The following is a 71,599-nucleotide window of genomic DNA, read 5'->3' on the forward strand; positions in this document are numbered from 1 at the left end:
ATGGATCGCCCTCTCAAAGGGCATATTTCTCACCCATTGAAAGACGATTTTGATAAATCTCAAGCGCCTATTTTTTTTAATTTTTAGAAATAGACGTATATTTTTACTAATTTTAAAAATAAAAAATCAAGACGAGAGATCGATCTCGCCTACATGTTTGTGCCAAAGCGAGGAATAAAAGTGCTTGAGTGAGAAGCCCAAGTGACGACAGGCCCACTGTGCTGACTTGGCGTGCTAACCCTCACCATCAAAAGTCAATCCTCACACATATTGTCCTACTGCCTTTGGCATCCACCACCGCCAATCACTATCGCCCTGGTCTCGCTCTAAAATATCACTATATCAACATCTAATGTTGGTCAACTAGGCCAAGACGACACCTATTACTATAAGTACGGCCTAGACATGATACGCTCCAAGGCCTAGCTGGGCCAAGCTGGCACGGCACGCCTCGCCGGGCCAAGCTAGCCTAAGCCAAGGCCATGGCACACTGTGTTGGCACAACCCGCCCCGCCCTACCATGTTGCGTGCCCCCATGTACCATGGACTAGCACGACACGGCCCGACCTTAAGTGGGATGTGCCCAAGCCGAAAGCTCAGTATGTGAGCCGGCATAGCACGACCCACTTAGCTAATAGACCATGCCTAAACGGGCCTAGACCGTGTCGTGCCGGGCGGCCCATTTGACCAGTTATGTGAACATCATCTTCATATATACCCATAGTCGATAAAGTGTGTCTATATTTGTTTGCCTATTATCTCAACATGCATGCATCGCTGAGCTCGTATTTTTCAGTGCAAGTCAGACACACACGCATCCCACACTCACATACCCACTTTTACATGAGTGTGTCCTAGCATATATTTAATCAAGATTGGAAGTATAAACTCATATAGCGCGGGTACGTGCTTTGACCACTAACACACCCACATGTATATATAATATTCATCTTGAGATTTAATTAAAAAATATGAGCACATGTCTAGAACTCAAACCTAGATGGACAGGTTTAACATAAAAACCCTAATCAATTGAGTTAGGCTCAGTTCACGATGAGCCCGTATTTGGCCTATTTGGATTCTTTGAGAATTCGCAACTCAAAAGGTGTAGGGTTGAAGTTGAAAGCTTGTGGATACAGAAACCATCCTAGTTAGAACTTTCAGTCACGTCAGTCATTTGAGCATCTAGTACCTTTAATCCCAGATTTAGACTGTTCCAAACAAGATGAAGTTTCTGAAGAAAAATAAGTGAACGCGTTACTGGATTATACAGCGTGAGAGCGATGTTCCTGCAATCGTCGTCGATCCCTCTCAGTAAAGGCGAAAAGGATATCTATTTTCGACCTTGTTCTGATGGGAAGAGGGTCTCCCGAGACAAGCAAAAACCTGGACACAGCATTAGAAGGCCTCAAAGATCGATGAAAAGTTACCGCCAGACATGCACTTTCACCGCGTGACCAGACAAAGGTAAATGCGCGCGCGGTGTCTGCGGGGTGTTACCGCCCGTACATTAGGTTCAGTGTCGTAGAAGCGAAGACGACGGTGCAGGACACACGCAAAAGGCCGGATTGCCGCATGATGTGTTGCGCTAGAAACTTGAACCCTGCAGCGGTCGTACATACAGAGCCCTCCCTTATAGGCAAACAGCCATGCTGAAACACCTGCGGGGATCATGCGCGCGCGCATGCCCCCGTCACCATCGGAATCATGGACGAGCCATTCGGGCCGAGCCAAGTAGATAACCTGCTACATCTGTCCTGACTGTAGAGTGAGTGACCGCTATAAATTTGGCACTCGGGAACGCACTGAAGTCTGAACTGAGTAGCCAGTGAAGGGAAGGTTTTATGATGATCAATCCAACTTCATCCAAAAACCATTGCTTCCGAAAGCTGAGCCGAGTAGCTTGATTTGCAAGGAACACGATGTTATGGACTCGCAGGCAGCTCGCACTTGTGTCACCATAAGTGAACGATCGGGCAACGGCAATCTCGAACGACCGGAGAGGAGGACGAGAGCGGGCCTGACATGTGTGCCTATATCAGCCGCTTGGCTGCCTTGCGCCCGGCTGCCTGCCATCATGTGCGCCTCTTCATGATGACGGAGAACCATCATATTGCTGCGGCAACGATGCGAAATCGTACCGCGCTGATCGGTTGACCACGCATTCACGCCCGTTTCCGGGCTCTCGCGGATTGCCTTGTGCAGGTGCTGTCTGGACTGGAGTTCCGTAACCTCATGAAATCCGACGAGTCGTGTAAAGTAAAGGCGCCGAAGTTTCACTGCCATGATGCTGTTTTGGAGCCTGCCTGCAGCCAGCGACTGCAGGGCTCCCTCCTGTGCTATCATGGCCGCGTTTTTGAGATAACTTATCATGGCCACGTTGTGCAGCATTACATTGCCCCTCCGCGACATCGGCGTGGATGGCAGAGAAGCTCTTGACGTACGTGCATTCCGTAAGGAGAGCTCAGCCTGTTGCGGTGGTAGTGGTTTGCAGCACAGCAGAGCAGAGGATCTGGCCTTGTGCATGGACATGGACAGTTGGCCCCGAATCATGGCCTTACCACGGACTCTTCGGCCCGTCCTGGCTTAAGCAAGTTCTACCAAAGGCCGAAAAGGACGCACCCTGAATCCGGCGAAATATCCGCCCGTCCTCACCACGAAAAGCCTATCCAGAGAGTAAATTCGACCTGCGCTGGTGCGCATTCGTAACAACAGAAACCCAACACAGCCGTTCTTGCCACACGCTTGATTGACCTCGCGAACCGAGAGCCCCAGCCCAGCTCGCTTGCCAGTCTGGGCTTGCAGTGTTGGAGCAGGCGCGCGTCCGGCGGATGCCAGATGGACAACGGCACAAACGGGATGCACAGAGAGAGACGGTAGAAATTACAGTGCCTGAATCATGTCATCAATCTGTGAATAAAGTTTAGGTACAACGGGAGCCAACAGCTAAGTACCCTCTCTGTTTCTGAGAGATATCAAAATGAAACCCAAGGAAAAGGTGAAATTTGTCTCCCTCCCCCTACATAAGGATTTGTACAACTAGAGTAGTAGAGAGTCTTGATTTTCTTACTGGACAAACACGGTTCAATAACACATCCAAGAAAATGGAAAAGAAAACAAAAAAAAAAAACAGAATGAAGGGAGCATTACCCATAACTGCACAGAAATTGGACAAACTTATGGGTTACTGAAGAAGCTCCCACCTCGTAAAACTGAAGTTTCGCCCCTCCGCCCTGTACGCACCTCCACTGCAGCGGATGGGATCGGAATCGCCGCCGGAGCACCCGCCCGCCCTTCACATCATGATGCTCATGGTGTGCAGACCCCCGACGCGGCTCCATGACAACGAGTCCGGGGGCAACGACCTCGGCCGCATGATGCACTCCTCCAGCTCCTGCAGCCTGGCGACCAGGACGACCAGCCGCCGGCACGGCACGAAGACAAGCGTCACTGGGATGATCCAGATCGCCAGGTCGAGGATCAGCATCGCTGCTTGATTCTTCGGCTGCAGGCTTCGTGGCTCCTTCTGGCTCCTGAGCTTCTCTCTGGCTTGCTTCCCTCCTCCACAACCACAAGGCCGCTTGCTTCCCTTCTTGGACAAGTGTTCGCGTTGCCTTGTAGCTGGAGAGTTGCTTGCCTTGCATATATAACCTTCTTCTGAAAAAACTCCATTAACTGGACCTTGGACGCATATGAAGATTCTTGTCGCGGCTAGTTTAGTGTTTTCTCTAATCAACCGTGCTCTGCCCACGTTAGACAACGGGGCAGCTGCAGTTGAAGCGTGATTTTCTTTAGGTCCACTTGATGCTGCCGTTGTCAGGTTTTATCGTCGTGCAAATCATGTGTGTTAGAATAAATCTTGTGTCCTTGTCCTTTTTTTCTGTTAGCTTATTTTTTTGTCAAGCGCATGATCGATTCTAACGGTTATGCGCACGTCAGCGTTTAATTTATCGACGGTAACTGGTCAAAATTTATGGTTACCGAGTTTACCGCTTCGGTCCAGTTTCAAAAACCGAACGGTAACCGAATTTGAATTCAAAAAATTTAAAAAAACAAAAAAAATCAAAAAACTCCTAAAAAAACTAGACATAATTCTAAGACCATCTTTAAAAAATATTTCAAAAATAATGTAGTTTGCATCATATTCTATAGGGAGAAGTTTTAAAAAAATGAAAAAAGTTGAAGCGTGCGGCTCAGTTATTAACTCATATTAAGGAAAAGCTTAACATGAAAACACATATTTTTATTGTGTAGGACGTATCTTAAGAGGATCTTTAAAATTGATTTCACTTCATTTTGATTTTTATTAATTTCTCTATGATTTTTACAAAGTTCACAAGCATAAAGTGAATATGTTAAGAAACAGCACTGTAATTAACTTTTTCATGTCTACTATTATTTTTTCTACATAAAGCATAGTATAAATAAACTAATAAAAGTGGTTTCACTAATTTTACAGGTGTGATGGGTCAGTTATGAATTAATCTAGTCTCAGCACATTTACACAATCATGCATGTTACAATAACTAATTCGTGAGTTCATGTATTTTTAGAAGATATAGGATCATGTAAGAAGTCTAAAAAAATTAGTTTTATGATTTTTGGATTAGCAAAGAGTAAACTATGCATTTAACTTGGTTTAAAAAATACATTTTCTCACAGAACCATTTCAACTTTTTTATGAGTATAAATACTTTTTTCATGTAGATCATATTACAAGAAAATCAACAAAATTTGTTTCACTTGATTTGAAGCTCAGATGAATTAGTTATTGATTTTACAAGATTGAGCCAATTTTTGGATTTTTTTTGTTGAACTTCACTGAAAATCGAGAAAACCGCTCGATAAATTGAGAAAACCGAGCGGTTACCGACAATGTGGAAAATTTGAGAAAACTGCTCAACAAATCGAGAAAATCGCTCAGTAACCGGTTCGATTCGACTGGTTACCGAGAAACTATTCTGACAAATTTTTGACCAAATTTCAAATTTTAGCAAATAAATTTTGTCCGAATTTTAGCCAAATTTTGAGCGGTTATCGCGATAATCAAAATTTTCGGTTACCGGACGGGCTCGGTAACTGAACCCCAATCGGTAAGTTGAACCCTGGCGCAGGTTCACATGGGAGCGCGTCACTTGGCATGCTACTAACGTTTGGGATGTCACTCGTCGATAAGAAAGCATGGCGAGCATCTCGGTCGGTAGTTCACCTGTTCAGTTTTTGGTTACATAGCTGAATAAACAACAGAAAACGCTGCCACTTCGCAACACCACTTACTGAGTCTCCTCCACTATGTTCGCGTAAGTTCAATCGAGTTTCGATTCTAGCAATTGGCATTAGAGCCGCGTTCTTGTTCCTAGGCGATCATGGCGTCGGAGTCATGGGCTCCACCGGGCCGGGGGTCGAGGACCCCCCCCCCTCGGTGACGCTCTCGTCGGGGGTCGCCTTCACCTCGCCGGGGGCGCAACCACGACGAAGGCTGCACCAGGGTGGTTGAGCGCGTCGTCAAGGAATCCGTGGGCACTGTTGTCTACCCGATGCTGACCCATGCAAATTACCAGGAGTGGGCTCTGCTAATGCGTGTCAACCTGAAAGCCCAGGGTCTGTGGGATGCCATCGACCCTGGAGAAGCAGAGTACCACGACGATAGGCTCACACTCACGGCGATTCTCCGCACAGTGCCACAGGAGATGCATGCAACGCTAGTGGTGAAGGAGACAGCGCAAGAGGCATGGGAGGCTGTGAAAATCATGTGCGTTGGTGTGGAGCACGTCAGGGAAGCAAATGCCCAAAAGCTTCGACGCAAATTCGACGAGATTGTGTTCAAGGACAGGGAGTCCGTGGACGATTTTGCCATACGGATCATGAATCTCGCGAACCATCTCAGGGTGTTGGGAGATTCCATTACTGACGTAGAGGTGGTCAAAAGGATGTTACAGGTCGTTCTGGAGTGACTGCAGCAGGTGGCCATCTCCATTGAAACTCTCCTCGACTTGGGCTCAATCTCGATCAAGGAGGTGACAGGTCGCCTTCGCACCGTTGAGCAGAGGTACAAACTCAGGCTCTCCGGGGATGATGGTGGCCAAAAGCTGCTCCTAATGGAGGAGTGGCAGGCTTGGTAGAAGCGGCGCGAAGCTAAGGGCCACTCGGGCAGTGGCACAAACGGCGGCTCTGCTCGCCACCATGGCCGAAATGGTGGGCGAGTGCCTGACGAGGGGCCAACTGACAGCGGCTCCAGCTCATCTGGCCCGGGCGACGGCCGGGTCCGGACCAAGGATCAGTGCTGGAAGTGTGAGAAAATCTGGCACTAGGCTCGAGACTGCCGGTCCAAGCCCAAGTAGTAGGCGCATGTGGCCCAAGATGACGAGGCATCGCTGCTACTAATGAGAGCGAGTCTCAATCCCTTACCCACTCTGCTGCCACCTTCACTCACATCTACTCCACCGCTGGCCTTCCCAGATCCAGCATCTCTGCCATCGCGCGCTGTTAAGGTAGCAAGGAAGGAGGCGGAGCCCGTTCAGCTGCGGGAGGAGAAGGTGTTTGTGCAGCTCTGGGTGGAGGAGAACCACGACGCTTAGCAATGGATCCTCGACACCGGGGCGACGAACCACATGTCGATGTCTCGGGCCACCTTCACCGACCTGGACATGCAGACCTGCAGCACAGTGCATTTCGACGACGACTCCATCACGCGCATCGAAGGTTGTGGCACTGTGTTGTTCGCTTGTAAGAACGGCGAGCACCGTTCGTTCGGTGGGGTCTTCTTCATTCCCCAGCTCATGACCAATATAGTGAGCGTGGGGCAACTCGATGAGGGTGGCTATCAGGTGTTGATCGACGATGGAGTGATGACGATCCACGAGCCGGGATGACAATTGCTGGCGAAGGTGAAGCGCTCCCCGAACCACATGTATGTGCTCAACATCACCCTGGCGCGGTCGGTGTGTTTGGTGGCACACAGGGACGAGAACATCTGGAGGTGGCATGCTCATTTTGGCCATCTCAACTTCTCAGCGATGAATAAGATGGTGCGAGGGCTCCCCGAGATTGATCAGGTGGATCAGCTATGCGAAGCCTTCTTCATCGGGAAATAGAGGCGGACACCATTCCCAAACCACGCCAAGTATCATGCTGAGAGGGTTCTGGAACTGGTCCACTGGGACATCTGTGGGAAAATTTCACCTATAACACCGAGTAGTAACTAGTATTTCTTGCTTTTGGTGGATGACAAGAGCAGGTTCATGTGAGTGGCCTTACTGTCATCCAAGGATCGAGCACCCGAGGATATCAAGCACTTCCAGTCTGTTGCTGAGGAAGAGACGGGATACAATCTGGGTGCGCTATGCGCCAACCACGGCGGGGAGTTCACCTCAACAAACTTCCACGACTACTGCCTGGAGCACGGCGTGCGGTGACAGTAGACGGCACAGTACTCGCCACAGCAGAACGGCATTGTGGAACGCTGAAACACCACGGTGGTGGGAACAGCTCGGAGCATGCTTAAGGCAAAGAGGCTCTTGAGCTGGTTCTGGGGTGAAGTCGTGCTCACCGCAGTGTACGTCCTCAACCGATCGCAAACGAAGAGCGTGGAGGGGATGACCCCCTTCGAGGCCTGGTATGGGAAGAAGCCGGTGGTCCATCATCTGCGCACGTTCGGCTGCATCGTCTACGTCAAGAACACGATGCCGCACCAGAAGAAGCTCGATGATAGAGGCCGACGCATGATCTTCATCGGGTAAGAGCGAGGCTCCAAGGCCTATCGCGCGTACGACCCCTTCACGAAGCGTGTCCATGTGGAGCGATGAGGAAGGATGTGGCGTCATTGTCGACGGCTCCTTCACAGTGAAATATACTACCGTGCGTTGGCATGGTGGACTCAAGGACGTGCCTGCCGCACCTTTGGCATCACCACCCGCCACGCCTACTGCACTAGGTGCCGTGACATCGCCTCCTGCTGCGACACCTACAGTCCAGTACGCGTCGCCACCGGCTGAACTGGGAGATGAGCTGGATGCCGACCACGATGACAAGGTGCCACTACGGTTTTGTACAGTGGACAACATCATCGGGCTGACAGCGCCGCCGGTACGAATTGCATGAGCTGAAATATGGAGAGCTCCATGCGATGAGCATGGATGAGCCCACATCGTTGGTAGAAGCAAAGAGGCAGCCAAACTGGTGGAAGGCGATAGAGGAGGAGCTGTGGTCCATTGAAGAGAATCACACCTGGACGCTCACTAAACTACCACCAAGCTGGCGTGTGATCAGTCTAAAGTGGGTTTTCAAGGTCAATAAGGATGAGCACAGAGCTGTGGCGAGACACAAGGCTCGGCTCGTCGTCAAGGGGTACGCGCAGCATCACGGAGTTGACTATGACGAGGTGTTCGCTCCGATGGTGAGGATGGATGTGGTGCGCCTCCTCATTACACTTGCCGCTCATGAAGGGTGGGAAGTCCACCATATGGACGTCAAGTCTGCTTTCTTGAATGGCGACCTTCAAGAGGAGGTGTAAGTGGAGCAGCTGCCGGGCTTCGCCAAGGTTGGTAAGGAGCATCAGGTATTCAAGCTTTCAAGCTTCATAAAGCATTATATGGATTGCATTAGGCCCCACGGGCCTGGAATCAAAAGCTGGATGAGAGTCTAGTGTCTCTGAGCTTCAAAAGGAGTCCATCGGAGCATGCCATTTACTGCAAAGGTAAGGGGGCCGAGCAATTGGTGCTGGGTGTATACATTGGTCATCACCGGCACTAGCAGTTGTGGCATCCAGAAGTTCAAGAAAGAGATGAGTGATCTGTTCAAGATGAGTGATCTGGGGCTGTTGCACTACTATGTGGGCATTGAAGTGAAGCAGCAAGCTAAAGGCATCTTTCTCAGTCAAGGTGCATATGCAAAAAGAGTTCCGGAGAAAGCAGGAATGGCAGAATGCAATCCATGTCAAGTGCCCATGGAGTCACTACTGAAACTCAGTAAAGAGAGTGCTGGTTCACCTGTTGATGCAACCATGTACCGGAGTATGGCAGGGAGTCTCAAGTATTTGGTAAATACCCAGCCTAATCTTGCTTTTTCAGTTGGGAATTGCTGACAAACGGGATCGGTACCGCACCAGGCAGGATGTCCATGGTCGGGGCAGTGGTAGATGGGTGTGACGATATGGAGGTAGTAGGGAGCGGTGCCTGGGTGGTTGCACGGTCGACCAGGGAGTCAACGACAAGTGGGTGCTTGGCCGGTGGGCGCTCGACCAAGGAGCACTGGACCAGTTGGCACTGGACCAGGGGGCGCTCGACCAGTGGGAGCCTTGTCCAAGTGGTCAGACCCTCACACTCGATCAGGTGATCAGCGACCAGTGGGCGCTCGAATTGTGGGTGCTCGATCAATGGCAGAGATGCTAGGGTGGGCGCATGCTCAACCATAGGTTTAGTGACCTGTGGGAGCTGCACCATGGTCATAGCAGCAGGCTTAATAGCCCTAGGTGCGACAACAGGTGGTGGTGTAGCTGCTCTGAAAAAGTGGCGTTTTGACGTGAATCGATGCACATTCAATATTAGACCAAAAAAATCAAATGCATTAGGTGGTAGAGTATTTTTGTTAGCGAAGGGAGATGCCTCATCAAACGTCACTGAAAGGACAATAATGTCGCCTAGAGGGGGGGTGAATAGACGTTTTTACAAAAATTCAACCCTTTCTACCGTTGGCCTAAACTTGCAGCGGAATATAAACTAACGAGTTTTTCACAAGAGAAAAACCTCAATATGCTAGGCTCAACTAGTGCACAATCACCCTAAATAAGTGTGGAAATTACAATCCTAAGGTGACAAAAATTACTCAATTCTAGCTAGAGATATGCAATAAAACTTAAATTGAAAAAGGCTGAAAATACTGTTCATATGCCTGGAATTACTGTTCACCGGAGACTCCGGTGTAGTCCGGATACTCCGGTGTGTACAGGTCCGGAAACTCAGGTAAAGACCGGATTCTCCGGGTTCTGTACAGAACTGAGCCCGAAACTGAATAAAATTAATGAGTAGAGAGTTCTAGCTCAAACCAAGTGATGTCGTGTGTTCCCGGAGATGATTCCAAGTATATTCACGAAGAACCTACACTCAAATACACACAAACAAGTAGATCGAGCAATATGCACAAAGATTTGAGCAAGAACATAAAAGTAAGGAAACAAGAGAGGAGACACAAAGATTTGTTTCCCGAAGTTCGGATTCACCACCGTGAATCCTACGTCTCCGTTGAGAAAGCTCCAACGAGCCGGGTCTCTTTCAACCGCTTTCCTCGATCCACTAGCTTTATCTCTTTCCTTTCGGAGGCGAGATCGACCTTCACAAACTTTCCCGCGGCTCACCACACGCGCGGGAGCTCACCGGGCAACACCTAGCCGGCTAGGAGGCTTCACCTCCAAGAGTAACAAACGCTTCGAGAACTTCTTGTCAAGAACTCAAGTGCTCAAGATTGGATTTTAGCTCACATGCACTCAATCTCCCAATCTCACAACCCAACTCTCTTTTTTTTTCTCAAATCACACACTAGATTGGAGTGGGAAGGAGTTCTTTTGGCTCTAGAGGATGTTCTTTTCGTGCCCTTGCAGCAGCCCCAAAGGATGGGGTGAGTGGGGTATAAATAGCCCACTTCAAAAAACTAGTCGTTAGGCTCTTTTCTGGACCTTACCGGAGAATCCGGCCTACACCGGAGTTTCCGGCCACTCCAGGTACCGGAGAATCCTGTCTTCACCGGAGTCTCCGAGTACAGCACAGCTGACCTCCGAAAAACGGCGATAACTTTTGATTCCGGAGTCCGATTTTGACGATTTTGGACTCTATGGAAAGCTTATTCAGAGGGCTACACATCCCAACTGAATTCATGACCTAAAACACATAGGATCAAATTAGGAACACTCCAAAACCCATTTTGGACACTTCCGCACTTTCCGCTCCGGACTCTTAACAACAAACTCTCACTTTGGGTTTGGTTGGAAACTCTTGAGCACTGAGACGCGACAATTAGCTCATGTTGCATCCCTCTTAATAGTGCGGCATACCTATACTCAAATTCAAAGATAAAACTCGTTTGAACCACTTTGAGCATTTGAAAACTTTCAAGTACCGCTTCTTTTCTTTCAAACCTTGAGGGTTGCTAACTTCCATAAAATCTTCACTCCATCTCTTCTTGATTCTTCATATGATTTATGTGAATCATCCATAGCTTCCCATGGCCTCGCACGGTCCATCGGCGCAAAGCCTTCACTCGCTCTTCACCACCGCCTTGGTCCTTCGGCGCCAAGCCATTTACTTGCCCTTCACCACGGATGGTCCATCGCAGCCGAGTCTTGCTTGCCCTTCACCGTTTTACCATAGAAAATCACTTTGTATTCGACATCTTCAAGGAATTCACTTTTTCATATATGGAGTCCACTTTTGTTCTTCACTCTTGGCATATGTGATTTCAATTCAACTTATGCCTTCTTATAGATCCTAACCCCAACTCACTCTCAAGCACAAAGCACATGGGTTAGTCCATAAAACCTAAATGACAATATTTATACCTTAAGTTACTTGATCTCCACAAGTAACTTATTAGCCTTCATTTATATTGTCAATCTTCATATAGAACCTAACCCTACTCATTCTTAAACACATAGCACACGGGTTAGTCCATAAAACTCTATTAACAAGTCATACCTTTAGTTACTTGATCTCCACAAGTAACTTAGCCTTCAAGCTTATTGCTAATCTTATTGAGCTTCTTCTTCTTATGAGCATCACCAAGAGCTCATTTATTTAGATGCATATTTCTCCTCCATGCATCACATCCGAGCATCACCTAGAGCTCGTTCATCTCGATGTACTTTCAATCTTCTCATTCACCTAGAGTTCATACATGTCTCTTCACCTAGGCTTCACCTATTGAACAACCTACTAACAATCTCAACAACATTATTAGTCCGTATGTATTGTCATTAATTACCAAAACCACACATAGGGGCTAGATGCACTTTCAGTCACATGGCAGGAGATGATGACACGATTTGACAATGGATCAAAACAGCGGTAACCTTTGTGATTTGATGAATATCCAAGGAAGATGCAAAGGTTCGAATGAGGCGAGAGTTTGTGGGGAGCTGTAGCAGATAAGTTGGGGCAGCACTTGGAGCTGAACACACGAAGGTGATCATATGTGAGATGTACACCATACAAAGAAAAGAAAGGTGTGGAGTGTTTAGAGTCTTTGTAGGTAGGCGATTTAAAAGGTATGTAGCTGTGTGAAGTGCTTCGACCCAATAGGATAGCGGAAGGCTCACTTGAAATAGGAGGGAGCGCACAATATTATTGATGGTGTGAATGGTATGCTCGGCCTTCCCATTTTGTTGGGAGGTGTATGGACACAACATACGATGGTCAACGCCATGAGTGAGGAAGAAAGTGCAAGCGGAGGAGTTATCAAACTCCTAACTGTTATCGCATCGGATGCTTTTGATTGTCACGTCGAACTGAGTGGCAACGTAAGAGAAGAAATGAGATATGGTGGTAAAGGTATCGGATTTAAGGCGCAGAGGAAACGTCCAAAGAAAATAAGAGTAATCATCAAAAATGACCAAATAATATTTATAACCAGACACACTAGATGTCCAAAGGTCACAATGGAGTAAACCAAACTTATTGATAGCTCTAGAGGTGGATGTAGCAAATGGCAAGTTACATGACGACCAAGTTGGCAAGAGTGACAAAGAGAATCACCAGCAATTTTATTGTAAGTAATGGGGGAGATACTGGTGAGTTTGGAGATGATGTCGTGTTGTCACGTCCCGAAATCCATAATTGTGTGTTTTAATCCTAAAACATGCAATTTCAGCTTCATGTTCCAGTTTGGGTCACTGGAGCACTTCACTTTGAGTCAATGAGGTGGGAGAAGGAAAAACTAAGAGAAATAAAGGAGCTGGAAGCAAGTCTGGACTTTCCTCTAGGTAAATGGGGCCCACTTGGGTGGAAAATATCTCTCTATAAGTGGGCAACAGCTCTCTCTCCCCTAAAAACTTGCCCATACGTACTCCTCACCCACTCCACCATATAAGGCTTTTTGAGGAAGCAAGTTGGAGTTGGCTGTCTCTCTCACTCTCTCTCTTAGGCTCCCTTTTTCCCCTTTGGATCCCTACCTCTGGGAGCAAGATCAAGGTACGTATGTGGTACTCACGAGACCACCAGCTCAAGGACTACTCGTCCATCCAATTCATTTTCAGTTTCCCCGAAGGAATTCGAGCTGGTTCTGAACTTGTTTGGTGTTTTTTGGGAGAAGCAAGGAAGCAGCAGTTTTTCCTCTCTTCTCCAAGCCATTTTCCGTCGTTTCCTCCTTCAACTGGCGGTCACCAACCTCAGCAAAGGACCTTGGGTGAGTCTGCTAGGCTCCCATGGCAAGTATGCTCATTTTTGGTTGGATAGATCTTAAATCTGGAACTAGGGTTGCAAAGTTCTTAAAGTTCTGCAGTCTGTGAACAAATGAGGAATTATGTGGATTTGAGTTAGGAATCATGTTGCTAGGCGGTTGAGCAAAGTCTAGACCCTGTACACCCTTTCTAGGCATTTTTACTTTTGATTTAGAGAGACTCCCAGGTTAGTTTAGCCCAGTTTTTCCCTTCGTAATGGCTGCTGTTCTGGAGCTGCGCGAGGCTGATTTTACTGTAGCGACGAGTACTGTTCACCTGAGCACGAGCTCAGTCACCCACTCCCGAGCACCCCGGTACTGTTCACCCGAGCACCCCTAGTACTGTTCACCCGAGCACGAGCGCAGTCACCCCGAGCACTCCCGAGCACCCCGGGTACTGTTCACCCGACGACCCCGGGTACTGTTCACCCGAGCACGAGTACCGTCACCCCCGAGCACTCCCGAGCACCCCGGGTACTGTTCACCCGACGACCCCCGGGTACTGTTCACCCCGAGCACCCGAGCACGGTCGATCCCGAGGACCCCCGGGTACTGTTCACCCGAGCACCCCCGGTACCCGTGAGTACTGTTCATCCCGGGCACCCCGAGCACGGTTTATCAGGCTTTCCTGATAGCTGATAGCTTGTAAAATTCGTAGTTAATTCGTAGGAACTCCAAACTTTTTGAGATCACTTGGAAAATTCTGGTTTGGACAGTACGATCTTGGAATAATGTTGTCATGTATTGTGGAGCATATTTTTCTTTCATGATCGCACTTCATACATGCTCATTACATTGCACGCGTTGCTCTCTGTAGTGAACGCCGATCCGTCGATCCCGGAGGCCGTGGGCGATCGTGAGGCGTCCCACCTTTCTGATCCAGGGCAGCAAGGCAAGCATCGTTCATATTGCACTGTGTCTACTTGAAAATTTAATATATTATCTACGCTTATGTATACATTGCATGTGTCAGGTACTGAGTTGGGTAGAACCTATGCCGATGCATTATCCCATTTCGGTCACGTGTCATGTGTTGTTCCTAGGAGCCTAGTGGTGTCATCGAGGTCTAATTTTAGTTCGCTATGCTTAGTGGTACTAGGCTTTCCGGTAGAAGTCGACGACGGCGTCCACCGTTGTCGCGAGCCTAGGACTTATTACTTGTTCACACTTATGGTTGTGTTGATGATGAGTCGGTTTGGTGAGTGGTGAGTTGAGACGAGGTGTGGGCGGTATTATGGGTGTCATCTGCTCACGAGGAGTCCTCAGGCAGTTCGGGGAGGGAACCCGGACACCGTAGACCGCTGGCACCGGTTAAGCACCGATCATCGGTGTAGTCGGCTTTAGCACATACCTTACTCACCACATGCTGATATAATGGTAGGCGAGCCGATTACCTTCGCAGACGTGGTCATGTGGGCCTCGTCATAGACGGTGTGAGTCCGGTTTGAGTCCGGGCTTTTAGCGGTATTAGTTTGCTCGGGGAGTAGTTCTAATACCGCCGTGCCGAGCTATGGTTGATCCACATGGTTGGGCCTGGTTGGGAAAGGTTGTCACGGGTACCCCCTTGTGCGCATCTTAGCGGGTGGCACAAGCCGTATGGTCCCTGTGTCGTGTGGGTCCAGGAGTATCCCCCTGCAGGGTGTATAATCAGTTCGAACTGCCGCGCTCTCGGTCATGAGCATCGCTATCGCTTATCTCCACCGAGCGACCATATTTTGGTCGTAGAGTTTCGATGTGGGTTGTGGCATGGTTGGATTGGGGTGGTTTGGTCGGTATGTGGTTGGTGGTTTGGTGGGAATGGTTTGCTTTTATACACTTGTTGTTACATATCTGTTTTGATCAGGTGGTTGGCAGGGTTTGAGTTGGTGGTTGGTTAAGTCAGTTGCTTACACCTAGAGTCTAGGTTGCTTACCGCTTAATGAACTTAAACATGTCTTAATCCTTGCTACAGCTTTAAATGCATGATCCTTGGAGTCGAGAATATATATACTCATACTGTGTAAGACTTGCTAGTACCTTCGTACTAAGGGTGCTGCCCTTAAGTTGCTTTCAGGTTCGCAGGTTGGCGAAGAAGAGGCAGTGTTCGGCTACTTTGTGCCTGCCGATCAGGGTGGCGGGCAGGAGTAGCACCTTCTACTCCGAACTCCGGCGCTTTTGGTATGGAGCCTAAGGGCATACGGCTCCATACTCTTTTGTTGTATAGGTTTTTCTTCCGCTGCATAGTAGTTGTTGTTGTTCCTCTTTTGTTGTAAATTGTGGAAGCAGTTGCTTGTTTAATAATGGTAATCCAGTTTAATTATTTGCTCTCTATTAAACTGTGTTGTGATATTTGAGTTGGAAGGCATGTGTTCCGATCCTGGGCACAAAACACGTGCCGGGACTACCGGAATGGTATTCTGGTTAATCGTCGAGGTTGTGATTATGAATAATGATCCTCCTGATGATTAATTAGAATACTATTTGGACGGTTCCTCACACGTGTCCAGGATGTCTAAGGCAATGATGCAATAGTGTGGTGGGAGCAGTAGCTATAAGAGCACATGAGGCGGCTTCCGGTGCGTGGAAGGGGTATAGAGGTCCGGAGCTATTGCACCTGATGATCACGTTCTGGGACTGTAGATCCTTCACAAAGAGACTAAGCAGGTTAAACTCAACAGAGCAATTGTTGTCAATAGTTAAACTGGTGAACATATATAAGATTCTAGATAATGCTAGGAGTGACTAGAACATTATTAAGATGAAAATTGCCAGGTAAAGCTGTTGAGCCAGTAGAAGTGATGGGCAAAAGGGACCTGTTACCGATAACGATTGATGATGGAGTAAATGAATATGGCGAATGAAACAAGGATAGGTTACCGGAATTCGATGTCATGTGTGAAGATGCCCCAAAATCCATGTACCAGTTAGTCGTGGCGGGAGGAGTGGCGATGTACTCGTACTCGTGCGCAACGGCGATGGTCGGCGACAGCGGCAGAGGAAGAAGATTATGAGGAGGCCTTGTTTTTCTTCTTTGTTTTTGCTGTTCTTGTCGGGGCCTGGTTGTAAAATGGGGTGTAATGTGCTCCTAATTTAATATAAATCTCATCGCAAAAAAAGGTAGGTGTTCCACACCTTCTCAATCCATACCAAATATAAGACGTTATACACTAACGACGTACTTTCCTATCACTCTTTCATGTTTTGCCTTGCTTAGTTGCACTAGTAAATGAGCTCTAATACTACTTACTAGTATCTTCATTCATATGGCTCCTAAGTAATTGCTCAAGAGACAATGATTGAAGGATAAGTATGGTCGTGTTACACACCCCATTAATTATTATACGCCGAGTCTCAAATGACTTGCATTTTAGATCAGAGGGGTATCTTAGTACGTACTTTGGTTTAATATTTTTAGATGTTGTTTCAGATTTGACGCGCTTTGGACGAATTCTAGATTGAAGCTCCGAAGAAGATAGGAAGGGAAGTGGTAATCTGTAGCACACAAATGGCTCTTCGCCTCTTCGGGAACTTGGGGGGCCATAGTAGGAGCTCGGAGCGCACAATGACGAGTAATGCAGACGCTGATAACACAGCATTATTTGGATGCGCAGATGTTGACGAGTAGTGCAGACGTGGATGACACAGCACGTTCATGTCGTGCAAACGTGATCGCAGAACCATACAATATAGTCAAAAACAGGTTGAACATAACCAGTAAAGAAAAAGAAATGAAAAGGAGAAACATCGATACTCGTGGCCATGGCCATCGTTGACCACAATAAAAATAGCCGAACGAACCATTGTTGCCGTCTGATATGACGTTCAGCGAGATGCGCAATTGACCCCTCTATATATATATATATACTTATTGTAGTTCATATCTGCGCATACCTCACATGTGGTAACTTATAATATTTTGGGTTGTAACTCACAGTGTTTTGGGTTGTAACTGGGGGATGTGCGCAGTGTGAATAATAAGTTGTAACTCACAGTGTTAGCTTCTCGTATTGCAATTATGCATTTGTGTACCTGAAGTTGTAACCGGTCTACCTAACATGTTGTAACTCATAGTATTTTGAGTTATAACTGTGGGATATGCGTAGTACAAATAACAAGTTGTAACTCACAGTGTTAGCTCCTCGTGTTGCAATTATGTATTTTTTGACGTGAAGTTGTAACTGGTCATGTTAGTTGTAACTCATAGTGTTTTGGGTTGTAACTAGAGGATGTGCGCAGTGCGAATAACAAGTTATAACTCACAGTGTTAGCTTCTCGTGTTGCAATTATACATTTCTGGGCGTGAAGTTATAACTGATCTACCTAACAAGTTGTAACTCACAGTGTTTCGGGTTGTAACTGGGGATATGCACAGTGCAAATAGCAACTGTGTAGCGCAGAATAGCCTCGCCGTGTATATACACATGTAAGTCTATTTTGCGTCTAGACGCTGAACAAGTTTGCTTTGTGCTATTGCGATCGGCCTTACTGCTGATGTCTTTCATAAGTCAACAAATCAAGAGTCAATCCGTTGATGCAACATACACATCCAAACCCACCCATTAGAGTTGATTTGAATTATTAAAATGCAATATCTCTAGAAACACATATTCGATTTTTGATACATTTGAAACATATTGTTAGAAAAAATACGCTTAACAAAATGAAATCCATGAAGGCTATATTTTGATGAAGTTTTAGGATTGTTATACAATTATAATATGGTAGACATCCAGTTGTGCTTTATGCTATACTGCAGTTACCACTTATATTGTAGTTGTAATTCAGAGACAATCAAGTTACAACATGCTGAACAACATAGTTACAACATGATAGATACTCTAATTATAACATTGTCGAGTGAGTACTAATTACAACATGGTAGTTACTCTAATTATAATATAGTGAATATTATAGTTATAACATGGTAAACAATCTAGTTACAACATGCATTATCGAGTATGAACTAGTTATAATATGGTATACACTCTAATTGCAATATACTGAACAATATAGTTACAACATTATAGTTGCGCTTTGTACTATACTGTAATTACAACTTAGGTTGTACTTGTAATTCAGAGACAGTTGAGTTACAACATGCAGAACATCATAGTTACAACATGGTAGATACTCTAGTTACGACAATATAGATACAACATATTAGACACTCTAGTGATGATAATACATTATCAAGTGAGTATTAGTTACAACACGATAGATACTCTAGTTATAACATAGTAAATACTCTAGTTGCAACATAATAGTGGAGTGTGAACTAATAACAATATGATAGATACTCTAGTTACAATATACCGAATAATATATCATTTCATGATTATGAGTTACTATCAATTACGACAAGGAACGCTTCTAAGATAAAATCATATCTATCACGAATTAGGATTAGTTACAATTAGGTTCTCCACAAGGTTTTCGATACTTGCGATAATTTTTTTCATAATTACTATTGTTGTTACTATATAGTTGAGATCGTTTATACTATTGAATTACGATAAGGTATTGTTCACTAAAATTTCATAAAATCACGATCATATTCGCTACAAGTTGCTACCAATTACAATATGAGTATTCCTGATTACTATCATATACAACACGAATTATTATCAGTTATGGTTAGGTTACCTAATAAGGTATACTACGAGTAACGATCAATTATGATTTAGTTACAACTAATTATCACGCTTTGTTGCAATAGTTATAATTAAGAATAGTTATGATTATCAGATAACGACTAATCTACATGTCAGTTACGACCTGTAACAATGCTAAGTTACTATGGTTATCACTGAAAATAATGTTAAAAATCACTACAGTTACATGAGATTGTTAAAACGATTACAACTAGCTTTAAACATGTCAGTTGCGACAGGTTAGTAACTATTATTGATGTGATGGTAACGACAATTACGATTGTCAAAACTCTAAAATTACTATTCCTACTAATTGTAATCAATTGTAACTCCCTCCGCTATTCAATTACTACTGTCTTCTCTGTTATCTCTCTCAAATGAGTACAACTCTAAGTACGTCCAAAATTTGCAGGATACATGTTGGTGGTAGGTGGGAAGCTAAGTTGGTTAGCACGCAGGATGTCCTAGCTAAGTTGGTTGGCACTCATGAAGATAAACTTGGCTCCATGAGTTGGCTAGGCGTAACATAAACTATAGTTAAACCTAAACACATAATAGATATACAGTTCAGATATAGTCTATCCACGAAGAAACAAGACATAATACCATCTTTTGTGAATGTAACTAACTCGAGCGATGAAGAATCCAAGCAACCGAATGCAAAAACAAAACGAAAGCAACAGCACACAGAAACCTCTCAGGATGCAGGAATCTTGGAAGCTGGAACACTTTAGTCCTGAGGGGAAGCACTAGATGGCCTCTGCAGCTTTAAATTTTAATCCAGTACACCCACTTCGATAACGTGGTAGTTGGTTCCAATGAAAAACGTGACTATATGCAATTCTGACTTTTCTACAAACAACTCTGAAATATGGCAGTTCCAAAAGAAAAGGTTTGGAAACCTTTAAACGCCATTAAAAAACCGACTAAGTTGCAACAATTTGCTACCATATAGCAAGGTTTCAGTTGCAGAACAATCGGCTTTAAAATCAACAGGACAATCCCACAGGACATTGCTACATCAGCAGGAGCATCCATGAAGAAAATAATGTTCATCACTACGAGGAAATATTACTACCTGCTGGTGAAGCAATTCTTTGTCTTCCATGAACTGCCATTGTTAAGGAGCTACTGTAACGACCTCCACATCCTGCATGCTGGAATTCCTTATAGAGTATTGGAATGTCCATCCATGGCATGCCCCGGCATGCACTCCTTTCCTGTTGATTGCAAATACAGCACCAATAAAATCTGGGTATTTGCGGGAAATTCTTGATATAGCATCCATGGTAGCATCCCGAGGTTCCATCCCTCGTCGCATGCTCTCTACTACTTGATAGCTGCAACAAAATTTGTAATAAGATTGCCAAGAAGTGCATGAGACTTTGGATAAACTCGGGCTTGTGTCAACATAGCTAGCATCGGCTTAAACTAGCAGGCCCACACTAATAGTGTGGCTAGCTTTGCTGCTGTATTTTATCACGATAACATTGGTTAAAAATTAGTCCTTTTTATTATTTATTTTATTTTATTTAGACTCTTTATTTAGATATTTTGCTACCCAAACCGTATGAAAATTTTCCATAATTTTCAATTCCAAATTTAGCTATTTATTAATCGTATTTGATATGGACTATTTGGTTTAATTTAGACCGTTAGATGTTTATAACAACAAGTGGTCTAGATCATTTTCTTTTTTCCGATTAACGTGGTAATTTTTGCGATCTTGAGAGCAAATATAGTGGCTCCTTTTAACACTTAAATAATAATATAGTAATAGATACACGTCACCAGTGATAGTGTTTAAAAGTGGATGTACAAAGATGGTTACTATTGCATATTATCAGATCCTAGGACGTACTCTTGAAATAACATGAGAGAAGTTCATAATAACCAGAGAACAGCACTCCACCATCTTACTCTCAAAGAATTGCTAGACATCACACTGAACCATCTTTTTTCTAATAGCAATAAATTTTTAACACAAACCATTTCATCATTACCATGGAAGGAAGCGCATCATAATATCACCATCGCCAGTTGTTCCACAAGCCCCCACTTCGTCATCACCATACGAGGAAGATTCAGTACCATGTATCAAGATAAAAACTAATAATTCTTCACCAAGTTCATCCTGTTGTCAAACATATAGAGCATTTATAATATGGATTGGGGAATTAATTGACCCCTTGTGGAAAGATGAATTCGTATGGATTTTTCTATGAGTTTACAAAGATGGATAAGCGGGTGCCATGCCAGGCAAAGTGGCCTATAGGCTTAGCAGCAGTTCAGTGGGCAACATTTAGGTTTCTAGGGAATTAATGGATTCCACAAACTCATAGAAAGGAGGCCTAGTCTCGAATGTTTCAGAATATAGTAAAAAATGATTTTGCACGTGTAACAAAAATGCAAAAAACATAACATAGATGGTAGATAAAAAAAGATAAGAGGAAAAGTGGCGGATTTACATCATTATTCAGCACAGAAAATTGGAGAGATGCATCAAATGGTAAGACCGCTACATAGAAACTAGATCCATGAAATGAGCGGAGAATAACACGCGACAGCTACAGTGAGAGAAAAAAAAAACTAGCAGTCCAGCTAAAGACGGGTCTGTGCTAGATTGTGATGTGAAGTCACCTGATAGCAGGCAAAATGCTCACCTTCCAGGAATTTTAAATGCAGCACCATTGGTTGATGTGCCAACTGCTATGTGACCAATCTAAAGGAAACAACACTAATATTAGTTTTACAACAATAGAAAGAGTCAAATAATACTAAATGCAACAGCCACCTTGTCAATCACGGCCATAGAGATTGTGTCATTGTTGTGGCGATTAATATCACTTTCGAACCATCCCTGGCAGACAACTCCTTGACTCCCCTCTACCTCATGCTTTAAAGAATCCTCAGTTTCCACTGACGCTAAATTGATAGGACGGTATGGGCCACAGGTACCAACAGGAGCAACACTTTTTCAGAAGTTAGGTTGGCAGTTGTTCTGTCTCAGCCCATTTCTCGATTGACTCTGGTGAACTGAGGTTAGTTGGTCCGGGAAGACCCATTGAAATTGCAAAGTATGCTTGCTGTGCTCCATGACCAACTTTGCTGCCTTAATTCCATCCCTGATATATCTCATGGCAGCCACAGCTCCAATTTCCATTGTTGATTGCCAGTTTCCTTAAGCGAAAATAATGCAGTATATTACATCCACAATGAAAGTATGAATGATGGAACAAAATTTCAGCGTATACTGCAGCATGAGTAGGTAGAACAGCTGTTACCACATTCATGATAAGAGCATCTAACGTAGTTTCGCCATTCTCATCTGGACTTCCACTTGGACCAACTGTGTGAAGTGTGAGTTAGTTAAAATCACAACCAGGTTGACTGATTCATGGGGCATGCTAAAAATAGGCAGGTTGTTCAAATAAATAAGATGTGGACAAGGAATTCTGTTTTACCATTACTATCTATAAATGGATTAGGAGTTAAAACACTACTAACAAATGGGGAGTATTTCTGAACAAAGAAGCATTAATTATCTGATCATATCATAGCAACTGCACTTCATATTATCTTCACAATGTAAGCACAAACATTCAAGGATTTGTGTGTGAATTGATCATCTTTGGAATTGAGTAAGAACAGACTAGTGTAGCCAATGTAACACCTCAATTCCTTCTTATTGCTTAGATTAACATCTCATATTCACAATTATTTGGTTTTGCTGACTCAAAGTAAATTAAACCCCAAGAAGTATGAAGACAGGCACATCATTACAGAGTACACTCCATACTTCTATTAGAGAAAAAGACAATGCACTTTAGATATTATGGGCATGTATCTTTAGTATTGTCAACGAAATGAGGCCAAATCACTGAAAAGATCCTATTTAAGCCCTGCAGCTAGTGAATAGTATATGTATTAATTTCATAAAAAATGAAAAGTATTTTGATTCTTTGTACAGATACTCAGGGGAACTCAAATGAGATCAAATGGTTTTTATGAGAGATATATTTGGCGGCAAGCATGCTCAAATGTTAAATTATGATAGACTCATGGCAGCAAGCGAATATATGGTCTACGGGGAGGTCCAAATCCACTTTGCTATACTGCTATACAAATTTTAAAATAATTCCATGCATCAGCTCTTATGATGGCACCTGGAAAAAAGACAGCCCTTATGAAGGCACCAGGCATTGACCCACTAAACCGACATATCTGACAGTGAAGAGGATAACACAGGAACAATTATTTGCATCTAATACAGGCAGCAATATTGGAACAGAACTACAGAAAACACTGATGCAAGCAGCAATGCGTCCATTGAACTTCAGATAAACCTGATGCAAACCATCAACCATTGGAGTATTTTAACAGTTCAATTGGGATTGTCAGATTTTCGATTATGATTCCTGATGTTACATCGTGTTTCGAAGCTAGTTGATATGGCTTCCAGTCTGTTGTTAGTGTATCGATATACTTGATATAGCAACACCACTGTTTCCACCTATCTTAGCGACCTAGTGAGCTACAATTGTGGCCTCGCTCGATGTTGCAAGCAACTGACCTGTGCCATCGCAGCGGAGCACCTCGCACGCGGAGGAGCCGGAGACGACAGCATCCACGGCCGAACCCCCTCCATCACCGGCCGAAACCACCTCCCACGCATCCCTGAACGGCCAGGTGCTCACCACCACCGGAACCACCCTGCCCCCTTCCCCCGCGCCTCCGCCACCCACCGCCTTAGTTAACCCCCAAACCCCCAGCAATCCATCATCAACGATATCACCACAACCCAATCCAAATTCCACAAACCGAATCCAATCGAATCTACACTTACCAAGCGCCAATTGAACCGTAGCAGCAGGAGCCCTAGGAGAAGCCGCACGGAGCTCCGCCGGTCCGCCCCATGGAATCCATGGAAGCTTGCGGTTGACCGGTTACAGTGGTGGGAGCTCACAGGCGCCTTGTGGTGGTGTCCTGTCCCACATGTCAGTGGGCTGGCAGGGTGAGAAATCCATGCGGGTCCCACGTGTCGGTGAGCTTTCCGCGTTTGTATAGGTTTCCGCTACCACCCACAGGTGACCCCCGAATACCCTAGTGGCGGCGGCGGGGATGGATGAGCGAAGCGGCGGCGGTGAGGAGGGCATGTGGCCGTGGTGGGCAGCGGCGAGCGCGTCCCAGGCGGGGGCCGGGGTGGCCTGGTTCCGGCGGGGCATGGGCGGCGCGGCGGTGGCGATGCCGTTCAAGGCGTTCGCCATCGCCTCCCTCTTCGTCGGCGCCGGCGCCACCGCCGTAGCCGCCGGAGTGCTCGCAGCGGGCGTCGGATCGGTAAGACTCGGCTCCCACGCGGGTGAATCCTGCGAGTTTGCCGCGGCGAATTTACACTGATCTGGCGCGTATAAACTGTGTGTCTGCACTCTGCAGGTGGAGGAGATGAAGGGCGTGGGCGCGAGCATCCGGAGGTGGATGGGAGCCCCTCCTCGCCGAGTGGAAGGAGACTAACCAGCAAGCGCATTGCAGCTGTGAGCTTTCCTATGAAACTAGAACGGCGAGAGCTGGAGGTGATGCGGATTGCTTCACTTCACATCTGAGTGCTAGGCGTGTGTCATTCTAAATTTGAAGTGTAGAGGACTAATAAGATCACTGTTGTGCTACCTTGCATCACAAGCTCAAATTTTTTATCTTGAAATTCAGCTCCGCATCGTTGATTTTTGCCCCCAAATGTAATCTAGCCGAAACCAATTTTTATCAAGATCTCTGACCAGATGGGTGATTGGAAGGATCGCTGGTTGCTGACCGGACGGCAATCGAACGCCTGAATTTTGTCCGCTCGCAACAGCGAAATATTTCCAGGCACGATGTGTCCGGAGGCTAGATGACACCGAACATCCTCGGCCGCGGAAATCGGAGGTCGTGGGGTGGAGGAACGGTTAACCGCGCGGGTTCGTGCGCCCGCTCGGGGCACGCCCCTTCGCGAATCAAACTCGTCCGTCGGATCCCCATCCGACGCTCCCCGTCCGCGCCACGTGCGCCATCCTCCCCCGCTGCCTGGGCCCATAAGAAGCTCGACTAGGCAGCGCTTTCCGGAACACGTCCCTGCGAGATCGCGTTGCTCTATGTCGAGGGAGGCAATGGCTGGAGCACCTGGCGGCGCCCGCCGGCGGGGCGGCAGCAGAAGGGACGCGGCGAACGGGGACGCGGCGCGGAAGGGGGCCTGGATGGCGGAGGAGGACGAGGTGCTGCTGGAGCACGTGCGCACGCACGGGCCCCGAGAGTGGAGCTCCATTCCATCCAAAGGCCTCCTGCCGCGCTCCGGCAAGTCCTGCCGCCTCCGCTGGGTCAACAAGCTCAGGCCCAACCTCAAGACGTAAGCGCGAATCCTCTCTTTGCTTTGATCCAGTCCTCGTCTTCTCTTTCGAGTTTCTGTGCACTGGGAAGGCTGAACTGCATTTGCAGTAGTATAATTGGAGTGATGCTAGTTGGTGGAACTGCATTTTGCCTGGGTTTAGGCTGCATCGATCCCGAACCATCCCTCGTGTATAATCTCTGCCTAGTGCGACGCATTGCCCTGGATTGTTTGCCTTCTGCGTTTTGTGCACGGCTGATTCACAAATTCGCAATGGAAATGCGATGAACTTCTTGCGACAGTGGCTGCAAGTTCTCCGCAGAGGAAGAGCGGGTGGTGCTCGAGCTGCAGGCGCAGTTCGGGAACAGGTGGGCGAGGATCGCCACCTACTTGCCGGGCAGGACGGACAACGACGTGAAGAACTTCTGGAGCGCCCGACAGAAGCGGCTCGCCAGGCTCCTGCGCACGCCTGTCCCCGGCGGGTCCGGCAAGAACAGCAGGGCCAAGGCGCCTGCTGCCTCTTCCATGGAGTCGCCACCCGCCGTGGTAAGCACTTGCAGCTCACATTGGTCACTCCTTTTTTTTCGAGCAAAATTGGTCACTCCTTTTCTTCACTACTCAATAACGATATCGTTCGGTGGAAGGATCATCTGCGGTATACATTCGCTAGTCTCCAGTGTACAATTGTTTCTTTTCTTCATATGAATATGAATTTCTTGATGGAAATATGTGATGTCATCAGGGTCCCTGCCCGGATCAAGTTCCATACGAGGGCGGCTCCTCCAGTGGCCACCAATGCTTAGCGGCGACACCGTTCATAGACGCCCAGAATGCTGCACTAGTCCTGCATGATCAGACAGGCTCTGGACTTCTCGGTTTCAAGGGAACGCTGGCGCCGGTCGCTCCGGCCACCGACAGCCATGCGTGCTCGTCAAACGCAGCCCCATTGCCACCGGAGCTGCCGTTCGATCAGCCTCCGTACCCTCTGCTCGACTTCCCGGGGATGCCGGAGAGCTGGGACATGGCTCCCGGGTTCGTCAACGCCGGCGGCATGTATAATCTCGCCTACCAAGAGCTGCTTCCGGTGATGCAACCCGGTCCGAAGATGCTCCCGTTCTTCGGTATGGAGTTCCAGCAGGATGGCGTCAAGGCCGAGCCTCCGGACGCGCCCGACGACTTCTTCGACGACCTCCCGCCGGACTTGTTCAGCTCTCTTGATCAGCTGCCCCCGCCATTGTTGCCGCCGGCGACGAAATCTGAATTTTGAGATTGGACTGTTCGATGGAGGAGTGCCTTGGTTGCCATCATCCTTTTTCTGGTTGTGCATTTGGACTGCCTGTTCTGACACAGCTGACAAGTACTAGCGGCCGCTGGAAGTTGTATCTTCGGTTGCAACCTACTAACAACCTTGCAATGCTCAGATTGAGCTTTGTATTAGACATGGAAAGTGACGATGTTTCTATTCTAAGTACTAGATGCAGAAAATAAGGTGCATAAATGTCTGTATAATTCATCATGGTGTAAAATCGATCGCTATCAATGCAGTACAAGATATCCAAGAAGATTAGCATGCAAGTATATAACAGTGTGTGTTCCATTTGGGTCGGTGTTATTGTACTGCTACTTCAGTTTGGAGTTCCTGAAGAAGTAAACTAGCAAAGTTTTCAGGATAAAATGAGGTGTGCCATTCTGTTATTAATATAAGTTGACAGGTTTGGCATCAAATGGTTGCTCAGGTTACTGATGAATGTATGGTGACACGTCGTAGCTTGAGGTTGTCCTCTCGTGACTACATGAGAAGCACCAACAAATGACTCAAGCCATAACAATGTTCAATTCAGATATTGTTTTCTAAATAACTCCTTGATTATTGCTTTCCCTAAAAAAACAAAAACTCCTTGATTATTGCTTCCCCATAAGAAGGATCATACCTAAGGTGTTATGCCGTGCGGTCCTCAGAATGCTCTAGGTTCATCAAACAACAACAGCAACAAAAGCATATGGCCATTCCGAAGTATGCAAAAGGAGGGACGAAAGAGAGGTCCCGGCCATTACAGATATATGGCTCATTTTTCTCCCTGATCGTGTTAACAATAGTTCTAACACGCTCTTCATCTCTCTATCCCTCGTGTCTCTAGGCTCCCCACTAAACTAGTGGTTTCAGGGTTCTCACCGTGTAATTCATATCTAGCCAGTATATTCCACCAAGCAGCACCATTTTGCCCTCCAGTTGAATAGATTCAGGTTTAGCTCCAGCGATGCTGCTAGCATGCTACATTTCTAATCCTACGGGAAGGCCCTTTATTAGTGATGGATTAGAGGCTGTGTGTATCAAGTGGTGCAGAGGACAGAACGATTTTCCGTTATCTAAAGAATTAGAGATGGATTAACGTGCATCATCTTCTCTGACGAATGTTATGGCTCTGTGCAATCAAAATTCTCGCCAGCTTACTCAGGAACCTCTGACCATATATATCTTGTGCCATCAGAATGGTGTCAGAGGTCTTTTGAGCTATTACGCGCTTCTGAGTGGATGTTTGCTAAAAAAGAGAGAAGAAAATCAAAACGTAGATTGTCTTCTGGACTGGTTGAGAAATTCGTCATTGCGAGACCAATATCCATAGTACCGAACGAGCATAACACAGTTATCAATGTATTTCAATCCTATCCATCGAATATCTCATTCCAGCGGGATCTAATCGCCCTAAAATTGATAGCGTGGACCGTGGAATGAGTTGCTTTCACACCTTATCAACATCACTTTATCACAAGAGCCTGATGAATTTTGCTACAATTTAAACCAACCTGAAAAATTATCTATGAGCTCCCTTTATCAGGCACTTATACATAGTGATGCACCCATAATGAACAATCAACTTTGAAACTAAAAGTACTCTTAAAAATCAAACTTTCTTATATTACTTATGTAAAGGTACTACTAACTAAAGATAATTTAATCGAAAGAGAATGACAAGGAAGTTAGAAGTGTTGTTTTTATTATAAAAATAAGATGACTAAGCACTTTTTTATTGTCATTTTACCAGATCTGTATGGTTCATCATCCAATTGACTTGAATCTTTACCCACCGTGTAATGCACCAAACATGTTTGAAATTTGGCTCGTGGTCGTACTGAAAAATGGAAAGCCAAAATAATAGTTGCGACGGTAGCTTTTTGTTGGTCGCTATGCTATGCACAAATAACATTGTTTTTAAGAAGAGAAAAAATAATTGTCCTTTACTGATTATTTACACTTGTATGTAGAGATCGAGAATGAACTCTTATGCAATTATATCATCTTGATATAACAATGATGGTCAATAAAGCTTTCACTACTACATAATAGACCTTATATATTGGTTCATCACTGTCGGTTACTTACGACCCGACAGTTATAGGGTATCACCGTTGGTTCATATCAAGGATCAATACTGAAAGTGTATTAAAAAATAACCGACAGTGAAACATGACTATTACTACCGGTTTTTCTTATGAACCGACAGTAATATGCTGACTATCACTGTTGGCTCTAGCCACGAACCGACAGTGATAGTTTGTCAAGTATCACTATCGGACTGTGACACGAACCAACACTAATAATATATGATAACTTATCTTTAAAAAATCATAATCTTTTCGTACGAAGTTGGATAGAGACAAACTTTATAAAAAACTATAGCCATCGACGACATCTACAACTTTGTAGCTAAAAACTTTTTCATTTGAAGTCATTAGATGTTCAAATAATCATTTGAAGTTTCAGATATAAGAGATCAAAATGGTTGCATATGCTATTTTTATCACAAGTACTTATGTGGTGGGATGGTTCCACCAAGCAGCACCATTTTGCCCTCCAGTTGAATAGATTCAGGTTTAGCTCCAGCGATGCTGCTGGCATGCTACATTTCTAATCCTACGGGAAGGCCCTTTATTAGTGATGGATTAGAGGCTGTGTGTATCAAGTGGTGCAGAGGACAGAACGATTTTCCGTTATCTAAAGAATTAGAGATGGATTAACGTGCATCATCTTCTCTGATGACTGTTATGGCTCTGTGCAATCAAAATTCTCGCCAGCTTACTCAGGAACCTCTGACCATATATATCTTGTGCCGTCAGAATGGCGTCAGAGGTCTTTTGAGCTATTACGCGCTTCTGAGTGGATGTTTGCTAAAAAACGAGAGAAGAAAATCAAAACGTAGATTGTCTTCTGGACTGGTTGGGAAATTCGTCATTGCGAGGCCAATATCCATAGTACCGAACGAGCATAACACAGTTATCAATGTATTTCAATCCTATCCATCGAATATCTCATTCCAGCGGGATCTAATCGCCCTAAAATTGATAGCGTGGACCGTGGAATGAGTTGCTTTCACACCTTATCAACATCACTTTATCACAAGAGCCTGATGAATTTTGCTACAATTTAAACCAACCTGAAAAATTATCTATGAGCTCCCTTTATCAGGCACTTATACATAGTGATGCACCCATAATGAACAATCAACTTTGAAACTAAAAGTACTCTTAAAAATCAAACTTTCTTATATTACTTATGTAAAGGTACTACTAACTAAAGATAATTTAATCGAAAGAGAATGACAGGGAAGTTAGAACTGTTGTTTTTATTATAAAAATAAGATGACTAAGCACTTTTTTATTGTCATTTTACCAGATCTGTATGGTTCATCATCCAATTGACTTGAACCTTTACCCACCGTGTAATGCACCAAACATGTTTGAAATTTGGCTCGTGGTCGTACTGAAAAATGGAAAGCCAAAATAATAGTTACGACGATAGCTTTTTATTGGTCGCTATGCTATGCACAAATAACATTGTTTTTAAGAAGAGAAAAAATAATTGTCCTTTACTGATTATTTACACTTGTATGTAGAGATCGAGAATGAACTCTTATGCAATTATATCATCTTGATATAACAATGATGGTCAATAAAGCTTTCACTACTACACAATAGACCTTATATATTGGTTCACCACTGTCGGTTACTTACGACCCGACAGTTATAGGGTATCACCGCTGGTTCATATCAAGGATCAATACTGAAAGTGTATTAAAAAATAATCGACAGTGAAACATGACTATTACTACCGGTTTTTCTTATGAACCGACAGTAATATGCTGACTATCACTGTTGGCTCTAGCCACGAACCGACAGTGATAGTTTGTCAAGTATCACTATCGGTCTGTGACACGAACCAACACTAATAATATATGATAACTTATCTTTAAAAAATCATAATCTTTTCATACGAAGTTGGATAGAGACAAACTTTATAAAAAACTATAGCCATCGACGACATCTACAACTTTGTAGCTAAAAACTTTTTCATTTAAATTTATTAGATGTTCAAATAATCATTTGAAGTTTCAGACATAAGAGATCAAAATAGTTGCATATGCTATTATTATCACAAGTACTTATGTGGTGGGATGGTAAGTACGTATCGCGTGAGCTAAGTGATCCCAAGTTCGAATGCCACGAATCGCACACACATGTATTTTACGTGAAAAATCTTGTGAATTGTGACTTACGACTGTGTGCATGTGGGGGTACATGGTCAGCAAAATTTGTTTTCGCTTTTTTCGAGCCAAAAAATGTTTATTCGGCCATTGACTATCACTGTCGGCTAAAGTCTTCAGCCGGCGGTGATAACACCTTCACTGCTAGTCCCCGGACCATCAGTGATAGTCAAACTATCACTGTCCGTTGCTCACTGTCGATTCTAAAACCGGTAGTAAAGGTCATTTTAGAGCCGACTCTAAAAACCACTTTTTAGAGTAGTGTTTCTTTACGAAAATAAGGATTGTCTTCTAGAATCTAGGTGGGGCATGTTAATTTCCGTGGTAATGTTTATGTTATCCTCTGGCATCTCTATGTAGCTAGGTTGATCTTGTTTTTGGATACGATATAACCAAGAAGACTAAACTTTAACATATAGGTACTAGTTTAAATTACAATATGAAATTATGTTAGTAAAAACGCTAATACTTAACAAAAACTATAAACCCATTATTTACTCACACTTATTAGATTTTTTCCGATCTTTCAGTCGATGAGATCAGCATTGTGATTTGCTTCATGGGGCTTGCTCCAATCCACGTACTTAGAGAGGGATGCTGAGGGACGACAGGTGAGCCTGATGCTGATGGCGAACGTGTGGATAAGGTTGTAAGGCGATAAGGATGTCACCAATCATGCGGAGGGAGAGGGGTAGAGAACCACCAATTAAGAAGGGTTGAGACAGGGTGACAATAACATCACTTAATGTGGGATAACAGAGGTGACAATAACAACAACTTAGTATAGAACGGGCAGCTATGAAAATACCAACGAAAAAGCAGGGAGGCAGTGAATCGGAGAGGCGGGGGGCCAGCTGCACATAAGGTTGCATAAAACTAGATGTAGAAGAAATGTTGTTGGCTATTGGATTTTGATACCAGGGTTGTGATTCGCCGATCGAATGAAAGTCTATTTTTAGGCAATCAGAAATTAACATCTCGCTTATTTCTGGAAGAATCCGGGGCGGTACCATCCTTCGCTCACCCACTGGCTATCGACTGCATACACATTTTATTTCCTACACGGGAGGGAGCAATTTGTTTCACGAGATGGCCATTACCCTCCTGTTTTCCGCCAGCACCGTAACATTCCCAAACCAATCTGAACCACCTGTGACCTCCACCGAACGGTCAAGATTTCCTCAGCACCGGAGCAAGTACACGGACCTGGAGTGATAGAGGAGGCGTGTATAAAGCCCCACAGCCACAGAATCCGCAAACTCTCTCCGTCGCGTGGGTTGAGCGGTGGTATACGGCTCCTCTGCGTCGCCGTTTCTGCCGATTCAGGTACGGGACCTAATCAAAATCTAATTTTTCGTCGCTATACTCTAATTAAGCCCCGATCACCTTTTCCGCGGGGAGAATCGAGTGTTTTTTTGCTTGATCTGTGCCGATCTTGGCTGTTCTGTTCGCCTGTTCGGTTGGATTGGATGGGAGGCGGAGGGTTGGCTTGGGTTGGATTGAATTTGGAAGGGTGTTCTTGGGTTGCATGGGAAAGCTGTTCGATTCGTGGTTGTTGGGAAATTATGGGTGATCAGATTTTCCGTCCTATTAGGAATTTTCCTTTTTAATATAGATTCTTCAAGAAACTTTTGGGTGATGAAGATGTTGAATTTGCTATTTGTCGTGAGGTAGATTGTTAGACTAGTTTGCTTACAATTTTTGAGCTGTTGGTGAATGTGTATAAATGGTTCACATTTGTAGAACGAACTGCTGTTGTTGCAGAGCATAATATTGTTCACCTTTTTCATTCTGTTATACAATTGATTGTTTAAATTGGTTATTTTTTTAGTTGATTCAGTTGAGTTTACCTTATGCATCCTGTGATCTATAGACATGTTTAGGCGTGCGCCAAGGAGGAGCAACAACACAAAGTACTATGAGGTGCTTGGCGTCTCTAATACCGCCACCCAGGATGAGCTTAAAAAGGCATACCGGAAGGCTGCTATAAAGAACCACCCTGACAAGGGTGGTGACCCAGAAAAGGTTTGAGGATACACAGCGATTACTTACTTGAATTTGGATTGTTTAGTTTATTTTAACAATCATTTCATGGATTGGACAGTTTAAAGAACTATCTCAAGCTTACGAGGTGCTTAGTGACCAAGAGAAGAGGGAGATATATGACCAATATGGGGAGGATGGTCTCAAGGAGGGAATGGGAGGAGGCAGTAACTTCCATAATCCGTTTGACATATTTGAGCAATTTTTTGGGGGTGGTGCCTTTGGGGGTAATGCAAATTATTTATCTTAAGTTTCTCCATACCTTTTCTCCTATTTTTTTTTAATTACATAAGGCTTTATGGTTAAAAGGGAGTAGCTCAAGAGTACGCAGACAGAAACGCGGTGAGGATGTGGTGCACTCATTGAAGGTGTCTTTAGAAGATGTCTACAATGGGGATACCAAGAAATTATCGTTATCACGGAATGTTCTCTGCTCAAAATGCAAGGGGTAAGTCTTTTGTAAGTTCCATTGGCATTTGTTTTTCCCACCTTGAAGAGACTTTTGAATTTGGAAATATAAGTGGTAAGCTGATTTATTACCAATTTATAATTTAGCCTTATCTGTACTTAAGATGCCATCTAGTTCAAAATTTGGCATGAAGAATGGAACACAAAGGGTCAGTTATGGTTGTATGTGCAATCAAACCTTGTTCAGTCACAAGTTCGGTTGTCCAATATCTATTGAGCATTTGAACTGCAGAAAACTATAATCATCTTATTGATTCTGGCGATAACAAGAGAAACTTCTAGAATATAAGTACGGGAAATGATCAAAAGTTAACAGGATATTATGGGATTTTTTGGGTCGTCTATTTCCATGGTAATATGGTTTCTGTTGGACCTGCCAAAATTCCATTCATAGTGCAAGATTATATCATCACTTGCATAACAGGATGCTGTTGTCATCTACATGTCTTAAATAGAAATTTTTAAAATACGCACTGAACTATGGAACAACTCGTCTACATGTGCTAGACTATTTGCTGGCTTGTAGGCTGATATTGGCAAGTATTGGCAACCTGGTGTTTCAGAGTTCACTTCTGGTATATTTGGTAACAATACTGGGGGTTGGAACCTGCATTTTGTGATGCTAATATTCTAAGTGTATGTGGACACATTTTCACCCTGTTTTTGACTAAAAACACCTTCCAACAGTTCCCCAAACAGAATCCCTATTTTACCAATCCCCTAAACACAACCTCATCCTAGCTAGAAATAGGGAACCCCTCTCAGACTCCCAATCCTAGCCCATGCTCCCACCACCTGTGCCTCCTTGACGTAGGGCAAGAGCGGGCGCCCCAGCTCGAACTCGACGATGACCACGCGTCGACTCTCCCGGACGACGTGGTTCCCGTGTTGCTGGGTCGAGGATGATGGCGCGGGTGACCAGACGGCCACGGTGGCCAAGGTGGAGAGGATGAGCCTGATGGATGAGTTTGCATCGGATGAGTTTGCATCAGCTGGGAATAAGAAGCTAGCGAACGAACAGAGTACACAGTGTACCGTGCCTAACGGCTTAAATCCGCCGCGCCAATGCTTGTAGAAGGCCGAAAGGTGAAGCCGTGGTGTGCCTTTTAGATGTGGAGGAACGGCGAGATGTGCCACGACACGCATGGGCACGGGCAGGAGCAACACGCACGGGTGCCTCCTGCTAGGGAATGAGGAAAGAGAGATGACAGGTGGGGTCCATCCGTCAATGACACAATAGATGACATATAGGGAATAGGGTATTTGGATTCTATTGTAGATGAAGTAGATTTAGGGAGGGAATATTACTAGGAAGACTTCCTATATGAGGATATAAGGAGTGAATTTTAGAGTCTCTTTGAGATGCTCTTAGGACCGGACTGGACTGCCGGTTGGACCGCTTACAATCGGAATTGGAGACTACAGCAGCTTGGTTCGCTTCAAAGACTGCTCACGCAATCGGGCCACTAGAAACCAGACGACCGGGCAGTGTTTTATGGAACGAGGGAACCAGCCGGTTTTGACTGAATCGAGCGGTTTTTGTTTTGGGCCCATGAACACAGGGGCAAGGTGGGGAAATACATGCACATGTGGGGGTTTTCCTTTTTTGTTGCTCTGCTCATAGAATAGACGCCGCTCCTCTCATGTGGGCTCTCTCGATTTGTTCTCCCTCGCGAGCTTGACGGCAAGGAGCTTCACAACAAGGTTCATCCGTTACTGAGCAAGACATTCTGGAAACAAGATGGTCACCGAGCATTGCGCTGCAGGTTGCACGCATACACGAGGCTTAGGCTCTAGAGGGCACGAGTGGCCATCGTATTGCCACAGTCGATCTGCTGCGCATGTCCTCACCATCCACACGGGCCCCTTCCGCGCTGTCCCTCACTCGCTGCCGTTTTGGGTCTCATGAACTTGAGCGCGAGCTCGCGGAGTGGTCACGCCTCCTCGTCGCCAAAGGCGTGCAGGGCCTTGTCTTCCTCAACGATTCCGCCACGCCCTTGAAACGGTGCCTCAGTTGCTAAGGTATCAACAGCAGGACACATGAAAATCGTGGAGGCACGAACAAGCTTGATACTGTGCTCTGAGATTTAGCCTAGGGGCTATCATTAACATGCGTGTTTTCTTAGTCAATTAGTTTGATCCTGTGTTCTGAGATTTAGATATTTAGTACCAGCCTACTAGGAACTATGAAAGTGAAATCGATATTGGATCTGGGACTCATTGGTGGAGCTAGCGGGTGTTCTGGGTATGCCCGGGCACCCCCAAAAATCCTAGATGTTACCAGTGAGTAGTTTAATATTAGGTATAAATTTGTATAGTATTAGTCTAATTGCACGTGGTCAATTATGTTGTTATGCTTATGGACACCCACTGCTCGTTTTCTAGCTCCGCCACTGCTGGGACTTGCTTTCCGATTTGATTGCTTATTCTTGGTCGTAGGCCACTGCAATCTGCATTGTGGCTACTACTTCTGTAATTCGATTGCTGTCTTTGTGAAAAAAAATTGCTGTAGTTTGTGCAAAAAGTTGCTGTTGGCATGGTATTTCCACATTTGCCTCTTTTTTCTAGTGTTGTATGACCATATATACATGTTGAGGAAAGTGGTAGGAGCATAATTATATTTTTTCAGTACAGCAAGTAGTAGCCATATAATAAAATAACAGTATTTAAAGAACCAGCGGTTTAACCAGTTCATAGCAGGTGAACCAGTGAACCGATGCCTTGACCGGTTCAATGACTGGTCCGGTTTCAATGACTATGCTTTTAAGAAGTTTTGTGTGAATATGTGATGTTTTTGTTCATCAAAAGTTGGCTTGGTTAGTATGAAACATGAAAAATATTAGCTTTTGGGCATATTACAAGTGTTGCGCGCTTGCTCTTCCTTTTGCTCAACTTCAGTTGCAGTGGGAGCTCAATTGGTATTGACAAAAGAATGAAAAGATACAGAATATCTTCTGTGATCATGTTATAGCGAGAGGAATTTAAACAAAACTCATGCTTCTAAGTTTTTGCCAACTCCACTTGGCTCTCTGTAGGTGCTTAAGCCTATCAGTGTTTCGTTGCTCCTATATATATATATATTTTTGAGAAAACAGTAGGATTGTCCCCTGCTGTTTATATATTAATAAAAAGAACACAAAAGTACAAAGTGAGAATTACAGACAAAAAATGAAGATAAAAAAGAGACCTAAACAAGTTACTCTAAAGATGCAAGCCATTGAAACATTAAGGGTCTGTTTGGTTCATATACTAACCTTCCCACCATTTGCCACAATTTTTTCCACACTCGTCTAAGGTTAGTTGATCAAAATCTCCACCACACTTTGGCAAGACTAAGAGAATCTTGTCGCACTTTTTTGAGTCACTAACGCGTGGGACCATAGCAGTAGGAAGAGAATCTTGCCACAATTGTGGCTATGAACCAAACAGATGCCTAAGTTGGTCAAACCTGACTAACCTTAGATGTGGCAAACCGTGGCAAGTTCTGGCTATGAACCAAACAAACCCTAAGTCTGCTCAAGAACGTTTTGCACGATGGATAACCATGGCAAATTCTTTTTTGAAAAGGCTCCAGACTGCTTGTGTCAAAGGGTCAGTGTCATTGAAGATCCAATCATTGCTAATTGGCCAAATGCTCCAACACATGAGAGTGATGATCTCCATTACAAAAGGGATTCCAAGCTTCTTCCTGAGGAGCCGTAAGGTTTGCAGAGATCTTTGATGTACGTTAATAAGGAGGCCCAAACGTGCCCAACAATTTTCTCTTATGTTGTGAAGTCTTAGGACATATTTGGGAACTACAAGGAGCATTTAGGTATGGTAGCTCAATAGCGATGGTTTCCCCAGTCCATCTATGCGGTTTAGCTATTATAGGATGTGTCCCCTGACTCTAGTGTTGACAGTCAGGGCTGAAGATTTAGTTATCATATTTCATATTTACCAATAATCATTGCATATGAATAGTATGTTTTAGTAGTTCTGAAGTGTATGATTGCACAGTCTTGGCAGTTGAACTGGTGATTTTACTCTTTCCACATGCACCAACACATTCATTTCTGCTATTTACTGATAGTACCTGAGATGCCTGGGTTCTGATCACATGTTTTGCACCTCTATCCTGGATAATCCTTTCAGCTTTTCGCATCATGTAATTCCATATTGTTTGTTTCACTTCAATCTGTTCTTTGCAATCCATGTCACATGTAATGTAGCCATGAAGTCACTGGTGCCAATGTGCTTGTCACCCAATTATAGAAGGCACTATTTTTTCAGAAAGGCTAGAGAAAATGGGATCCGCGGACGAAACCTATGTGAAACTGCTGCCAGTCCTCTTTTTTTTAATGAACTACTTTTGTTCTTGAAACTTCAGCTTCTGAAAAAAATAGTGCAGAGCTTTCGACAATTTGAAAGCAACTTCTAGACTGATATAACAAGGATTTATTAACACTAAGGAAACATGTTGGGTTGCTATGTATTAGATTGTAATAAGATTGTCGTAGTGCGTCAATCCTGATTCAGATGGAGGTTTGTAAACTTATGTAAAACCAAATTTGCAATAACTCGACTATTTTTGTTTTACTGCTTCTATAAATACTAACCCAATGGACAGCCAAATTTGGTCTCCTATTTTAAAAAGAAACAAGTCTGCTGCACCTAACCCAATGAAAATCCATTGGTATGCAGCACACCCCCATGGATTATTTAGTACCCTTGGTTCAGAATCTAACCCACTTATCACCTTCCCAGTAAACCATGAAACCTAACTGGCTAAATTCCCCTGCCACTAACCCATTCAAACCCACCAGACTAACCTGTTTATTTGGCCCATTCCAGCCCAGTTTGTTAACCCTTTGGAGGTGTATCTTGCTTTGTCATCATAATCAAATTGTCCTGCATTGGTCTATTTTTTTTCCTGAAAGAGCAAGGCAGGAGCTTTGGTAACCTAAATTATTATGTTTCTACAGTAGGGTTTAACTGTTTAAGTCTCACATTTTTGTTGATTTTCCCTATTTTCAGGAAAGGAACCAAGTCTGGGGCACCTGGAACATGCTATGGTTGTCATGGTATAGGAATGAAGACTATAACTAGACATATAGGATTAGGCATGATCCAACAGATGAACACTGTTTGTCCTGAATGTAGAGGGTCAGGTATGCTACTCTTGTTCCATCTTTGTATACATTGACCATGTTGTATCTTCCTGCAAAATGCATTTTGCTTGAGGCAATCTTATGATTGTAATCTTGTATCAATGATCAGGTGAAATCATAAGTGAAAGGGATAAATGTGCAAGCTGCAGAGCCAACAAAGTTGTTCAAGAGAAAAAGGTTCTTGAGGTTCATATTGAGAAAGGAATGCAACATGCCCAAAAGATTGTATTCCAGGGTGAAGCTGATGAGGCTGTGAGTTCATTTCCCCCCTTCCTGTAGCCATAAGATGCAGACACATACACATACACCGAGCTATTCATAACTGCTTTCGCCACAATTTAACTAATATGCAATATACCATCCATGTTGTTGCAGCCTGACACAGTGACTGGAGATATTGTTTTTATCTTGCAAGTTAAAGACCACCCAAGATTTAAGAGGAAATATGATGACCTGTTCATTGAGCACACGATCTCTCTGACTGAGGCTTTATGTGGATTCCAATTCGTTTTGACCCATCTTGATGGTAGGCAGCTTCTAATCAAGTCCAATCCTGGCGAGATTATTAAACCTGGTATGTTCCCTCTTATAAATGATTTTATTTTCAGTTTTCCACCTCATAAGTCTGCTTTGGTCTCTAAATTCTAATCAATTGGACTTCTGCAAATGGTTTGACTTATATACTTTGTTCAAAAAGGTCAACACAAGGCCATAAACGATGAGGGTATGCCCCAGTATGGCCGGCCTTTCATGAAGGGCCGTCTCTTTGTGGAATTCAATGTAGAGTTTCCTGAAACTGGCACCCTCTCCCCTGACCAATGCCGAGCGCTTGAGAAGGTCCTGCTACAAAGGGGTGGGAGCCAACTATCAAACATGGAGCTGGATCAGTGCGAGGAGACCATCATGCATGATGTCAACATAGAAGAGGAGATGAGGCGCAGGCAGTACCAAAGGCAGCAGGAAGCGTATGACGAGGACGAGGAGCACGCTGCTCCAAGGGTACAGTGTCATCAGCAGTAAGAAGTGAGAACAGTTTCACGCAGATTTAAGTAGCTCTTGATGCGTGAGAATTTTATATAGTGTATCTCAGTATGTGTGACTCTTATTGTCTGGGATTTGAGTCTTCTTATTGTCAGTCATATTAATTAAGGGGATGGCTTTTCTTGGCCTTATACACAAGCAGTTGCCAGCTGGGCATTTATACTGGTCAAACTATCTACTTTCTATGCAACGTATGGTTATAATATGGCTTAGTTACGACGTAGGCTGGTTGTTACATTTTACATTTCTGTTATCATTGGTGCAATGGCACGCTGCTGGAATTTCGGCTGTCACTATTTGAGAATTGAGAAGCTGAAACTGGAGTATGAAAATACGGTGAAACAATCAATAAACTCCATGAGCCACAGGCTTTTATGCATGCAAGAATCTGTTTTTTGTGATTCATAGCTGAGAAGCCTAAAGGTTGGGTGGAAATCCAGAAAGTAGTTGGCTTCTGTTGACCATATAATGGAAACTACACGACTACCATTTGATCCCTTTCTTAATGGTTATGGTTAAGTTCCAGGACCTTGCAGATCATGGTGTAGTACGACGTGGCTCTGTTTTTCTTTTAAGTATTACATTAGCACTGCCTTGGTATGATCGACATTAACACTCCTGGTTCCTGAATGAGCTGAAACCCCATTCGGACCACTTCTAGGCTGCCTGTTTATGTCGTATACCCACTCGAAACAGATTCTATGTTGCTATCATGTTCCTTTCTTTTATCTGGTTATCCTGCTCGTTCCGGTGCATCTTTCCGTGCTCAGATCTGCCACTTCTTTTTCTGTCACCATTGGCTCGCTCTGTTGCCAGGAATGCGTGCCTGAAATCTAACAGGCCCAGCTTTAACTGCCAATCTAACAGCTCTCGTGCACTTGGCCGTGTGCTCGCTGATGCCATTTCCGTCGCGGCCTAACTTGCTGGGGGAAGAAGCATGCAAGAACAGAGCAGCCACGCATCCGTTGCTGCGCCGAGACTGTGCCGTGCCGATGATTGTACCAAGAGCTGACGATGCCTCTTCACCTTTCCGGTTTCTTAACATCAACCTTTCATTGCAAGCCATTCTTGCGTGTGGACACACTGCTACTAGTTATAGTAGTACTTACAGAGGTTGGATTAATTACTTGTGACACCACGGTTTGGTTAGGATTCAAAGGCTCCATTGGTATTGTCAATCTCTGCATTTTCCTTTGGTCCTTTGATCATCGGTAATAGAAAGATGGTATGGGCACCCGTCACTCGATGTCTTGAACTACAGCCGTTACAGCCTGTTGCGTTGTGGTACTACATCATCAGAGATGGTTAATTACGGGCGGAGATAGTAGCATTGGGAGTCGGCTGCTCTTGTCCAACGAACGCATTAACTCCGCTGGTATTAGTTTAGGACTGTAGCAGTAACCAACGCACTAATCTGCTGTTAGAACGAGGTGCTTAGCATTGATGGCCCTGCCGTTGGCATCTTGGGCACTTCGTACGACCTGAGTTGAGTAGTAATTTTGTTTAATAACTCCTGTTCTTGGTACCACTGCGAGCTTGCGATTGTATTTGCTCGCGGCCATCTGTTCCTGAGCTCGCAGTTAATATTGAGAGACTTTGTTCCGGGTCAGAATAAATAACGGAAGTAGCCAGGGACGGATCCACCGTCGGGGTCAAACCCTCTACTCTGGGCGGCGCACCGAGCTCCAAAGCCTTCCTTTCAATTTTTTAGTATGGAAGAGCAAGAAAAAGAGGGAAAAAAAGGAGTAAGAGGAGAAGGAGGGAAGGCATCTTTGCTGGATGGCTCTAGATTCGCCACTGGAAGTAGCTGTGTAATATACAGTGTTATGCTAGTAGTATATCAGTGCAGTTCCGTACAGTGCACATCTAGGGCCGGTGTGGTGTGGTCCATCTTGCGATATCAACGCCTAACTGCAGGACTTGATCCGATTTACTGCTCTGACTCGGTGACGTTGAAGCTGGAAGCATCGAGCTGATCAATACGGAAGTTGGTTGGGTAGATGCACGGGCCAACTCTGACGGCGAATCGTTACTTGCAAGTAGGAGCTACTCCAGTGAACACCTTGACACGATCTACTGGACGAGGCGTAGTGTGCAGTTGTGCATTATGATACGTAGGTACACCGGAACCGTCGTATAGTAGTCGTGGTAGTAAATGCGTTGGACAAGCGGACAAGCTCTATAACTTGGAATTGCTGCGTGCTGCGCCAGTACGTGTACCGCCTACACGTACGCTCATTAGCTCGTTCTAGTTTGGTACAGCCACGGGCCGGTGCCTTTGGTCGGGTTAGGCATGCGGCAGGCTCGCGAAGTTTGACGGCACGACGCGATCAGTGATCGATCGAACTCCCCGTTCGCTGACCCAAGCTTGGTAGGATTCGCCGAGGACATGGCGATGGAAGAACCGTTGCGTGATTCACCTGTATCGCTTAGGATTGCAGGGCTCGCAACCGCAGGTACGCAGCCGATGGATCCGGCGGTTCAGATCGCTGATGCTTGCAGCCGAAGCGCGCGCGTGCAATTTCGCGAGGTTTCGCGTGCGAGAGACCCCTGCCATTTTGCTTGAGATGAGCGACGGGCTCGTTTGGCTGGTTTACCCTCGGAGGCTCCACCTCCACGCTCACGTGGGTCCTCGGCTTCTCGCCACGCTCATGGCATGGGGAACTCCGCGCGTTCCGACGGTCCCGGAGGCAAAGTAAGGCTGACAAAAAGCTCTTTCACGAGCTAGTTCGAGCTTATAGAGGTTTGGCTCAACTTGATTTGGTTTGTTGTCTAGACAAGTCGAGTCTGAGCTATTTTACTGGCTCGTTTCTAAATCGAGACGAGCCTGAGCTAGCTCATGAGTCGCTCGCGAGGCAGACCGAGCCGTCGGACCCTCGGTCCAGCCCAGCAGCCAACATGCAATAGTCTAGAACTCCAGCTCTGGGCTTCTCGCACCGCAGCTCGTAGATGGCATAGACGAGGGACTCGTCAGAGAGGAGGAAAAATCCTAGCTGCTTGGGATCCGCTCGTGCGATGGGGAAGATTCGTCAGCACCAGATGTTGAATATTTAACTATGATGTATATATTCATAAGTAGTATACCATATAGGGACGGGGTATGCCGTGTACATACTTGACAACTTTGGATATTATGGAACCGAATCTGCAGTACCTGATACTTCCGAAATCTAGAAGATGTATACTAAGAAGACATCGATTGCTTACCTAACTCGAGAAAACTAGTATACATAATAAATTTATCTACTTGGACGGCAATAAGAACTCCCTATGACCCTTGGGGCTGCCTTTTGGGGACCGCCGTACCCCAGAGACTATGGACAAGGTCGGCGGCGCGACCATGGAAGTCGGCGGAGCGCTTCTTGAATGGGTGTAGCGGTGGGAGAACATTCACTGGGAGATGTTGGCCCGCTCGTATGTCTGCCCCGTACACAATATTACCGAATCCACCATGGGCTCCGGTGAGATCGTGTAGATGAACACCGCTGGCACTGCCTCGTCTATCATCTTCCTCAGCTCCACCAATTGCTTCTCCGCATCCCCAGTCGCTGCATCCTCGGGCTCCGAGCCACTGTACAGGATGCTATCCCTGCTCCTAGCGAGTCTTGCGAGCTGGCAAACAAGTCAAATTGAGCTAGTATTTTAGCTCAATTCGCAAACAGAACCGAGCCTGCGGTTCATCGAGCTTCCACTAGCCGAACCGGGTCAAGCCCACAAAACAGGAGCCGGACGTGTTGCACGAACGCTGTAGCTTGCCGGGAAGAGCATCAACGCCCGTGGAGTGCGGTAACCGCACGGGAATCGTGCAAGGAAAATGCTTGTTAAAGAAGCAGCGCAAATTCGTTAGCGAGCTGTACTGTTTAAGTACTCCTGACAAGTTACTCTTACCGAATCTTCTGAACTAGTATTGTGCAAGTAATGTGCAGTACAGGCCGTGGCACAAGAACGCATCGGCGTTGGCTGACAAGAATGGCAATACGAATGCGTGGAAGGAATCTTGTCAGTGCTAGCTTCTCCGTTACATCGGAGCTCGGGAACAGAGGCGGAAACTAGTTAGAAAAGGCCTTTGGTTTCTGGTGGTATGGTATTCGTTTTGATCTGCACCGAGGTCCAGTGAAGTTACTGAGCTGCATGCTTGACGTGCATGTACGTATACGTTCCAATCGACGAGAGCTGAAATTTGGCGTGGATGGTGAGCCGTGGCCAAACTTCGTCTCTTCATCTCTTCGTCTTTGTCCGGCCTTTAGAGCCCAGAAGTAACTAAGGGAAGGGAAGTCAAAGGCGAAACCTGACAAGACGAAGCCAAATCTGGCTCCTGAATAGCGGAATAAGTCACGACCGGTTTCCGGCGAAATGGTCGAGATTTGTCCGATTCCTCGGTTTGTCGGGAGGTTGGGCGCCCGGGCAATACGCCGGCCGGCAGGCAGGCATGCACTCACGACGACTTACATCTACTGCCCCTGCATTGCACTTTTTTTGTATGCAAGCAGCACCACCACTTGGCTGCCCTCCCAAATATCCCATTGCGTTCTGCCGCCACATTTCGGTTCAGAAATAGTTTATTTGGAACGGGTTAATCTGTTTTCTCTAGAAGAAGATCGACTTGAACCTTACTAGTTAAAAGCAACTAAAGACGAATGAGCTTGACGGATCTAAATCGTATTCAGCACACAAGTCATACTTTTAACATCATGTGGCAGAGATGGTTTCCTAGTTTTTGTGACCATTGACCACGCAGAGATTGTTAGTTAAGCCCGTTGAGTTCTGACAATAAGTGAATGTACAATGCCTAAAATCGTCTATAAAGAAATCGGTCCATTAGTACAAAGGAAACATTTACTTTTCTTTTCATTTTGAGACCAATGAATAGTACTTTTCTTACTCCCAAATCTCCCACTGCATTCTACTCACGTTTATTATTCGGTTCAGAAATAGTTTATTTGGAATGGGTTAATCCACCTTATGTCATTCATAGTTCGATATTCTGGTGTCAGCAGAAAGATTGACTTGAATCTTACTAGTTAAAAGCGACTAAAGACGAATGGGCTTGACGGATCTAAATCGTATCGTATTCAGCATACAAGTCGCATACATTTAATATAATGCGGCAGAGATGGCTTCCTAGTTTTTGCGACCACTAACCACGCAGAGATTGGTACTTAAGGTCGTTCAGTTTTAACATTCAGTGGAAGTCAATGCCTAGAACCGTCTATAAAGAAATCGGTCCATTAGTACAAAGAATTTTGAGACCAATGAATATATTTTTCTTAGAGTTATTCTGAAAGTTGTATTCTAACTAATTAGTTAATTTAGTTGAATTTGATTTCTTCTACTACTAATAATATAATATTTTTTTTAGCTTTTCAAGTATCACTACTTGCTTTGTTCTACTACTAAGATATTATGCATATTTTTCAAGTACCTCTATGTTCTCTGGTATGGATACTTGAAACCCATATAAAGGTTAAAACATTTGCTCTTACATATAAATTATCTCTGCCATTTGGGCCAATATTGGAGCAGAACACTTTCTCTCAAGAAACCAGAGAAACTGTTTTTTATTCCTGTAAAAAATCAGGAGAAACATTTTTTTTATGAGCAGAATAATCACTAAAAAATGGTGTTCCTTTCTATAATCATCTTCCCCTCTTGCATATGAAACCTAACGAAATAGCCAAATAACTGAACAAAGTGATTCAGTTTCACTAGAAAAACCGAATAAAAATAAAATTGGAGAATCATAAACTCTTCCAAACCGGCTGTAATAACAGTCCTGGTTTAGTGATTAGTGATCATCAATCGTAACATGCATTTTATTTAAAAAATATAATTCTTAAATCAGAAAAACTTGAAAGGGAAAGAAAAACAAAACGCTAAAATACACCAGCCTACCACTATTTATAGCCGGGGGGCACTCTGCTCCCCCCACTTCCTTCTCCTTGTCCTCCTAGCTACAAGCCATGGAAGCAGACGCAAGCCATGCACCCACCACCTCTTCCTCCTCCTCTTCCACCACCTCCTCCTCCCTCGTCAATGGCGGGCCGCAAGAGCTGTCCAAGAACTCCAAACCCGCGACGACGAAGCGCAAGAGAGCCTCTTCGCCGGACTCCCAAGAACTAGAAGCCAACACCACTACCGCCACCAATAGCCACGGTGAGGAGAGCAGCAGCAGCTGCAGCACCGACAACAACACTGCCAGCGGTAAGGCCCAGGCGGCAGGAGGAGGCTCCGCGTCGAGCAGGAGCGGCTTCAAGCACCCGTCGTACCGCGGCGTGCGTCGCCGGAGCTGGGGCAAGTGGGTATCCGAGATCCGGGAGCCCCGCAAGAAGTCGCGCATCTGGCTCGGCACCTTCCTCACCGCGGAGATGGCGGCGCGTGCGCACGACGTGGCCGCGCTCGCCATCAAGGGCCGCGCCGCGCACCTCAACTTCCCAGACCGCGCCCACGAGCTGCCCCTCCCGGCGTCCACCTCCCCCGCAGACATCCAGGCCGCGGCCGCCCTGGCAGCCGCGGCCGTGCAGTGCGACACGTCGTCGGCCGAGTTATTGCCGTCCTCCCCCACAGCCGAGTCGCCGGAGGCTGCCTGCCCGGAGACGATGCACGGTGACGGCGCCCAGGACAACGCACTGTTCGACCTGCCGGACCTTCTTCTGGACCTGAGGGACGGGCTGTGGTTTTCACCGGTGTGGTCGGCGGCAATGGCCGCCGAGGAGCTCGACGGTGGCGACGTGGGGCTGCATGAGCCACTCTTGTGGACCGAGTAGCAGTTGCGTACTCTACCTTTCGGGACTCTTGAATAGTTACCACACTGTATGGTGATCTCAAAAGAAGAAAAAGAAGAAGAAAAAGAGCTAGTACCATAAAACCAAACTATATGTTATTGTCAAATTAGTAGTGTTTTGCTTGATTTGGCCAAGGAGCCTGTGTTCTTCCTGTACCAAGAGAAGAGACTTTTGCTGATAGCTGTTTGATGCGTTTGCAAATTGCATCCGTTTTCTAGATGGTTGCATCAACAATGATAACATTATTATTGATATGTGGTGGTCTGCCGGCCGTTCGGGGGTCGTTTTATGGCCCGGCCGGTGAAATGCAAATGCATGCAGTTCATGCTAACGTTTCAAAGATTATATTCTCACCGGACAGCTCCAGTTCACAACGTTCCGATCCTGCTGCTGCCACGTCGTTGTTAAGACCAGGAGACGAAGATTTCTTAACTTTATCACGGCAACTGGACTCTACTGAACACTCGGTTCGGTACAGACTCCACGCTCTCCTAGGCTAGCACACTGGAAATACCATAGAGGCAGCCGTGAATCCAACACAAAAAACAAAACAAAAAAAAAAAAAAAAAACGAAAGAGAGGGAGGCAGCACAGAAAGTTCCACACTGAGCGCACAATACTCCCTTGTGCCCTTTCGCATTCTGAGCTCTGACAAGTTAGAAACCGGCCAATCGCCAATAGGTTAGGTACAGGACACTGGCACGCCAATTACCGGCTCCCGAAAGAAAAAATCTACGGAGTATACTGCTGCATCAACCGTTGGATGTAGAAGATATCTACTCAATGCTAATATATATGTTAAGTAATGAGTATATAATATAATTTTTCATTTGAACAAGATACACTATTTTAAGAACTACATTAGAGATAGATGATGGATATATAGATGGTTAGGAGGATGAGCCCAATTGGCATTGGTATATTCTCTCATGTTCCACGAGCACACGGCGAGTTGAGTCAGTCGTCGCTTCTGCATCGACCTTTCCATAATTAATCATCACAGATTGAGGACAGGCCCGGGACGACCGTCTCACATGGCCAGAGGAGCACGCATCGCACTGCGAGCTACATCGATCAGCAGGGCTGGGGTGGCTGACCTTGGCTCTCTTCAGCGTCTAACGGCGCGGGATTGGGTTACATTAATCAGACAGGCCGGCTCGCGCGATGCTCTGCGGGATCCTATGCCTTGTCGCCGTCTGGTCCGGCCGGAGGCGCGAGGGCCCGCGCGGCGGAGCGGTTCCGGCGGACGGCCGGCACGGTTGGTGAGTGGGGTACCGAGATCGTCCGCTGCCCGTTCAATTGGCGCGTGGGTGATTTGATTGGGGATCAGCGCGTGGGTTTGGACCGACCGGGACGGCGATGCATACACCAAATCGGATGGTTAGCTAAAGCTCAACAGAATGTTGGTGCAACCATCTGATCGAGGAGAGCTGTGCTTAATTTATGACTCGTAAGTATACGTAAACGGGAACAGAATTTGTTCACGCGCAAAGTGAATCAATATATACAGACAGAACAAAATCAATGATTCTATGAGTCTGAAGATTGTCCATCGCTGCAATTGTCGTCAGGCAGTAATCTCGACCGATCAAGTGTTGCTTTTGCCTCTCGAAAGTTGAAACCCAAAGGGTTTCAATCGCATTATCAACACTAAATTAAAGCCAGGGAACACTGAAAAGAGATGGAAATGGGAGAAGAATGACAGAGGCCACCATAATTGGTCGACAGTCCTTTTTCTAATAGAACCCAACAGCCAAAAAAATGCGTGTAACTAACTAATTATACAGTAGAGATCTCGATCGATCCTTGTACTATTCGTGCATGTGACAATCTTGTATCGATTGCGGATCCATCAAAAGGTGTTAGTTTCACTGTAAACTGTCGCGTGTGCCCCTAGCTGATAAACCGCATTGTTTTGCTCACCAATTTAAGGCGTCGATCGGTAGAAGCGTAGCTTTCTGACAACGAGCAGCACCAATTATTTTTGCCAGCCGTCCCTGTAAGCATCATCTCGTTCCTCAGTTGCTGTAAGAAAATGACCACTCACATGGAAGTTTATATATAGACGTTGTAGTATTAACCACTCTTTGCTTCACATATATGTGGAGGTTATTGACGTACTAACCACTCTTTGCAATTGGCTGCAAATGAGCACGTCATACTCATTTCACTGGGACTTTTTGATACGTATTCTAGGATGGTTTCATCCTGTCATATCTCCCATTGTCTCTACTGCCACTTTAATCAACGGATGACCAAGCTAGTTTAATTTGCAAAATTAATTCATGGAAATTCCAACACTCCAAACATGCTCTTGCTCACCTGTTCTCCTTGGCTCTTTTCTCTTTTCTCCTTGACACATATGCAATGCAAGCTATCCTTGATTAAGTCATTTTTTTTAAAGGACGGCACTAATGATGTTGGTGTTATTAAAGAAGAAAAGAATTGTCTCAGTTTATAAGGGAAATCAGATCTGAAAATGTTAATAACTGTACAGTTGATTTAGTGTCAATCGGCGAAATACCCAACGACGTGAGCGCCCAGACAACAAAAGCCGAACACTATTACACATTGGAACAACCAAAAGGAGTCCGCAATCGGGTCATCGTTGCTAAGATCATCGCACATATGCGGCCAAGCAGCTCCGACTTCCAAAACACAGACCTCAGCCTATGTTACGATATCCTCTTGTCCCCGCCCACGACCACCACAAAACTGCGTCAGGGGAGGGAGCTGCAACGTATTATCGTTGCTGAGCTCGTCGGACGTCCCGACGTAGCAGCTCTGACTCCATAGCAGCCCTCGTGATCCAAAGCATGTCAGACGACAATCATGAAGAACAAGCGCATCACCAACAAATATAGAGACCTCACCGACAACTTGCCTCTGCAGAGGCCCGGTGTGGTCGCAACCAACGCTGAAGGAGGTCCCTGCCACAACAATGTTGGCGGTCACTAGGACGCGGTGTGGGATCCTCCAATGCGACACCTCTAGGGAGGAAATGACACCCAAGTGTCGTCATCTCCCATCCGGACACAGACAATGTTTTCACCCAAGACATCCCACGGCAAGAGGAAGAGGGGAGGGGCACTTTCAACAATGCCTCCATGGAAGAAAGTGACGCCAGTGGGCGTCACTGTTGACGGCATAGACCAAATGCTGGGCAATGCTTTCGTCCTAGACTCCATGAGCATGTGCCACCCCCAAGGCCCCCACACGCCACAAGACTCCCCGTGGGCCGAACCGAAGAAAAGAGGCAATCCAGCAAGGGGAGGAGTTGACATGGCACTGAAGGGCAGAGGGAAACCCAAGGCAAGGCAGGACGAAGCCAAGCCAGCAACACCAAGAAGCGCATGACACACGACACGTCGGTTGAGCACCGTCCAAGCGCACCAGCCATTGTCGGAGACCACCCAAGTGCGACGCAGTAGCATGCCACCTGACCACTGGTGCCCGCGTCACCATCGGTAGCAAAGAGGCCAGCGCGATGGGGAACCCACCAAGCGTTGGTCGTCGCCACCGGCCTGAGGCCCACACTGCATCTAGCACACCTGTAGCCCAACCAAACGGGAGAAAGCACCTCAGTGAGGAGGAAGGGGTGGGGGAACCGAGCCACCATTGCCGCTCGGAGGAGCAAACTCCCTAGGCAGCCAGCCACCTAGCGACGCCTACGTCCCAGCAAGTCGATCCAAGGCCCACTACCATCATGGCACGACCACGGCAAAGTGGGTCGCATCGGCAATGGATCCACGTGGAACCAAGCCGCCAAATCCACCCCTCAGAAAAGGAGACTTGACGAGAAATACGACAAATCCACCAGCTTCAAACAACACTCAAGGAAGGAGAAGGAGGGAGGCGGAGGAAAATAGGGGGAGAACGGCCACTACTTGGCACCACCCCCGACCGTTGTCGCTACTGTCGCCGGCCGATGGTGGCTGCAGTAGTCGAGCCAAGGCTGGTGCAGGAGGTGGTTCGAGGTGCTGGCGTGTTGCCGTTGAGGTTCCTCCGAGGAGACAACGCGAGGGGTATGATTTTATTCAATTTTTTTCTAGATCTTGCATAATTCGCTGATTAAGTCACGTGCTCAATAAAACTATGAAACTTGACATGAGCCTATATGTACTCCAGTCGCCGAGCAGAAAGCAGAGGTGAAATGTTGAGGTCCTTCATATGTCACTATCACCATTTTAGTTTCTCAGTAAACACTCATGGGGCCAAATGAAAAGCTTGAGCCCAGAGAACAAAATAATTGTTTCGTCTTAGCTTTTCTCAGAGGAGTTTTATCGTTTGATCGTAACTTAATCAACCTGGTAAAGTGAGAAATCAAGTTAAAATGTATCTTGGTTTATATATGATGAGTGATTGATAAGGTTGTCGATTTGGTTTATCAAGTTTTAGATTGCTTAAGCTTAGTTTGAACATTTTGATTATGGACTAACTGGAGTTAGAGTTGGAGAATTATGTTTGCTTGTCTCATAGTGTGCAGTGACGGATGCAACTCGACGGTCGATAGCGGGTAATTGGTGCTAAGCGGGTGCTTGGTGCCGGACGATCAATGAGACCAGACGGATGCAAGGGTAATCCTAGCTGTACATGTGGAGGTCAAGCAAAGCATGAAACAAAGGATGAAGACGGTGTGTTGACAAAGTCAAGCGAAATAGGTGCCGGTGCAAGTGATAAGACGGTCCGAGGGATCGGGAGCGGGAGAGAATTACCGGCGGTCAGGATCGCAAAACGAAGTATACGTGTCAACATCAGAGCACTTTCTTAAGGTATAAGCAAGTGGTGAATCACACTTTGAGAAGCGTGCAGAGGGTTTTATGATTAGACATCAAAACCATGAGAGGAATGGAGGAGTATGTGAGGATTGGAGGAGTATGTAACACCATTGCGAAACTTGTGTCGAGGTGAAGCTAAGTCAGGAAGACGTCGCGTACGTTCGATGGACGGAGTAAGAAATAGATCAAAATGCCCTCGGCGATGGATATGAGTGTGCTACAAGAGAGTGATATTTTGGTAACAAGCTAGAAAACCTATGTGTCAAATTTTTTAGGTCTATAAATAGAGAGGTAGGGTTATGAGAGAAGTTTAAACTAACCACTTGAGCCCCTTGTGCTACCAATTTGAGAGCATAGTGGTAGGGTTTTAGAGGAGATGAAGATATAGTTCTTAGCCTATGTATTATGTGAGGGTTTTTTAGAGAAAAATTCTTGTAATCCGTTTAAAATAGGGTTGACATCTTTGAGTAATGAAGTTTATATTTTTGCATATGTTTAAATTCCCCTACTTCTAATCTCTCTATTGGTTCACTTACAAGTTTGTAAATTTTCTTTTTTTGGTTGTGATTTCATTTTTGTCTTTGAGCTACGATGTTTAACTTTTGTGAAGTAATTTTTGTTGTTGCTAGAGGCATAAATGTTCATATACTTGTGTATTTGAGAGGGTCTTAAATCTCCTTACCTCTAGACCATCAATTTAGAGAGTTATTTTTTTCGTTGACTGTCTTTTTTTTTTCTTTATTCAAGTTTTAAACTTTTGTACATAAAGACATATAAAATAGTTTTGAATAAAACCTATGATTCATATTACATCTGTAGAGTCATATTGTTTTGAAACTTTTTTTTCTCGTTTTGTGTCTCTAAAGTTTATGTTTTCGTTTGTACGTTTTTAGAAACGTTGGATGAATAAAAAGTAGACCATGTATTTCATAAAAAAATTATAAGACATCTATTTATCCTATCCAGTTGTTTATCTCGATACTATGTAAAGCTTTTACGTGTGATCTTAGGATGCATCAATATCTCAAAAGCACGCCACGAGTTCCTCCCAGAAGGTTTTCTTAATGTCCCAACTCTCGAATCTTGCGGTGTTTATATTGATTATTTCGTTAGATGGATCGTAATACACGGAGAGCCGCAGTAGTTTATATAATTCGGTATCACAAAGGAGATTGCTTTTGCTTTGCATTATTTCGGCTCAATCTCTCCATCCTGCATTCTCCGAGAAACACAATTCTCTCTGCTGGTTGACACGGCTAGCGTTGCCCTCGTTTTGGAATTGTATATAATGAACTGTGTTTATTGTAATACAAGCTAGCACAGGTCGAAATCTTTTGGATCTATGAACAACGATTCGATCGATGCATTTGAATACTTCGCACAAGGCCCCCACGAATTGGTATGGAGGTTGCCTGTGCATGGAATTTTCAGGCTCCTTTAATCATTATTCGTTCAATAGAAGAAAGGCACACACGGAGACACATTTTGCACGAACTAATACTGTGTGCTGGGGCAGAGACCAAGAAATAATGAAATCAAAAGGTGGGTACAGTGCTGTAGACCATTGACCATTTGACCATCACAGAAGCGCGTACGTGTTCCGTAGCATGCTCTTGTTCGTGTTAAGATCGCTTTTTTGTCGTTCTCTATTTGCAATGTTATTCACATTTCTTTGGGAGGAGAAAATAAATATGACGCTTCAGTTGCGGTTTCCACATGGCTTTACGAGATTCATACGTGCGTGTAGTAGCCGCGACATATAAGATATCTTCGGTAGTTACTTTAAATTTTCATCCTAAAAATACTATTATAGTATTTCCTATCACTGTTACAGGTATTACGGGTACTACAGTAGCTCCGCAGATTTGGAGGCCCTTTCTCCCTCCGCAGCACTGTAGAATTGGGTACCGATTCTACTGGATTGCTACAGTATGTGAACAGTACCCACCGCAAAACACTGTACCAGTCGAATCTGCAAATTTGCTTCCTCTGCTGGAGATGGCCCCCGGCATCTCCAGCAGTGCCATTTTTCCGATGCTACAGCATTTGCCGATTGATATCGGCCAGCAATCTACATCCAGCAGATGCGGCATCAGATTGTACAGTGATGCAGTATGATTCAGATGAGCGGGAGCGATGGCAAATTTGGAGATGAAAAATAGATGCATATTACTGTAGCTAGTAAATGACTGTGGATACGAGGAGAGATAAAAATAATAGAAGATAAAAAATAGGAGTTGTTGGAGATGAAAAAAATAGAAGATACTGTAACAGTATTAATGAATACTATAATAATATTATAAAAGATAAATTTTTAAATATGGATTGAAGATAGCCTAACGCGTCGTCGCGCGGCCGGAGCCGCGTCGGCAATGTTAGAATATATTTGGCATATCTCTTGTGATTGGCTCGCCTTCCTTATCCTCCCGATATTGTTGCTATAAATCGGTAGAGTGGTTATGGAAAGAGCGTTGCCTATATATGTAATTCTCCGTGATCAATCTATCATCGCGTTGAGTCCTATCTCTTTCATGGTACCAGACTTCCGATCTCCCGCTTCCGCAACTTAACTTCTCTTCCCCCCGGCGCACGCCCTCCCGCCGCCATCGTCATCGTCATGACGACCAACTCCTCCCACTCGGCCATCCTCGACTCCGCGGTCGAAGCCATCGCCGAAGCTGTCCGTGCGACGTTTCTTCCCCCGGACGACCTCCAGGTCGACACCGCAACAGCCACGGCCGTCGCCGACGGTGCCGCCGAAAAAGCCTCCGCCGCCGCCCGTCGGACTCTCGCCGCGTTCTTCGCATCTTTGGCGCCTACCACTGCGCCGATCTCGCCGACCCCTGCGCCGACATCTACGCCGGCCCCTGTCTTCGACTCCCTACCGGAGGCGCCGGCCTCCGATGCCTTGCATGCCGTCGTCGACACTCATCCTCCACCCGCGCCGCCGAGCACCACCGACATCGCGACATTCTTCACGGCTGCGGCTCGCGCCTTCGCCTACCCCTACACCGGACCGGCGCCACCCGCCCCATCTTTCCACTGGCCTGGTGCTTCGTCCCAACCAGTCCCGTCGTTCCCGCACGTCACCGCCAGCGGGTCTTCTTCGGCACCTCCTGCACTCGACGACGACACCCGCGCCACGCTCCATGCACAGGCCGTCGGCGTCCTCAACGTCAAGGCTCTCGTCCCCGTCACCCTCGACGTCTCGGCCGCCAACTACACACGGTGGCGCGGCCTCTTCCTCGTCGCGCTCGGCAAGTACGACCTGACGGACCACGTCCTCTCCGACGCTCCCTCTCCCGATCGTCCCAACTGGAAGCAAATGGAGTGCGTGGTCCTTGGCTGGCTCTACGGCACGATCTCCTCCGAGCTTCTGCAGGAGGTCCTCTCCCCCGACACCACTGCTCGGCTCGTCTGGAAGGGCCTTGAACATCAGTTCCTCGGCAACCGCGAACACCGCGCCCTCACTTTGACGGCCGACTTCCACAACTTCCACCAAGGGGACCTCTCCGTCGCCGAGTACTGCCGCAAACTCAAGGCAATGGCGGACAACCTCGGCGATCTCGGCGAGCCCGTCGCCGACCGCTCGCTCGTCCTCACGGCGCTACACGGTCTATCTGACAAATTCAAACACTTAAAAACTGCGGTTACCTTGCAGCGCCCCTTCCCGTCCTTCGCCGAACTTCGTTCTCAGCTTCACCTCGACGAGCTCAGCCAGGCCCGTCCCGCCAACACCTCCTCGGTCTTTCTCGCTGGCACGGCCGCCGGCGGCGGCAGCAGCACCAAGCACCTGGCGCATTCCTCGGGCTACGGTGCCCCTACCCAGAGCACCGGCGGCGGCCATGGCGGGAACCACCGCAACCGACGGCGCCGTGGCGGTGGCGGCGGTGGCGCGGCCACTCAGACCAACAGCGCCAAGTCTGGAGGTGGCGGCGGCCAGGGGCAGTGGCCGTCCCCTCAAAACCCTTGGGCCGGCACTATTCACATGTGGCCGGGTCCATTGGGCCGCGGCCTGTTGGGCTCTCGTCCTGCTGGATCCCCCTTCGCTGGCGCTGTCCTGGCCGGGCCTCCAGCCGGCCCACAGGCCAGCCCGCCCCAACAGCAGCAGCCGCCCCTGGCGCATCTCCAGGCCTACGGCGGTATGGGACAGCCGGCCCACCTCGTGCAATCCCAGCCCCCCACCCCATCGGCTTATCAACAGCCACTGGGCTGGTTCGGTGGGGCCCCCTCGCAATGGGACCAAGCCTCACTTGCCGGCTCCTTCAACACCACGACTCTGCCACAACCCGCTCCAACTGAATGGTATATGGATACTGGTGCCACTGCACACATGACCTCCGACACCGGTACTCTCTCCTTTACCCACCCACCCACCTCTACTTCACCTTCCCATATTGTCGTCGGCAACGGCTCCACTATTCCTATTACCACCATTGGGCACACTAGCCTTTGTCACTCAAACCGTTCCTTCACTCTTCGTGATGTTCTGTGTTCTCCACATATAATTAAGAATCTGATTTCTGTTCGCCGTTTTGTCATTGACAACTGGTGTGCTGTCGAGTTTGACCCCTTTGGCTTTTCTGTGAAGGATCTTCGAACCAGGACCGTGACCGCCAGGTTCAATAGCTCCGGTCCCCTCTACCCGCTTCACCATGCGTTGCCTTCGCCACCATCTGCCACTGCTCTCACCGCCAGCACCACCACTATTGTCACCTGGCACCGACGTCTTGGCCACATTGGCCACGATGCCCTCGCCCGTCTTGCCCCTCTTGTCCCAATGACAAAAGGTGGCCTCCCCGGTGTTTGCCACGCCTGTCAACTCGGTCGTCATGTTCGCCTACCTTTCACTAGTTCCTTTACTAGGGCCTCAGCAAATTTTGAGTTAGTTCATTGTGATTTGTGGACATCTCCTGTCCTTAGTGCCTCCGGCTACAAATACTATCTTGTTATTTTAGATGATTGTTCTCACTTTGTGTGGACTTTCCCTTTACGTTTCAAATCCGACACCTTTGTCACTTTATCACAGTTTTTTGCCTATGTTAAAACTCAATTTGCTACTACCATCCGCAACATTCAGTGCGATAATGGCCGCGAGTTCGACAACTCTGCTGCCCGCACCTTCTTTCTCACCAATGGGGTCCATCTCCGGATGTCGTGCCCCCATACCTCTCCACAGAACGGTAAAGCCGAGCGCATTCTTAGATCCCTCAATAACATCATCCGCTCTTTACTGTTTCAGGCCAGCCTTCCCGGATCCTTTTGGGTTGAGGCTCTCCACACCGCCACCCACCTCATCAACAGGCACCCCACCAAAACCCTCGCTCAACACACACCATTTTATGCTCTTTACGGTACCCACCCTACTTACTCACACCTCCGTGTTTTCGGCTGCAAGTGTTACCCTAACCTTTCCGCCACAATCCCACACAAACTTGCTCCCCGTTCAACCATGTGTGTGTTCCTAGGCTACCCCCAACACCATAAAGGGTATCTGTGTCTTGACCCCGTCTCTAACCGGGTCATTATTTCGAGGCATGTTGTGTTTGATGAGCACTCATTTCCATTTGCCGATCTTGTCGGAACTCCTAACAGTGCTACTGATCTTGCATTTTTGGAGGATTTTTCGGCTCCCCTGCAGACTCCAATTGGCGCGTCTCGCTGGCCCCGTACTGTGGCACCATTACCGGCGCCGGCCTCTCTGGACTCGGCCGGCTCGCCCACCCTCATTGCTGGACTGGGGCTGCCGCCCCCTCGGTCGGCCTGCTCGCCCCTTGCTGGGCTGGAGCAATCGCCTCCTCCTGCCGCATCTGGGCCGGCATCCCCTGCTGGCGGTTCTCCCAGGTCAATCCACGACACATCAGCGCCACTGGTCCAGGCCGGGCCGTCGTCCCCTGGTTCCAGTTCGCCTACCATGGCCCAGCCGTCGGCCGACTCGCCCCTTGCTGGGCTTGAGCAGCCGGACCCCCAGGCCGCTGGGCCGCGCGTCACCGGCCCACATCTCCCGCCGGCGCCTACCGTTCCTCGCCGCGCACGGTCTGCACGGCTTCCTGGCGCCCCGGCTCCCCCGTCCCAGCTCGGCATCTCGCCTGTCGTCAACACCCACACCATGACGACACGCGCCAAGGCCGGCCTCCGCAAGACGATCACTCGGCTTAATCTCCATGCCGGACCACTGTCTCCCATTCCCAAGACGTACAGGGCGGCCCTCGCCGATCCAAATTGGCGAGCGGCTATGGAAGAAGAGTACAACGCTCTCCTCGCCAACCGCACTTGGGACCTTGTTCCGCGTCCCGCCGGCGCCAACGTCGTCACCGGCAAGTGGATCTTCAAGCACAAGTTCACTGCTGATGGCTCCCTCGACCGGTACAAGGCTCGTTGGGTTCTTCGTGGCTTCACCCAACGACTGGGCATCGACTTCGACGAAACCTTTAGTCCCGTCGTCAAACCCGCCACGGTCCGCACCGTCCTCAGCCTTGCAGTGTCACGCGACTGGCCTGTCCATCAACTCGACGTCAAGAACGCCTTCTTACATGGCACCCTTCAGGAGACCGTCTACTGCATTCAGCCGCCCGGTTTTGTTGACTCCTCCCGCCCCGACATGGTGTGCTACCTCAACAAGTCCCTGTATGGACTCAAGCAGGCGCCTAGAGCGTGGTACAGCCGGTTTGCCACCTTTCTACTGTCCATCGGATTTACTGAGGCTAAGTCCGACACGTCGCTGTTCATCCTTCACCGCGGCACTGACACTGTCTATCTACTGCTCTATGTGGATGATATCGTCCTCACAGCTTCCTCCGCCAAGCTCCTACAGTGGACCATCTCAGCTCTGCAGTCCGAGTTCTCTATGAAGGATCTTGGCCCGCTACACCACTTCCTCGGCATCAGTGTCACTCGGCAGAAGTCTGGCCTTCTGCTTAGTCAGCGACAGTACTGCATTGATATCCTCGAGCGTGCGGGTATGGCCGACTGCAAGCCATGCCGCACCCCAGTCGACACCTGCGCCAAGCTATCTGCAGTTGATGGACCCCCCGTGTCCGATCCCACAGACTTTCGCAGTCTTGCTGGTGCTCTTCAGTATCTGACCTTCACCAGACCGGACATTGCTTATGCCGTTCAGCAGGTCTGTCTCCACATGCATGATCCTCGTGAGTCTCACCTTACTGCCCTCAAAAGGATCCTCCGATATGTCCGTGGCACTCTCGATTTGGGACTTCACATCCACAGCTCCTCTGCCAGCGACCTCATGGTGTACTCCGATGCTGACTGGGCCGGCTGTCCCGACACCCGGCGTTCCACCTCCGGCTATGCTGTTTTTCTTGGGGACAACCTGGTGTCTTGGTCGTCCAAACGGCAGAACACGGTCTCCCGCTCTAGTGCCGAAGCTGAATACCGTGCTGTCGCCAATGCAGTCGCCGAGATCACTTGGCTCCGTCAGCTTCTTCACGAGCTCCACTCACCTCCGTCGCGGGCCTCATTAGTCTACTGCGACAATGTCAGTGCAGTCTACCTCTCCTCCAACCCCGTGCAGCACCAACGAACGAAGCATGTTGAGATCGATCTCCACTTTGTTCGTGAGAAGGTTGCCGTCGGTGCCATCCGTGTGCTCCATGTGCCCACCTCATCACAGTATGCTGACATCTTCACCAAGGGGCTCCCTACTCCGATTTTCACCGAGTTTCGTTCCAGTCTCAATGTTCGCTAGCGACGCTGCGACTGCGGGGGGGTGTTAGAATATATTTGGCATATCTCTTGTGATTGGCTCGCCTTCCTTATCCTCCCGATATTGTTGCTATAAATCGGTAGAGTGGTTATGGAAAGAGCGTTGCCTATATATGTAATTCTCCGTGATCAATCTATCATCGCGTTGAGTCCTATCTCTTTCAGGCAAGAAGCGGCCGCGCAGGGACCTGAAGGCTGAAGCACTCGACGTACCGCGGCGTGCGCATGCCGACCTGGGCAAGTGGGTGTCCGAGATCCGGGAGCCGCGCATCTGGCTCGGCACGTTCGACAACCCGGAGATGGCCGCGCGCGCGCACGACGTCGCCGCGATCGCCATCAAGGGCCGCGCCGCGCGCCTCAACTTCCCGGAGCTCGCGCACGAGCTGCCCCGCGCCGCGTCGGCTGCGCCCAAGGACGTGCAGGCCGCCGCCGCGCTCGCCACGGCCACAGTGGCTTCGCCCGTCCCGTTCAGCGAGGACCACGACGCTGCCGATGCCGCGAGGGAGGGGCTGGCGCCTGAGGAAGCAACACCAGCTTGCGAGATCGAGAATGCAACGCCTGAACAAGGAACTCCGGCTTGCAACATCGAGAATACAACTCAGCTCAGTGGTGGCATTGGATTGGACTACACGTTTTTCGACGTGCCGGATGCTCTTCTGGACTTCGGGTTCGCGCTGCCGCCTCTGCTGTCATCTTACTGTGGTTCTCCGTGGCCGTGGGATGACATCGCCGACGAGCTCTGCTTCGAGGAGCCCTTGCTGCTCTGGGAACACTGACGATCGAGGACTAGGCCGTTATGCATGCACGAAATTCTTTTGTTTATTCAGTTTTTGGTCAATATGCTAGTGTTACTACTTGCTAACCTTGTCATCACTGTGATCATGTGATGCATGCTAACGCAACGTAATAGCTGTAGCCAGACTGAATCCACATTTTAATTCATCACAGGGCAATAAGATTTGTATCAAGGTATGTGTCGCAGACTGGATCCACATTTTAATTCCATCACAGGTTTGTATCGCGGTATATGTCGAGGAGTTGTTGTTGGACAAAAATAGCGACTAGAGTGAGCTGAACAGTTATTTTAATAATTTCTTGCAAAATAGATGATCTTTTTCTATTTATAATCACCTAACACACCTCAAATCTTGAGCGAAAGCAAAATACTCAGAGAGACAAAGTAAGATGAAAAGTTTTAAAGCAATATGACTTCACGGATGGAATATGAACTACATGTTCCATTCAAAATCATTCTATATATCTTTGCGCTCAAAAGCTCGTAACTTTAAAGATGAACGAAACAAAGATGAGATCATCAGACAAATAAAGTATCCAAGATGACAGTCTAGAGGTAAGAGAATTCAAAACTCTATCACATATGCATGTGTATATAAATTATATGCCTCTAGTATCAAGAAAAATAACTTCCCAAAAAATAACTTCCCAAGGTGTTGAAATTTCAGCTCAATCCAGAAACCAAGGTGTTAAAAATAACTCCAGACTGGTTGCACCACTAGGTCCGGAAACCAACGCCATGTTCTGAGTTAAGAGGTTTCCGAGACCATCCGAGCCACCTTGGCTATCTGGATGTATTTGAGCTTACTGAAAAGTTCATCACAAGTTAACGTGTCATAACTTGACGATTCTTCAATGCTCGAGATCTTCATTTCCCATATGCTATGATCCAGAGCATAGAGAAGCTTGATCGCTCTCTCGTGGTCAGAGTAGGGCAAAACACTAGTTGATCGAAGATTACTAACAATTCTATCAAAATGAGCAAACATAGCATTCAAATACTCTCCGAGCCCTTGCACAAACATTTGATATTCTTGGTTCTATGTGCTTTTGTGTCTAGCCTTAATTTGATTAGTGCCTTCATGAAAGACACTCAAAGTAGTCTAGATCTCCCGGACAGTACGGAGGTGCTAAACCCTGTCAACCTCATTCCGACTCAGGCTTGTGAACAAAATATATCTGGCCTTGTTGTTGGTCTCATACTGTCGATTTGAACATGAGTCGTGCGAGCAGCAGATATCTCGTAGTTGGAATCAACTACCTCCCAGATTGCACTTTCTTGGCTTAAGAGACAAGACTCCATGCGTACCTTCTAGTACGAAAAATCACAGCCATCAAATAACAGAATATTCTCACTTCTCTCCATGTCACCTACGGATCACAAGTGATCAAACCAGCTTTGATACTAATTGTAGGATCGAAATTGGCGACTAGATGAGGATGAATAAGCGTATCAATAATTTCTTGTGAAATAGATGATCTTCTCCTATTTTTAATCATCCAACGCACCTTAAACCTTAAGCGAAAGTAAAATATTCAGAGAGACAAAGCAAGATGGAGAAGGCTCGTATACACCAACAGAGAAGCGGTACATGTCCTGAGTACTCCACTCCCACTCACGCTGCTCATCCCTCCTACAACGAAAGCAATACCCAACCAAGTGACCCTCTCTCTAGCAGTAGGTGCAGTGGTAGCACCTCTCGGGAACTCGACTGCCAATTACTCTAGGCTCTCTCACAGGGACTCTCATATGAGACTGTAAAGCTCTCTTGGGTTGTGGTGCGGACTTCTTCTTGTAGGCTGTGGTGTGGGTTTCTTCTTATTGAGTTGTGGTATGTCATTGATATTAGATTTCTCAGCTTTTAGGGTAGTAGATGTGGTGAATACAGTCTTACTCTTCTCATTGTAAGCCACCCTCTCAAAACCCAATCCAAGAGCCAAACCTGTCTTATCGGCAAACATCTTGGTCTTGGCTAAGATCAAATTCATTTTGCCCTTGCATTTGGAGCATTTCTCCACTAGAGAAAGGAGATACTCATTCTCGGTTAAAAGCTTCTCAACTTGCCCTCTAACCCAGCTGAGTTTGTCCTGAAAGATGATGCAGGTAGGACAATTCAGCTACACATCCTTCGAACTCCCAGCACTCTCTAATCTAGATTCCAACTCCTTGATGCACACTACTTTCAGTTCAACATACTTTGCAAGCAAAGGGCAATTCATGCAGGCGCCTAAGAGGGTGGATTTAGATTCCTACTCAGAGAGGTGGGACAATTCAGCTGCACATCCTTCGAACTCCCAGCACTCTCTAATCTAGATTCTAACTCCTTGATGCACACTGCTTTCAGTTCAACATACTTTGCAAGCAAAGGGCAATTCATGCAGGCGCTTAAGAGAGTGGATTTAGACTCCTACTCAGAGAGCTTCTTCTCAGCAGTCTCAAGTCGACTGGCAACTTGAGCATGCAAAGCCCAAAGCTTGGCAAGTTCTGTTATAACCACCAAATAACTCTCACATTCCTCATCATCATGCCTAGACCTAAGCAATGCAAGCTCAGAAGAAACATACTCATACTAAGACCTAAGCTCCTTCGACTCACGCACAACTTTTTTAAGTAACATATCTTGGCTAACAAGAGTATCATTCAAGGTATCGACTTGGATGGAAAGCTAGTCATAGGAAGGTAATACCTCAAAGGGATCAAGCTCGGGGTCGCTGTCATTGTTGTCATCCACCATGAAGCAGAGGCCGGTGAAGTCATTGGCTTTCTTCTTGCTCTTCACTTGCGGTTCATCCTCCTCTGAGCTCCCCCCACCACTTGAAGAGGTGTCGATGCCGCTGAGAGCTGCCACGAATGCCCTAAAAGCCACCTTGGCCGCCTTCTTGACCATCTTATCACGGTTCTTCTTGAAGAAGGGCTTCTTGTTCTTCTTTTTGTGCTTATCGTAGTCGTGGTCATGGTCTTCCTTCTTCTTGAGCTTGAGCAGTTTGCCTTGAAGTGGGTGGTGTCACTACACTCAAAGCAGGCACGAGAACTACCCTTCCTCCAGTCTTGACGATTTTTTGTTGTAGAAGCGGGTGAATTTTTTCACGATCAGTGCAAGATCCTCATCATCAAACACATCCACCTCAACAAATTTCTGATACCAATTGTAGGAACGAGATTGGCGACTAGAGGAGGTTGAATATGCGCCTCAACAAATTTCTTGCGAAATCGATGGCCTTCTCCTATTTGGATCATCAAACACACCTCAAAACTTAAGCAGAAGCAAAAATAGAGAGAAGTTTTAACAAAAAAAATTGAGGCAACACGACTCCACAGATGGTATATGAACTATATGTTTCATTTAAGATCAATCCATATGTCTTAGCACTCGAAATATCACAACTTGTAAAAAAATAAGAAAAGATGAACACCGAGCAACGAAACTCTCCAAGTTGATTGTCTAGAGCAAGTGAATTGAAGACCCCATTACATAAGCGTGTGTATGCAAATTTTATACCTCTAACAACAAGAAAAATGACAGCATAAGGTGCTGAAATTTCAGCTAAAAAACTAAAACGAAAATCAAAACCAGAAACAGAAAAACTTGCAAACTTACAAGAGAACCAATAGAGACAAACTAGAAGAAGGGAAATTCAAGCATATGCAAATACTTAAACTTCATTACTCAAAGAGACCAGCCATATTTTAGGCGGATTACAAAGATTTATCTCTCAAAACTCTCACATATTACATAGGCTAAGCACTCCTCACCCTCTACTCTAAAACCCTAGCACAAGGCTCTCATGTGGATGGCTCAAGGAAGCGGCTTTCCTAACCAGCCATACCCCTCTATTTATAGCATAGGAAACTTGACCCCAAGATTGTTCCCAAAATACTTTTCTCTTATAGTACATTCCTAACTACCATAGGGGTATTTTGGTCTATTTTCTCTTCCATCTATCGGACGACCATGGCGCCTTCACGACTTAGCTTCGTCTCGACCCAAGCTTCACAATGATGCCATGTGCACTCCATCCGCCATGGTTTTGTGGCCAAACAGGGAAACCGACTCGTACGTTTCTTAAGGCGTGTCTCATAACTGCTTACTTTGACCTCAAGCAAGTCTTCTGATGTTGACACATGTCCTCCGTCTTGCGATTTTGACCACCGGCAAGTCACTCCCGCTCCCGATCCCTTGGGCCTCCTTGTCACTTACACCGGCATCCCCTTCGCTTGACTTTGTCAACACACCGTGTCGGAGGATGAACTCCTACCGCAGGGATCCCGAGAGATCCCTTTTTAAAGATTCGGCCGGGGGATGATCCTGAACGAGTTCGTCGGGGAAATAAATAGAAACGGAAATAAATGCAACGGTCGGTGGTGGGGGATGATCGACCTAGTGCAAAAAGAAATAAATGCACAGGGGTTTAGACAGATTCGGGCCGCACGGGGGCGTAATACCCTACTCCTGTGTGGATGCAATATACTTCCTTGAAGGGAATCCTTCAAGGATGTGTCTGGTTACAAGGGTGTATGGCTAACAGAGAGCTTGAGGCTCCCTTGCTCTAGCTCTACTCGAGCTTGCTTGTGGTGTTCTTCGAGAGTGTCGGGTTGGTTTTTGGGCCTGTCTTCCTGTGGTTCTATCTCGGTTTCTCAGACCTGTCTTCCTGTGTTATCCATCCCTTCCTTTTATACACACGCCGACCTCGACTTACCCCAAATGGGAAAGTGGGGGCGCGAGTTCCAATACGCCACGGAGAAAGACGTCATCATTCTGTCCGGGCGAAGTGACAGGGGCGGTGGAAAAACGCGGTGCGCATCCGACCACCCGTTACTGTGGACGTCTTGGCGCCGTTGAGAGGGCCCACCGGGCGGCCACAGAGGCACCCGACGCGCCCACCTTGTCTTGTTCTTCTGCCAGGGCAAGGTGGCAGGCGGAACGCTTTGATCCTGGCAACGTTATCCCGAGATACCCCGGATGATACAGGACGGGACCCGTGCAATTAATGGACCCACGCCCCTCTGCCAAAGCATGGCAGGGACTGACAATGCGGCGTGGGCAGTTGGGAATGTCAGGATGTCAGGATGTCAGGCCGCGCATGCCCATTAAATGCAGCTTCAGACCTTTCACTGGCTGACACCTCACCGACGGGTCCTTCCGGGTCGTCGGGGCGTCGGGTGATCTTGCGCGAACCTTCGGGGAACCGAGTGCTCGGGGGCTACCACGTGCAGCCCCGAGCACTTCCTGTAGAACCTTCGGGGAACCGAGTCCTCGGGGGCTGCCACGTGCAGCCCCGAGCACTCTCTCCCGAGCCCTTCTGTAGATCCTTCGGGGAACCGAGTTCTCGGGGGCTGCCACGTGCAGCCCCGAGCACTCTCTCCCGAGCCCTCCTGTAGAACCTTCGGGGAACCGAGTCCTCGGGGGCTGCCACGTGCAGCCCCGAGCACTCTCTCCCGAGCCCTTCTGTAAATCCTTCGGGGAACCGAGTGCTCGGGGGCTGCCATGTGCAGCCCCGAGCACTCTCTCCCGAGCCCTCCTGTAGAACCTTCGGGGAACCGAGTCCTCGGGGGCTGCCACGTGCAGCCCCGAGCACTCTCTCCCGAGTACTTGGTTGTTTGGCCCATCGGGGGACTATGGTACTCGGGGGCGAGCGGGCACCTTCCCGAGCACTTTCTTCCCGGTACTTGGACTCTGCGGGTCATCGGGGAACTGGGGCGCTCGGGAACCAGAGGCTTTGGTCCCGAGCACCTTCTCCCGGAACTTAGATTTTCCTCATCCTGCAGGAGGGACTTCGCGAGATAGTGACACGTGGCGGACGGCCGGCCTGGTCTCGGGACTCAGGGACCCCCGGTTCCTGATACACCGACACACCGCCTTCATCAACCTTCATCTCTTGCCTTCCTTAGTCTCCACGTGTACCACTAGGATTATTCTTGACTCTGTCCAACCCCCTTGATCGTCCAACACCAAACACCCCGCTTAGCTCCGATCACTCATCGTCGACCGCCAAGTTGTATCCATCACCTGCACGTAATGAGACCAGCAAACATGCATCTCCAAAATCATAAAACAGTCCAAATCAAAATCAAGTTCAAAAAGATCAGACGTAACAAAAATGTAAACACTGGATGGTCTGGCGTTCACACCAGTGCAACACAAGACCATCCGGTAAGTACAACTACACTGGAACCCGGTTTGCATTCCTCTCTGAAAAAATTAGTCTGGTGATCATAAAATTCCAATACTGGACAATCCGGTGAACACCACAACATTTGCCTCATTACTGAAAGGCTCCGGTTATACTCTCCGGTATTCACACGCCCATCACCAGACCATCCGATGAGTATATCATCACTGGAACTTAGTTTTCCAACCTCTCTAGAAATCTTTGTCTGTGAAGCCTCCGGTGATCACCCGTGCACATACCAGACCATCCGGTAAGGCTACTACACCATACTTTCACATTTGCACCTTTCTCTGGAAAAATTAGTCCGGTGCTCACTCTCACCCACACCGGACCTTCCGATGAATGAATTTTTTTCTGCCTCTACGCTGAAAAGCTCTGATGCTCACATCTATCACACACCGAACTACCTGGTGAGGTCAAAAACCCTCACACCGGACTATCCGATGAGTGTAAGCTTCCTACACCGAGACAAACGATACAAACTCCAATTCTTTTCAACTTTGGTTAAACAAAATCAACATTGCAATATAAAATCATGCATATACTAACCAACAGAAGCCACACAAACGTTAACACTCATCACACAAGATAAACCAAGGCACATCTCAACTTGGTTTCTCAGTTGTACTGGATTATGTGTAGTATGTAAATATGAAAATAGATATACATGCGTAATTGTTAAAGAATATTGCAAAGAGACATGGCTTCATACATATTCGGGCCTCCGTGTTGGGTAATAACCCTACGTCATGTCCTGCCTTCATTATTCTTAGGGTCACATAGTACAATGAGGTGTGTAGATGGATCTAACCCTAAGAACTATGCGGATTTCTATGTATCTACTACTGAAGATCTAGTCTGGTAAGGGATTGCTTCTATCGTAGATCTTCAGTGAGTGTTGATCTACTATCCGACTAGATTGTGAATTCATGACTTCGGAGATTTGAAGGCGTGTGTTGCTTGTTCTAAGGCTTCTGTTTGCGTGATTGTTGTTGTCGGCATTGTTTCGGTTGCATTGCTTACCCCTCTCCCCGCCTTATATAATTGGAGAACTCAAGATGTATCCTACTTGAACTCATCCGGGAGTGATCTACTTGGATCATTGGGATCCCAAAGATCTAAGAATCCTTTCCGAATAGAGGATAAATTTTCTATTCGGTGCAATTAGCTTCCGAGTATGTTACCTCTATATTCTACTCCATAGCGATTGCATCCAACACTGTATCAAATAAGATACAGACTATTCTCGTATATCTTAGATATATAATATTTACATGATATTATATATCCTCGTCACTATATGATATCATTTTATAATAGTGTGTGTATATTATATTTATATATATATATATATATATATATATATATATATATATATATGTCCTTAGCAAGTTGTACATAAGATTCCAATATACTGTATTTGTAACAGATCATTATCTCATTGCAAACCCTGGTTGCAATGGACGCAATCATGCAACGCATGAGGGATATTCTAGAAGGAGCGAGCTACCGTTCTGTCTTCAGCCGTCTAGCCATTTCACCCCTCTCCATGTGTGATGCAGCAGCAATCCCTACAGCAATACTATACTGCCTAAGATTTTGTAGCCAGCCCTGGAGATTAGTCATACTCCACTTACTACCAATGCACCTCTGAAAATGATCAAAGAGCCCCCACTTACTACCTTAAGTATGTCCTCAATACATTTATTAATTGACCTCTTTGATCTCACCTGTTAACTCAAGGACGCTTATACACCAACTAGACCAGCAGCCAGCAGCCAGCAGCCAGCAGCCAGCAGCCAGCAGCCAGAGCTGCACCCAATGTATTTAATGACACGCAGTAGTTAGGGATACTAGTGACCAAAATCACCAAAACATGCACACAGAAGCAAACCACGCCTAGAGACGCCCAAGATATATGGACGGAAGGTAAGTGCAGTTAGTGGCGCATGGTTTAGTGAATATGAGAAATCAAGTTGAAATGAGCTTTTAGGTCTAATAGCACTAATATGATAAACCAAGTTTTGGTGATTTTGGTCACTAGTATGAGAAACCAAGTTGAAATGTGTCTTGGTTTATATGTAATGAGTGATTGATAAGCGTGTTGATTTGGTTAGATGTTTTTGAGAGTGCATAGGCATGTCTGTATACTGCAATAATGATCTGGACTAACTAAAGTTGCGGAAGAATTAGAGTTGGCATGTTTCTCTGTGAGTCCAGGAAGATTACACACGCCAGATGATCCGGCGCTTGGAAGTTTAAACACTCTGAAAGGTTCGGTGTTCAGATAGAGGATACAGTAGAGTATTTCAACTCAGAAGCAAAAATTGAAGTGCTCGCTGGATGATCCGGCGGTGGAGAGATATGAACGCTGGAATATTTATAGCAGAGAACCTATAAGTTGACTCTGGTGGGCCAAGTGCTTGCCGGATGGTCCGACGATGCTAGGTATAAACACCGGAGTGATCGCCAGAGCAATTCTTGCAGAGAGGGTGCAAAACCAGGGTCTTACGAAGTTGAACACACCTGATGTTCTAGCGATTGGATAAAGAACACGCCGGAGTATTTTGTGTAGAGAGGTTGCAAATATATCTAGGCTGATGAGTTGCACACGTCAGATGGTCCGGCTCTCAGGAGGTGTGCACGCCGGACCATCTGGTGTTCACGATTTTTCTGAGAGTGCTTTAACAGAGGTGTGGCGTTGGGCGGTCTCGACCAGGAAGGCAAGATCACGTAGCCATGGTGCCATCGGCTAGCCTTCCAGTATGGGGACCAGCGGGTGGATGAGGAGAACCCGTAGGGTCTAGAGGTTCTGTGCTGGCGTCATGGTCTCGTAGTCGAGACGCTGGGCGTGGAGCGGTGATAGGTCACGAGGTGGGGAGCCCCCAATGTTTGGGCAGCGTGATGGCCTAGGTGAAGACACCACCATAGAAAACGCCCTGTGCAAGGGCTCCTCGGGACGGTGCTGGGAATGCTAGGGCTGTCTTGAAGCTCCTGCATGTCCGGCGCCAGGTTGGTTTCCCTCTGCGCGAGAAGCCAGGGGTCTGCCGCCGGTGTTTGAGGTGTGGGGCCCTCCAGCGCCCTCTGCGGAATGGGACGTCATGCAGACCTCGCGTTGGGTCTCGGAGCTCCCTGATTCCAGTTCGGTGTCTCATGCCTGGAGTACACCTGGTTCGTCCTGATGGTACCCCATGAAGAATACATCGCAGCGGTCGGGGTCCTCAGAACGGGACTCAGCGGTTGCCGTGGATTCGGCCATGGTAGCCTGATCAAGTTTTTTCAAACTTGTTGAAACAATGAAAGCGTGCCCCCCTACCTGGCGTGCCAAATGTCGAGGGTAAATCCCTGACAGTGATTCCGGGGTATGTTGGATAGTGGGTGCGTGAACGGTGTTTCATGGACTGGGTGTGTCTGTCTGTAGATGATGGATTCGGGGACACCAGGGATTATACAGGTTCGGATTTCTCGGAGGATAACAACCCTACGTCCTGTGTTTATGTTATAGTAGATCTCACTTGGTTACAGACGGTGTTCTAGCAGTTTACCAGAATTGATTTATCTTGGTTATAGACGGGGTCCTCGTCCCTTTATATAGTAGGGAGAGGGAGAACTTACAAGTGAACCCTAGACATATGATCTCTGCTCATTCTAATATCTAACTCAACTCATCATTAAGGAGTACCAGGCATGACAAATTGTTCTGACAGCATTGTATATTGTGCTGCTGTGCGCCATCTTTGCTTAGCCTGTAGAGCCTTATCTTGCTGCATTTAATGCGACGGGACGGAAGGATGCCCTTCTGCACCGTTCCCACCCGCTTGCCTCTGCGCCGTTCTAGTCCACTTGCCTCTCTGCGCCATCTCTGTCCACTTGCCTTCCAGCCCACTTGTCTCTCTGTGCCATCTCCGTCCACTTGCCCTGCCAGATGGCTGACAATATCCCATCTGTCGTGCAGTGCCGCGCTGGCATGTAGAGTCTCACTCTGTAGCCTTTTATGCCACGAGATGGGACAATGCCCTTGCACCGCCCACGACCTTATCCGTTGGAGCCAGTGCCTGGTGACGAGAAGGGTTCGGGCCAGTGTCCAATAAAGACGCTTTGGATGGGTTGCATCGAATCTAGTCCCGCGACCAGGGGGGCTGGTCATAGGTTTGTGTGAAGGTATAGCGAGATTGGTCGCTGGAGGCTTTGCACTGGTCGTGGTAACTCATCGACCATTTAGCGTTTTAGGAGATGTTTCCCTGCCTGTTTGCCCCCTTCGTGAATACACCGATAGATATATATTATTTACATAATATATAATATGAATTATATATCCTCGATACTATGCTATATCATGTAATAATAGTATATATGTACTTAGCAATTTGTACATAAGATTCCAATATACTGTATTTGTAACAGTTCATTATCTCATTTTATATGCGCTCGCACACAGGGAAAAAAGGGCCTTGAACTCCAATTCATTGCAAACCATGGTTGCAATGGACGCAATCATGCAACGCATGAGGGATATTCTAGAAGGAGCGAGCTACCGTTGTCTTCAGCCGTCTAGCCATTTCAGGGGCCAATGGCCCCTCTCCATGTGTGATGCAGCAGCAATCCCTACAGCAATATTATACTGCCTAAGATTTTGTAGCCAGCCATTGAGATTAGTCATACTCCACTTACTACCAATAAACCTCTGAAAATGATCAAAGAGCCCCCACTTACTACCTTAAGTATGTCCTTAATACATTTATTAATTGACCTCTTTGATCTCACCTGTTAACTCAAGGACGCTCATACACCAACTAGACCAGCAGCCAGCAGCCAGCAGCCAGCGCTGCACCCAATGTATTTAATGACACGCAGTAGTTAGGGATACTAGTGACCAAGATCACCAAAACATGTACACCGAAGCAAACCACGCCTAGAGACGCCCAAGATATATGGACGGAAGGTAAGTGTAGTTAGTGGCGCAGGGTTTAGTGAATACTCAGCTATGCTAGTATGTATGTATGCATGCATGGTTGGTGAGGCCATGCATGTGAGGGCTGCCCTGCCTCAGCAAAAGCACTAAAATCTACACGCTCTGTGGTTAGGTATGACCAATGTAGCCATGCCATTGTGTGCGTTACGAGGTTAGTTGCGTCCAGTCAAGAGTGCATGGTTTGGCCTTTCGGTTAGCTTCTTAATCATGTTTAGTACGTCGATTAAAGAATGGGTCGGCATGCAAAGGCGTGTAGGGCCCAAGTGCAGCGGCGAGTTGTGCAACAGTTTGGGAGCAAGTAAGGTTGGAACCAAGTTTTCTAAGGCGTGCTTAGGGGCGTCATTACATGCTAGGCCTAGAGCTAACTGTCGTCTAGTGTTTTGCTGTCATCCGAAGAATTGCCGTCTTGTACTGACCTGCGGCACTCCATGGCTGTGGCAGCTTCTGTGCTGGGTCATGTCATCTGGGCATATCATCGACTTGACGTGCTTAAAGCACATCTTAGTTTTGATAATTATGGGCAAATGCAACGTTGCAACCCCTTTTCTGTGGGTGCGATCGGACATTAATTTCAACCGACTATGGGAGTAAACAAACACATGTGCTAAGGCCCATTGAAAACAAGCTGTTATGAGCTAGATATTAGTATACTACCAGGATAATTGGTGTGCCTACTTGCGCCTATAGGACTAGTATTTAATTAGTGCATATGAGATATATAATGTCTAGAT

The 71,599-nt window shown here is 46.6% G+C and overlaps 5 protein-coding genes and 1 pseudogene across 5 annotated transcripts; 5 read left to right on the plus strand and 1 right to left on the minus strand.

Moving 5' to 3' along the window:
* The first annotated feature begins 8,677 nt into the window (after window positions 1–8,677).
* Window positions 8,678–9,082, plus strand: LOC133925573 (uncharacterized mitochondrial protein AtMg00810-like). The gene has a single exon (XM_062371452.1). The coding sequence runs from the start codon at window positions 8,678–8,680 to the stop codon at window positions 9,080–9,082; it is 405 nt and encodes a 134-aa protein (XP_062227436.1).
* Window positions 9,083–19,765: 10,683 nt separating this feature from the next.
* On the minus strand, window positions 19,766–24,126 carry LOC133925574 (probable isoaspartyl peptidase/L-asparaginase 3; annotated as a pseudogene).
* On the plus strand, window positions 24,120–24,773 carry LOC133924703 (uncharacterized). The gene is made up of 2 exons (XM_062370359.1): window positions 24,120–24,389; window positions 24,486–24,773. The coding sequence occupies exons 1-2, from the start codon at window positions 24,174–24,176 to the stop codon at window positions 24,561–24,563; spliced, it is 294 nt and encodes a 97-aa protein (XP_062226343.1). The 5' UTR covers window positions 24,120–24,173; the 3' UTR covers window positions 24,564–24,773.
* A 118-nt stretch (window positions 24,774–24,891) lies between these two features.
* LOC133924702 (probable transcription factor MYB58) lies at window positions 24,892–27,054 on the plus strand. The gene is made up of 3 exons (XM_062370358.1): window positions 24,892–25,428; window positions 25,710–25,953; window positions 26,150–27,054. The coding sequence occupies exons 1-3, from the start codon at window positions 25,178–25,180 to the stop codon at window positions 26,672–26,674; spliced, it is 1,020 nt and encodes a 339-aa protein (XP_062226342.1). The 5' UTR covers window positions 24,892–25,177; the 3' UTR covers window positions 26,675–27,054.
* Window positions 27,055–32,115: 5,061 nt separating this feature from the next.
* LOC133924704 (chaperone protein dnaJ A6) lies at window positions 32,116–39,872 on the plus strand. The gene is made up of 8 exons (XM_062370361.1): window positions 32,116–32,273; window positions 32,821–32,972; window positions 33,052–33,217; window positions 33,300–33,438; window positions 38,475–38,608; window positions 38,718–38,860; window positions 38,984–39,182; window positions 39,306–39,872. The coding sequence occupies exons 2-8, from the start codon at window positions 32,823–32,825 to the stop codon at window positions 39,626–39,628; spliced, it is 1,254 nt and encodes a 417-aa protein (XP_062226345.1). The 5' UTR covers window positions 32,116–32,273; window positions 32,821–32,822; the 3' UTR covers window positions 39,629–39,872.
* Window positions 39,873–45,569: 5,697 nt separating this feature from the next.
* LOC133924705 (ethylene-responsive transcription factor ERF039-like) lies at window positions 45,570–46,637 on the plus strand. Its single transcript, XM_062370362.1, has one exon. The coding sequence runs from the start codon at window positions 45,610–45,612 to the stop codon at window positions 46,411–46,413; it is 804 nt and encodes a 267-aa protein (XP_062226346.1). The 5' UTR covers window positions 45,570–45,609; the 3' UTR covers window positions 46,414–46,637.
* Window positions 46,638–71,599: the final 24,962 nt, after the last annotated feature.

Source organism: Phragmites australis, chromosome 7 (genome assembly GCF_958298935.1).
Source record: "Phragmites australis chromosome 7, lpPhrAust1.1, whole genome shotgun sequence".
NCBI lineage: Eukaryota > Viridiplantae > Streptophyta > Magnoliopsida > Poales > Poaceae > Phragmites > Phragmites australis.

Coding starts and splice junctions, on each gene's coding strand:
- LOC133924704 (XM_062370361.1), top strand. CDS start 32,823: ATGTTTAGGCGTGCGCCAAGGAGGAGCAACAACACAAAGTACTATGAG. Junction 33,439..38,474: donor CTCTGCTCAAAATGCAAGGG/GTAAGTCTTTTG, acceptor CCCTATTTTCAG/GAAAGGAACCAAGTCTGGGG. Junction 39,183..39,305: donor TGGCGAGATTATTAAACCTG/GTATGTTCCCTC, acceptor TTGTTCAAAAAG/GTCAACACAAGGCCATAAAC.
- LOC133924705 (XM_062370362.1), top strand. CDS start 45,610: ATGGAAGCAGACGCAAGCCATGCACCCACCACCTCTTCCTCCTCCTCT.
- LOC133924703 (XM_062370359.1), top strand. CDS start 24,174: ATGGATGAGCGAAGCGGCGGCGGTGAGGAGGGCATGTGGCCGTGGTGG. Junction 24,390..24,485: donor TCGCAGCGGGCGTCGGATCG/GTAAGACTCGGC, acceptor TGCACTCTGCAG/GTGGAGGAGATGAAGGGCGT.
- LOC133924702 (XM_062370358.1), top strand. CDS start 25,178: ATGTCGAGGGAGGCAATGGCTGGAGCACCTGGCGGCGCCCGCCGGCGG. Junction 25,429..25,709: donor CTCAGGCCCAACCTCAAGAC/GTAAGCGCGAAT, acceptor TTCTTGCGACAG/TGGCTGCAAGTTCTCCGCAG. Junction 25,954..26,149: donor TGGAGTCGCCACCCGCCGTG/GTAAGCACTTGC, acceptor TGATGTCATCAG/GGTCCCTGCCCGGATCAAGT.
- LOC133925573 (XM_062371452.1), top strand. CDS start 8,678: ATGCCATTTACTGCAAAGGTAAGGGGGCCGAGCAATTGGTGCTGGGTG.